The 52,946-nt window shown below is 44.4% G+C and overlaps 1 protein-coding gene across 1 annotated transcript; it reads left to right on the top strand.

Annotated features, from left to right (window-relative positions):
• The first annotated feature begins 20,107 nt into the window (after positions 1-20,107).
• Positions 20,108-46,763, top strand: LOC149360834 (uncharacterized). The gene is made up of 5 exons (XM_089567942.1): positions 20,108-20,224; positions 24,371-24,519; positions 33,467-33,534; positions 35,153-35,236; positions 46,576-46,763. Exons 1-5 carry the CDS (start codon positions 20,108-20,110, stop codon positions 46,761-46,763), a joined length of 606 nt encoding a protein of 201 aa, XP_089424068.1.
• The last annotated feature ends 6,183 nt before the right edge of the window (positions 46,764-52,946 follow it).

Genomic DNA, 52,946 nt, shown 5'->3' with positions numbered 1-52,946 from the left:
GCATGAAGAACGGAAAGTACAGTTTTCATTAGCGAAAGAAAGCGACACTAACATTTAAATTGTGTAGATAGAACTGTACTCTGTCCACAGATTGCATTCACTGTTACGAAAGAGTTGCCAACTCCTTTCCAATAAAGCCACGGTGCGCATCGACACGGCCTGAACCAATGTACGGGTGTGCGGTGTCAGAATGATAAGACTCCTGAGGACTAACACTGTTTCGCTGCGTCCGATATTTGTGCATATATGGCATCCGACTCCCGTAGGTCGATAGCAGCCTTGCGATCATCCAGAAAGGCCGTAAAGATTGTACACTAACGAGAATAGTTGGGCAAAACAGACACTGGACAGAAAACGAAGGTCATCGTCGGTATTGGCATGTTGTCGCGACTCACACACCACGCCTCCCTCCCTTTCGATCTGGGATCGAGACCGGAGTCCTAATCTTTCGGAAAGCATGTGGCTGCTCGCCCGCTTACGAATAACGGAGTGATCTGCGTCATTGTCGTCGAGCCCTGGCAAATTCTACGAGTAATCTCCATGCAATGTTTAGGTTCCTTGGTTGCAGAGATCGTAATTAGTAATGGGAGTACTAGGAAACAATAAGTAATTTTCTGAAAAAAAAACTTTTTTGACGTTTTCTTTTCGAAAGGCCCGTAACTGAGGCATTCAATATTTATTCCAGGGAACTTTCAAAAAATGATGTATGGTTCTGTAAACAAAAGCCTCAAAGGGCGCTTGATAACTATTTATATTTCAGTTGTAAAACACGTATTGGTCACGTAACTGTACCTTACTTTTCTTTCAGTTCAACCAGTGCTTGCTTGCCACTGCCTAGCTAGAATAAAAGTTTGCTTCCTCAAAAAAAAAAAAAAAATAAGCGTATAAGCCGTATGGTCTTGCAATATTGCAGAAGTTTTTATTTTTCATTTCTGAGACATAGTGATAGCGGAAAATTGTCAGGCGTGAAAATGATAGACAAACAAAGGTCAATTAGATCCAAATACTCCACTGCTCTGCAACACGTGCTGACGCTGATTAAGAGGTGTTTATATTCTTTTATCATTTTTTCCATTGCTTGGCTCTTCACCCAGTCACCCGTTCACTGCCGTGATCCGTTCACTTTGCGAGTGCCAATGACAGCAGCTTGAATACGAACCTTCGAAGCTAGAAAATGGAGCGCACATTGCAAGCGCGCACAACGACGCAGGCCGAAGAGAACAAAGCACAGGACAAGACGCGGAACTTCAACTAAAGTTTACCAAAGGAAAACCACATTTATACAGGAATCGTAATCACACCTGATAAACAGCCTACACCATCAAATAACACAGGCACGTGGGCGCGCGTGGCACAAGTTAGCATCTAGATTGTTAAATTCTTTCCTGGATAAAGATACCGAAGTGGAGCTGATGCAACGGTCATTTTCTTTTTTTATGCAGTAGGCTTCGAAAATTTCCCTGCTAAGCTGGGTCGTCATCTTTTTCAAGACAATTGTGTCGCGGAACCAGGGCGTGCAATTACTACAATGGCGACAATGTTTTGCCAGTTCCCCGCCCCCCGCCAATGATTCAACAGCGGCGCGATGCTCCTGCAGTCTGACATTCAGGCAACGTCCAGTTTGCCCTACGTAGCAATTCCCATATGTGAGGGGTATTTTGTACACCACCCCAGTTTTGCAGGGAACGAACCTGTCTACGTGCTTAGTGCGGCACTCGTTCTTTTTGCCACTTCCCTGCACCATATTGCACATGCCCGAAAGCTTTTTGGGCGTCGTGAAGACCACCGGGACATAACATGTAATGGCTACTTTTTTGAGGCGATGGGAGATCTGGTGGAAGTATGGCATTGCCACGGGTCTCCGGCGTTCCGGTTCTTCACTTGTGCTGTGCTCCGGTGCTCCGGTGCTGTGCTCCGAGCTCCCATGGCAAAGGCTTCTATCACCGAGGTGACCATCTCTCGAGGAAAACCAGCACTACTCAGACGATGTAACTGAAATCGCACGCTATCCTGCATTTCATGTGGGCAAGACTTGTCAAGAGCAGCGCGCAGGCAGTTTTCTGCTATTCCCCTTTTAATAAGCTTTGAATGAGCTCACTGGTGGTTTAAAATGCCTTTTTTTGAGCGAGGCTGGTATCTCCAACACACCTTTGTTCCACTAGTACTCGTGACAATAGAGATGTCCAAAAACTGCAAGCATCCCAGCGATGGCAACTCATAGGTGAAGTAAACCCAAAGGCACACTCACTGAAGATTTTAAGGAATCCGTTCACTGCTGTAATGACCCCTTCTGGATACCCCTTTTCAGAAAATGACATAATCTTCAACATATCTAAAATTCTTAGCCGAGTGGCCTGTGTCGAGGCTAGCAGCAATTCGCTTATCACAGTATGATAAAAAGATGTCACTTAACAATGGGGCAATACATGAACCGATCCATACACCATGCTTCTGAATGAAATTCTTCCCCTCAAAATTAACTATAGTCGCACAAAGATAAAAATGGAGAATTTCTACAAAGTCATCCACACTCATGCCACATGCGTTCTGAAAGGCCACTGAGCCGTAGTCATCTATGGTATCCTTCAGAGCACAAAGCAGTTTGTCTTGTGGGATGGAATAAAAAAGGTCAACAACGTCAATTGAAAAAGGAAACAACGATTCACCTGTGTTTACATGGTCACTAAGAAATAGGATAAGATCTTCAGAATTCTTAATCAAGAACGGGTCCTCAACGCTGAGCATGCGTAGGTGTTTCTGAAGAAACTACAAGATTGTGTCCTGCCTCGTATCACGTTCGGATACAATGGCTCGAAAAGGAACATCTTGCTTGTGGGTCTTTGCGGAAAAGAACAGAGCCTCTCGAGATTACATCTTTCACAGAAACCAATCGCTAGTTTCTTCAGCTTAGAGGCGCTAAGATTCGAGAGGGAGAAGTTTTTGCAACAGCTTCTCTCGCTTTTTGATGATATACTGAATTAGGCAGAACAGCAAAACTACCCTCTTTATCAGAGATCATTAAGGCAAGATCGTTCTGCTAAGGTACTCAAGAGTCTTTTTTACATTAAGTTTTTGTTTCTGTTGCGAGTGCTTCGTAACAAGGGAACTTACACCTTCCGAAATACACCAGCCTTTTTCCTCCTCTGGGGAACGTTTAGCGGTATTTTTGACAAGCGACAAAAGCTCTACCGGAGAATCTTCAGGTTCTGTGCAGAACTTGGGACCTTTGGACAACACCGAATCAACATATGTAGGTACACCACAGTCACCAATCTATGAAACTTTACCTGGCTGCGGATTAATCTTTTTATGGCTTTTTACCCCAATTGTGGAGCCCGGGAAGACATACGGACCACAGAAATTCAGTAATAAAGCTACACTCACGAGAGTGCTGTCGACACACTGCATCACAGTTCTCCGCTCCGCCGACTTGGGATGCTGCGAGGACCCGTAGGCAACCTTGAAGATGTCGGACTTGCCTCCATAGTTCGGACCGTAGTATCATCATCCGTCTGGGTGAATGCCTTTGCGATGGGATCCACGGGGAGAAGGGGAGAATGACCTCTGGAAGGACAGCAAGATCTTCCTTTTCGAGCCATTCTATCCGAACGTGATACGTGGCAGGGCGCAATCTCGAAGTTTCTTCAGAAACACCTACGCATGCTCAGCTTTGAGGACCCGTTCTTGATTAAGAATTCTGAAGATCGTATCCTATTTATTAGTGACCATGTAAACACAGGTGAATCATTGTTTCTTTTTCAATTGACGTTGTTGACCTTTTTTATTCCATCCCACAAGACAAACTGCTTTCTGCTCTTAAGGATACCATAGATGACTACGGCTCAGTGGCCTTTCAGAACGCATGTGGCATGAGTGCGGATGACTTTGTAGAAATGCTCCGTTTTTATCTTTCTGCGACTGTAGTTAATTTTGAGGGAAAAAATTTCATTCAGAAGCATTGTGTGTGCATCGGTTCATGTATTGCCCCATTGTTAAGTGACATCTTGTTATCATATTGTCACAACCGAATCGCTGCAAGCCTCAACACAGCCCACTCGGCTAAGATTTTTAGATATGTTGATGATTATGCCATTTTCTTAAAAGGGGTATCTCCAGAAGGGGCCATTACAGTAGTGAACAGAATCCTTAAAATCTTCAGTGAGTGTGCCTTTGGGTTGAAGTTCACCTATGAGTTGCCATCGCAGGGATGCTTGCAGTTTTTGGACATCTGTATTGTCACGAATGATAGTGGAGCCCAGGTGTGTTCGAGGTTCCAGCCTCGCTCAAAATAGGTATTTTAACCACCAATCAGGAGGAGGAGGAGAGAGACTTTAATGGATAATGACCACCAGTCAGCTCATTCAAAGCTTATTGAAAGGGGAATAGCAAAAAACGGCCTGCGCGCTGCTCTTGACAAGTCTTGCCCACATGAAATGCAGGATAGCGTGCAATTTCAGTTACATCGTCTGAGTAGTGCTGGTTTTCCTCGAGAGATGGTCACCTCGGTGATAGAAGCCCTTGCCAAGGGAGCTCGGAGCACAGCACCGGAGCACAGCACAAGTGAAGAACCGGAACGCCGGAGACCCGTGGCAATGCCATACTTCCACCAGATCTCCCATCGCCTCAAAAAAGTAGCCATTAAATGTTATGTCCCGGTGGTCTTCACGACGCCCAAAAAGCTTTCGGACATGTGCAATATGGTGCAGGGAAGTGGCAAAAAGAACGAGTGCCGCACTAAGCACGTAGACAGGCTCGTTCCCTGCAAAACTGGGGTGGTGTACAAAATACCGATCGCATGTGGGAATTGCTACATAGGGCAAACTGGACGTTGCCTGAATGTCAGACTTCAGGAGCATCGCGCCGCTGTTGAATCATTGGCGGGGGGCGGGAAACTGGAAAAACATTGTCGCCATTGTAGTAATTGCACGCCCAGGTTCCGCGACACAATTGTCTAGAAAAAGTTGACGACCAAGCTTAGCAGGCAAATTTTCGAAGCAAAAAGAAAATGACCGTTGGATCAGCTCCACTTCGGTATATTTATCCAGGAAAGAATTTAACTATCTAGATGCTAACTTGTGCCACGCGCGCCCACGTGCCTTTGTTTTTTGATGGTGTCGGCTGTTTATCAGGTGTGATTATGATTCCTCTATAAATGTGGTTTTCCTGTAGTAAACTTTAGATTAAGTTCCGCGTCTCGTCCTGTGCTTTCCTCTCTTCGTCTTGCGTCGTTTTGCGCGGTTGCAATATGCACTCCATGTCAACCACCAACTAGCCCGCCTCCACTTGTTACAGAAGCTAGAAAGCCTTAAGTCAGTGCTGGCTCTTCGCTGCTGAATTGCGCCACAGGGGTATGTTTTTTGTCTCATCAGCTTATGAAGCGTCTTCTGGCACTCTGGTGAAGTTTTCTCAAAGAGGTTTTTGAAAGGTATACTGATCTCCTTGTAGCTAACTTTTTTCTTTTCCTTGGTGCAGTGAAATTTTAAGAGCTCAGTTCCTGGGTCTCACAAGTTCACTAATTGCAGTCTTGAGCAAGTTTAACCAAACGGGATTCTTGAAAAAACTGCCGTGTAGCTCAGCATGGTAGTCAACGCAGACAAAAGTACCCACTAACGATGAAACGCACAAGGGCAAGTGGTAGCCCTTGGGAAGCCAAAGCACCATCCAATAAAGCATAATCTGAACTAGAACCCACGAAAATGTATTCGCGATGTCAAATGGCAAGAGTTACTGTATACTAATACCTACGATTTCTTGTTCTAAGTATCTGTGATATTATTATGATATTTCTGAAAAAAAATCTTGTTTTCTTCAGGGCTAGAAATTTGAGGAAATTTGACATATCTTATTCCAATAAGCACGGGAACGGTGCAGATATACCGGGCTAAATAAGTTATAATACAACAACACGAGATCGTTCGTCATGCTGGAGGCAGCGATAATTAGAGGAAAACCACTGCCATCCAATAGTAAAGGGGAGGACTGTTGTCAGGGGAGTCAGGCACGTTCGACGTGGAAGCTCTGGTGGCAATTTATTAAACACGTAAAAAGTGTCTTAGCTGCGCTGAGGGTAGACTCCGAAGTACAAAAATTGGTGTGGCTTTGGTAGCAGAACCTGAGAAGCATAGGGGCCGACTGCGGGGACGCTGGATGTACGTAGAAGGTGTGGGGGTAAAAAATAGGGGGAGATAAATACGTTACCCCCGTTTAACCGCGGCTGACACAGTTCAAAACCGCCCGGACCCCACCCCGTGGTCGCGAGAGCTACCGAGCGCTCGCCGACCACTGCGGGCCTTGCTCTGCGGGAACAAAGGAACGACACACTGGCTGACACAAACAAAGCATTTATTGCTATAACAACAATAACGCCAGCTAGCAACAAAATACATTGAGGAATCGAGGATGACCGACTCACCAGTACGGCTACGAGCGAACGTTCGCCCACGGTAAGGCAAGAGGGAAGCTCCGAGGCCAGACGGGATGAGCTGAGGGGAACATGTTTCCACACGAGGTCTCCCGCGGCGAAGAGCGGAGCATTGCGCGTGAACGTCCACACGCTTCGCCGGTCCCGAGGAGAAGAGAGGACGTCGCTCCCCGCGAGCGCGCAGCAAAACTAGCAAAACACCATCCTTGGCGCTGGAGTAGCTGCGACGCGAGCGCCCTCTTCTGTTAGCTAAAGTAACCAAACAGAGAAGAGTGCGTTGCAGGGGAGCTAACTACAGTAGGGGGTGCAATGCGAGAAAGCGAACCACGGGGTGGCGAGTGCATCCCAACATCCCCCCAACCTTAAATAGACCTACGCGCCTGCAAGTTACATGCTATGGAGGAATCTCCTGGTCTTCATGCACTTGAGGCAGGTCTTGCAGCGGAGGTCACGCCGAAAGCATGCACGCAGTCTTCCGCGGTATTCAGGAGGCAGCGTGAAGGTCTCCGCTGGGACGACTCGCATGACCCGCGGACTACGTGTCCGCAGGCCCGCGAAGAGGAGGGCTGGCTGACCACTGCAGGCCAGGATTCTGCAGTAGTCGCCGGGGTAACAGCTGCCGGAGGTGGCTGCTGTCTGGTCTCGCCACGACTGCCCCGGATGGGTTCGGCGAACAGGATACAGGCCGCTCCGTCGCAGCAGGTGGCAGCGAGACGATGCGCACAGGACAGCAAGCCGGAGTGGCTCCACTGGATCTGCAAAATTTCCGAAACACACTCCGCATGCCTTTAACGTAGGTCACGGGAGGGGAAACGGCGTACACAAGGCCCTCGTGGCTCAATGTTCAACTCGCTAGCAAAACGTGTCGGGCGGCTGTGCAACGCAAAGTTCGAGTGAACAAAGCCCTTCTTGAGTTGAACGAGACTGCTCGGTTCATGCGAGGTTAAAAAAAAAACGGGTTGGCAGCAAAGTGAGCCCCCTCTAAACACCAGGGTCCGGTGGTCGTGTAACTTTTGACATGGCGCAGGCAGCTCTGAAAAGCATTAGGCCTCGCTACCATAGTGATGGTCGACGGCCCCCAACAAAAGAAAGACCCGAAATGGGTTTCGTGCGCGCAGCCGCGAGGAGACATCGGCTTTGTGGGGTGGTCCTCCCCGCTCACTGCACAAAGCAGCTTCTGAGCGGCCGGCGCCCACCGTATCGGACGGTGTCGGAGCGCCCGGTGCCGAGCTGCAATACCAGCGAGCTCGTAGCGGCACCCGTGGCCTCAGGCCACCCGGCTCCCGGAGCCGCGACTCCCAGAGTCGAAAAAGAGACAGCGAGAAAATATGTACAGAAAACTCGGACCACCCACGCGGCTTCCGTACTCACACGCTTGGGACTCGGCAACTCCGCGGGCGCTAGGCCTCGCGCTCCCTCGATGCGGACCAAGCGGTTCTCGGGCTGAAGGTACTCCAGGAAAAGAAAGACTTGACAAAAAACATGCTGAGCATGTCGAAAAGGTCAAACATGCTGCAGCGCATTACACCTCCCACTCAAGAAAGCATGCCGCAGGTCCTAGCGATCAAAACTCACACTAGGCCTAGCACTTGTCATGTCCGGACAAAGAGCGTTCCTCGAACCGAACCGACCGACGTCCCATGTTCCAAGAGCAGGCCCCACGTTGGGCTGCCAGATGTGGGGGTTAAAAAATGGGGGAGATAAATACGTTCTCCCCGTTTAACCGCGGCTGACACAGTTCAAAACAGCCCGGACCCCACCCCGTGGTCGCGAGCGCTACCGAGCGCTCGCTGACCACGGCGGGCCTTGCTCTGCGGGAACAAAGGAACGACACACTGGCTGACACAAACAAGGCCTTTATTGCTATAACAACAATAACGCCAGCTAGCAACAAAATACACTGAGGAATCGAGGATGTCCGACTCACCAGCACGGCTACGAGCGAACGTTCACCCACGGTATGGCAAGAGCGAAGCTCCGAGGCCAGACGGGACGAGCTGAGGGCGACATGTTTCCACACGAGGTCGCCCGCGGCGAAGAGCGGAGCTTTGCGCGTGAACGTCCACACGCTTCCCCGGTCCCGAGGAGAAGAGAGGCCGTCGCTCCCCGCGAGCGCGCAGCAAAACTAGCAAAACGCCATCCGTGGCGCTGGTGTCGCTGCGACGCGAGCGCCCTCTCCTGTTAGCTAAAGTAACCAAACTGAGAAGAGTGCGTTGCGGGGCAGCTAACTACAGTATGGGGTGCAATGCGGAAAAGCGAACTACGGGGAGGCGAGTGCATCCCCGCAAAGGTTATGAGCTAACGACTAATTTATAGCTCCTACGAAAAAATGTTATGGCCCATACATCGTGATTTTGTGTGTATATTAAAGGCTGGCGTAATTCTAAGGAACCAAAAGTTGATAAATAATTTTTGACATAGGCAGGGGAAAAATACATTAGTTGCAGAAGTCGAAACTGATATAGGTTATCTACGTAGATGATGAAATTTGCTTGAAATTTGCTTTCTATTGGACTCCATTTTTCGAGATTTACAAGAGGATTTTTTTGTATTATGAACAATGTATTCATGTTAATATCTGTAGTTGCAATCCATACTTAACTGCAATAATTTAAAAGTGATTAGAACTATGCATAATAAACTGAGATTTTATATTTTAGAAGCAAAGCGTCACGGGATTGTGACAACGCCCCTGTAACTGACGACAGTTTTTTGCTAAGGTTTTCAATATGGTCATCCCAAGTCATGTTAGGCAGAAAATACACTCCTAATGTTTTATGTTCCCTGGCAGGATGAATAGGCTCTCCTTCAAATTTTAACATGCCACTGTGGTGTAGAACTTTATTCTTAGCGCGAATGATTGCTTTTGCTTTTGCTCTGTTTAATTCAAGTCGGTTGAAGCGACACTGTGCTGGTAATTCTGCTAGAACAACAGTACACTTTGTTCTGAGACACTCGACCTAAGAGTCAGGGACAAGCAGAGTAGTGTCATCGGCATATATACAAAACTGAGTCATGTTGTCTATGTTAACAATGTGATTAATGAATAAATTATACTGTAGGAGCCCAGGTACACTCTCCTATGGTACGCCAAGGTGGATTGGTAGAAAGTCAGTTTCATTATGGAAACATACAGAGTAAAACTACTCCCACTGCAGGGCAGTGGGAGTAGTCAGGCTGATGATGATGAGGGATAATGACTTACTACGGATTCCATATGAATACACATTTTTTATTAGAACATTATGATCTAAGTAACCAAATGCTTTGCTCAAATCAAGAAACACGGGAAGCCTGAAGACATTTTGCTATATATTCTGCAAAATGTTTTCTTTCAGTGCTAACAATGTACTCTAATTTGACCAGCTGGTTTCGAAGACAAATTTTGATTCTGGAAGAACTCTGTTTTTCTCAAAAACTTTATTATTCTCGATAAATTAGCATCTTGTAATCCTTTTGAAAAAACCGGAAGTACAGAAATGGGCCTGCAGTATGAAGCGACGTTCCGGTTACCTTCTTGTGAATGAGTGGTAACCTGGCTGTTTTCATGGTGAGGAGAAAAGTTCCTGACTTGATTACCAAATTAAACCTGTGTGCAAGCAGAGGGAACAGTAAGCCTACAACGTGCTTTATTGGTTTTATTTGTAGATTTTCGATACCCAAAGCCTTATTGTTCCTTAAGCTCATGAATATATTGCAAAATTCTATTTCATCAGTCGGTTGTAGAAATGCACTATTCCCAACTTTTTCAGACTGCTCTCATTATCGTATGTGCTGGCTCCAATAAACAAGAAGCGATGTTGTTCACAAAGTGGGTATTAAAGTAACAAGCAAGAGGTTTGCCTGTTATTTCATGATCATTTATGTTTGTGGGGTCAGGCACGGTGTTGCTCTTATGATGGCCCAAGACCTCATTTATCACTCTGCAGACAATCGTGGCGGCGCTCGTGGGCAACATTGTCGAACTGCAATTCATAGTACACACTCTTAGCCGTACGGAGCTCAGAGTTTAGTTTACTCCTCAGGTGTCTGAAGCATTTATTCCCTCTTCTGAAGCTGCGCAAAACAAAGTGGTAATGTCGATTTTTACTTTTATCATGATTATGTGTCTATGCAGAATCCACGGCTTCCCTTATATTTCAAGAGAGCTTTCGTGTTTCAGAAAGGAAATGCTGCATGTAGATGTGCAAAAACAGCTTAATAAAAGCATCATATGCATCGTCTGCAGATTTTAGGTTGATATAAGATGACCAATCGTGTTTAAAAATGTCGCATTTAAATGCTTCCAAAGCGCTATGTGAAATACGCTGCACTAAGAAACGCTCTCTTCTATTACTCGCTTAAATACCTCTCCTTGGCAGGTAACAAAAAAAGGACAGTCGTCGCTCACAACGGACGCTAACATGCCCACACTGTGAACATCGGCTTCAATATAACTAATGAAAAAGTCTAATGCAGTAGAGGTGGTACATGTTGCTCTAGTTGCCGTGTTGATTAAATTGAAGTACCCAGAAGAGAGTAGCAGCTTATTAAAATCTCTTACAAGAGTGCTTCGATTCATACAAGAGTGCGGGTTCGATTCCGACCGCTGCGGTCGAATTTTAATCGACGCGAAATTCTAGAGGCTCGTCTGCTGTGTGGTGTCTGTGTACGTTAAAGAACCCTGGGTGGTCGAAATTTCCAGCGCCCTTCACTACGGCGCCTGTCATAGCGTGAGTCGCTTTGGGAGGTTAAACCCTTAATAACCCCAATAAACGAATAAACCAAAACCATCACTTCTCCGTCGCGTTTCATGCCCTACCCATTCCCATTTCTTTATCTTGATTGAGACTAGGATTCCATTAACTCGGATTTGTTCACTGGCCAATTCTGCCCTCTTCCTGTACGTTAAAATCACACCTATAATTTCACTTTACATAGCTCGCTGCACAGCGCTCAATTTAAGTTGAACCCGTTTTGTTAGCCTCCACGTTTCTGCTTCATACCTGAGTACCTGTGAGATACTGCTGTCCTTTAACAATTCCTCTTGGGATATAATGAAAAATCGTCATTCATGACCTCAGCATATGTGCCAAATGCGTTCGACGCGTGTCTTACTTTTCTATATACTTCACTCTCGTGATCCAAATCTGCGGCCGCCGGCTGCCTTGTGCAAATATGTTGCTTTCCCATTTCGAGCTCATCGCTACCAATGTTATGCTGCTGCTCTCTTCTGAATTTGCTGTACATCGATTTGTTCAGCATATTAATTTAAAACCCACCATTTTTCATTGCTTGTTCAAATAATTGATATGATTTGCTCTATATCCCCTGAGTGGCTAGCAAAGAAACGTAATCATGGAATCGCAGAACTGAGGTTTTCTCCCCTAACGCTCATTAACAACTGTTCCCTATTGAGGTACTTGGATACCTCCTTCAAATAAGCAGGTAATGGTACTGGAGAGACCGTGCCTCCTATCTAACAGCCTTCTCTATTGAGGATTTGTGGGTGGCAGCTTCTTCAAGCCGATTTCCCGGCCTTTTCTCCCTATCTCCCCTATCAGTATGATGGAAAATGAAGGTATTATTATTTTCATTATTATTATTACTCCTTTCCTACTGGAGGAATATGACAGCGGTGCCGCCGCTTACAGGTGTCTTGCTGTTTTTTTTTCGGCTGTACGGTTTATTACAGTGCACTTCCGTACAATACCGTAAAATAGATGTACATCATGCAACTTACCATATAATTATAGACGAAGGTCGCGGATCACAGGCTGAAACGACACATGAATCCCAGTACTGTGTGTCCCGTGTTGCAGAGCAAAAAATGAAAGTGGTCGAGTGACCTTCATTATAATGAACGCAATAAACTCGAAAAAAAAACGAAGCTAATTGAGGCAAAGTGCCATCTCCAAACCTGCGCAGGAGGCGCCACTCTGCTATTGCGTGTTTTAGAGAACAGTTTCACCACAGTGCAGCGTCTTAATGTCGTGCATTGTGACGCGGCATCCACCAGCCGAGAGCCGAGCAAACGAGCGTTTGACATGTATCCAAAGGCCGTACTCCATCGTATACTTTTCTACAAGCTCCTCTGGTCGGTTAATATGACTGAAACAAAGATCTTGCTCAATTTTTTTTTCCATTTACATCCGCTGTGTATTATGCATGTGGCGACATGCGTCATTCCAGCCTGAACACTGATTCCTGAGGAATGACATTTCGCCGGAGCACCAGTTAATCTCTTACGTTCCTTGATTTTTAGCTTTGTACAAATGGCTCAATTTTAGGCTTTTTCAAAAGCTTCAAGACATTATTCTTCAGCTTCTGAAGCCGAAACTCATCCGATTCAACAGTGATCCACTGGGGTGTAGCAGGATCCTTGTATTTCTACCTGTCCACTTGGGTACATCGAGAGCAACAAAACGGATTTTCTTAACGTTTCCATTCTATCGGTGTGCCTCAGTTGTCCGTTTTAGTGCTGTTGCTATTGATCTGCACTAAAAACTTACCTACTCGTGTTTCTAAGCACATGTTTCTGGACGTTTAAAGCTATGCAGTCTAGCGTTAAAATATCTTATGTTTGTCATATTACATTTGTATCTGTGGCCTCCAAAATAACGGTACTTTGGGCTATCATTCGGATATACAGATAAATGAACCTGAATGCAAGCCATAAAAATTTTCCACAGCCAATCGCTCTTTTCAAATCATTTCAATAAAATCTGTCCACTTCACTCCACCGAATTTAGAAATACCTTGGTCTGCTTTCTAAAAGTAATCCGTGCTGAGAACTGAGAAACGGTCAAAACTATTGCGAGCTTGATGTTAGAACATATTCGCGGCAAGTCCGCATCACCCAATACTGGCAAGTTGCTGTTCCCTTCTTGCAGCAGTTCTGCTTTGGCACAAACCACGCCGAAAAAAACAAGCGCTTCAGATGTTCGTGTGTTTTGTACGCGCTTTGATAAAGACATGGTTTACCAACTAGCTCAGACCCACACCTCACAGTTCTTCATCATGTGCCTTTCAAGTCGTTTTTTGTACGCGCTTTGATAAAGACATGTTTTACCAACTAGCTTACACCCACACCTCACAGTTCTTCCTCATGTGCCTTTCAAGTACAATTTCTCTAGCGCTCATGACAGTATCTCTCAAATCTCTCACAAGTCCAACACAAGCAGCAGGCTGGTACTGAGTGTTGATACGCGGTGGTAACATATGTTGTCCATAGCCGGGACCTACAACGCGATTCCAACCACACCGACTCAGTCAGCTCCAGTGTTTTCTGGTTGTGAGGGGACTAACCATAAACATTCAGTAAATGCTACGACGCGGCGAGGGCCTCAATTCTCAATCTGATGTCACATTGCCCAATGCGGAACAAGAGAATCGTTTTCGATAACTCGCCGGCCCTGAGCTCAATGACACGCTGGAAAAAGTAAAGCGTTATTGCTACAAGTAATGAAACGAAATCAAAGGTATTCGGTGAGTCACGTGACAGATTACATGACATGACTTCAGTCTCTGTACGTACATCAACAAAGTCGTCAAAACGATATGAACACGGCGTTTCACAGAACGGGAAGCCCGACCTGTTGAGACGCGTTTGCCCAGTCGCCTTGCTCAGGAAGATCAGCCTGTGTGAAAGCTATCCAGGCTTGCCCTTGTGAAACTTGATTCGAGGTGCGGGCCATGGCGAAGGATATGAACGAAGTTCAAGTGGGCAATGCATGACACCAATGAGCTCATCACGGAACACATCTTGACTTACTTCAATACTCTCTCAAACGTTGCTGGAGTAACGGCCATTGCAGGACTTTAACCGAATACCGAGAGCTATAAGGACAGCCTCTATTGGCCCTAGAAACGATTCGGAGATGCAAAGACATTTGGAGGCCGGAGGACAACTTTGCATTATACGCAAAGCGGTGGCTTAACAGCTTTACCGTGATCGCAAAATTTTCGGTAAGGTTGGATTAACGGTACAAAACAGTGCAAAAAATTATAGCTGCAAGTTAGAGTTAGCAAATAGAAAATGAAAAACTTCGCTTTACAGCAAAACGAGCAGGTAGGATGGCCGTCAAAATTAAGGACACAAAGTCGGGAACAAAAACCCTAGCTTGATGGCAGCCGTCGACATTTCCACCACGCCCATTTCTGCGAAGCAAATGTTTCACTCCAGAATAGTGCCTGAGGGGCGAGTTGGTGCATTGTGAAATGAACGGCGGCACAACAAGGGCACTAAGAACAAAGGGACACCACATGCGCACAATACCAACAGTTTATTACACGGAAGATGGGATATTTAAACATTCCGCTCAAGCATGACACTCATCGCGTTATCGCTCCGAACCCAACACATCGAAAAAGAGCTTCACTCCTTAGACAATCTGCGCAACGTGAGTGCGTGTGCCGGAGATGGCGAAAATTTTCCGAAAAGTTCGAAATGGATTCTAACGTGTCTTGTGCCAGTGAAGCACAACATTCATTCTAGCATTCATTGGATTAGTGACCGTTCCTAAATACTTTTTTGCACCGCTTCTGTATGTCCGACGCAATTATGTCAGCGTGCGGAACGTCACAGCGGCATCCGTTTGCACGCCAACCATACCCCGACTTTTTTCCGCGGCACGGACTGGAGTGCGAGTATTAGTATCATTTGCAGCCCTTGGTGTCATTTTCAGGCTAAAACAATGTTAATTAATGTCTCTAAGCAGAAATAAGAGCTTTGCGCAGGAACACCGTTTCAGAGAAAGCAGGCAAGATCTGGAAGCCCAATTGTGCCTTTTCTTACAGTTTCCAGAGGTGCAAAAAGCAAATTGTCAGAGCCATTGTGAGGGCTATCCCTTAAGTTCGCAATCAAGGAGTGACCACCCTATTGGCAGTATCATCGCGTGATGTTCATTAACAGCGCTCCATGCATGGCAATTCAAGGTTCATAAGCGTATACTATTAAAGCTCGAGTTCATCAGTATTAGGTACTGTCCTATGTTATGATCTACCGCTCAGAGCTCTTCCATCAGAAACGAGCTTTCGCTTTTACGAACTCTATAAGCCATCTTGCGCTGGAAACTTATCGCAGAGGCACAAAAGTTATGCCCGCGGCACGACACACTGTGGGCCAGACCTTGATGGCCATTTGGACTTCTTCGGACGTCATTGGAAATGCATGGATCTGAACATACAGCGCCGAGTCACAAAAACGCAGTTGTACTACTTCCAGACGGCCATAGCCATTTATTCAAGCGACTGTGCGACAGACAAAAGCGTTTTTTTTTTGTAAAACTATGACAGGCATTTCTCGCACAACTGTGACACAAGATGAGAGTAGCGCAGACAAAAAAAAAACTACTGAAGGTTAATGGCACATGTTACATGCGTCTAAATCAAGGTCTCCAGTTCCAGGAATACACAGGCCGTTTTTATTGCCTCACATGTAGCCTTTTTCCGAAAAGTAACCGGACAACGGCGGTTTATTTCTTAGCCGCAGAGCGCAGCACTTATGGCACCCCTTGAGCTCTGAATTTGTGTAAAGTAGAGTGAACATTGGTCCACATTTTACGGTACCCTTAAACACCGAAAAGGCTCCGTTATATCGTTGAGAAGCAAAAACGCGTTGCTCGGTTACTTTTGGCGAAGAGGGTACATAAAGGTACGCAGCGGTTATAGCGTCACTTAGAACTCACAGGGCGACTGTTACGTCGTAGACACACGTCAAGCGGGTGCCCCGATCGAAGAACCACATGAGTCGGGTGCTAGCATCAGAATAGCGTTTATTGCTATCTAATGGTGTCTTCGACTGGTCGTTTCAGATCCCTCTGGGGCGCTCTGAGATGCAGCCGCACGTTCGGCTGGTCGAAACCAAGCGCTCTGACTACATTCGGATGGTTCTTTCAGAGCGCCCGCCTCCAGCTCAGAGCGCTCTGAGGTGCTCCGAGAAAAACGTCGGAGCGGCCCCGAGGTGTGTTCACGTGACAGAGCCACTTCCGCCGTTCGCAGAGCCGGATGCGAAGCCAGGGTAGCCAGGGCACACCACGACCGGTCTGGCGAGGCCTAGCGCCCGTAAAAGCAAGTTTAGGCGCTTTAGGTATTAGACGCAGTTAAAACGTCCCTTGCTGTGTGTCGTTGACACCAGCGGCAGCGGCGGCGCCACTGTGGTATGGCGGTTCCGGAAGTTACGCCCTTTTTCTGCTTCCTGCGCTTTCGCTCTGAAAACTTGCTGACCATTCGGCTTGACCGGTCTCGCTATGCGCTCGGAGCTAGAGCGGCTCTCACTTTGCCAAATCCGAACCGGTTCGTGGGAGCGACCAGTCGAAGACACCATAAGCGTATCTTTTATAGCAGCGAAAAGAAAGGGACCGCAGGGGAAGGGAAGGAGAGAGGAGAGATATGGAAAAACGCGCACTCATGCTGCGTGGTGCCGACGCGCGACTAGGTGCGGCCAGCTCGGTCGCGAAATGATCAGCACATAATACCGGTTGCAACAGCGACAATCCGCATGAGACCGCCTCCCTGGTCAACCTCTATTGCAAGAAACCTGACCTGAAGTTGTATGCAGACGCTAGCAGCTTGAACATCAAGCAATATTTCGTCCGGTCGCTACTTAATTCGTTTCTGCGCCGGGTGAACAAGGATTTTCATAACTCCCTACATATCACTGAAGCTCGTACATCAACTCTTAGAATAGTAGTCACATAAAATAGGAATATTCGGAGGGACAGGGAGTTTGTGCTCTCCTCTGTATGAACGTAACCACAGAGCATTCCTACCGGCCGTGATGGCTCAGTGGTTATGGCACTCGGCTGCTGACACGAAAGAAGTGGGTTCGATCCAGGCCGCGCCGGGCAAATTTCGATGGAGGTGATGTTCTGGAGGCCCGTGTACTGTACGATGTCAGTGCACGTTAACAAACCCCAGGTGGTCGAAATTTACGGAACACTTCACTACGGTGTCTCTCACAGCCTGAGTCAGTTTGGCACTTTAAATCCTGATAAACTAATAAACCAACCAGACAGACCATTCCTGTAGTACCGCAGGAAGTTAACAGGATATGCAGCTAGCCCATTCCTTCCCAAAAGAGCGAAGTCATCTACGTGAAAGGTCAATTTTTCAACATTTCCACAACGGATCTTTGTCTTGCACGTTGCTATTATAGCTACAATGTGGAAGGATGAATTAAAGCTTTGTTCGTGAGTTGAAAACGAAACAAAAACGCGATTGGGATGGACCCTGCAAGGCCTGGTGCCCTCTTCTGATAACGTCACTCTTTTCGGGAGCTTTATTTCTCGCAGATCTTCCACCGAACTGATCCAGAGCTATTATGTATTGAGTCATTGAGGGCATCAGGGAAGTGTTTATTTACCCTGAAAGTTTTTTGTTATCTGTCCTTTTCTTATATTCTGTGATGATAACATCAAGCTCAAATCATTCTCTTTGAGTTTGCCACTTATAATTTTACACGCTAAAATCTTGTTCGCTTAGAAGGTGTACGTACAGTTCAACGCTATTTGCAAGTGACCACTAAAATGAAGGTTATCACTAAAAGGACTTAAATTCTATAACGCGATGAAGTTTGCAAGGGGGTTGCAATGAGCAAATGGGTAGGTAGCCGAAGAAATCCTCTAGCCTGCACCATCTTGATTGCTGGGGACAGATTGGCTGTCAAGACAGAAAAAACTTCTTGACCTGTTTAGGCCAGAACAAAGCTGAGTACTCTCAAATCACGCAAGGCTTCACCCGCCGCATCACGACCACATATACATATTTGTTCTTAGCAAATTATTCTGTGAGCTGAATAACTTTCTATCCAGGCAATTCGATTTCATCAATTGTCATTGGTTTCTCAAGGCACCTTAAACCTCCTTCAAAAGTTTAGGCCAAATAACACATGCTGTGTCGCACCTGTTTTTTTTTAGATTTTTGTTCCTGGCCAGTTGCAGCCGGATGTATTGTTTTTCTCATCTTGCACTTGTCACATCGTGTATTGTATTTGATGCTTTTTGTTCCTATTGCGCCTCTGGGAGGTAACTTGCGTATATGCAGATAATGTACTGCGTGCTATATGCTAAATTATCTTCACCGCGCAGCGCGTTTTAGGTATCTGCTTCAGATATCTGAAGAAGAAACCGAGAAGAAACAGAGGAAACGAACGGAAGCGCCGTTCCTTTTGGGCAGCAGTGCATTCCTCAGATGCAATTTTGCTTCATGAAAGTCCATAGCGTCTTCGATGCTCAGCAGTGCACTCTGCTCTTTCCCTCCGCTTCCCTTCACTCGCCAACGCGGCCTGTGATCCTCTTTCAAGAAATGACCCCACCAATCGCCGCCTGTCGACAATAACGATTAACCTCACATTAGGTGCAGGGCACGCCCCTCTGAAGCGCCACAAAAATCACCATGAGGCGGAGGACAACTGCCGCGTATGCATGCCGCATGTGTGCGCTTGAAGATTAAAGACCAGAAAACAACCGGCAGCACGGACCCCTGAGCCGCCGGAGCAGCGGCGAGGCCATTTTACAAGCGATAGAACCAAATAATAGCGCCACATCGGAACTGGCCCACTAAAATTAATCTGATTTAAGAAAATCACCCGCTCTTCTCTACGGACTAGGCGGTCCTGTCTATCTTATTTCATGCCCTTAAAACATTGTACATATATCTTTTTCTTCGTATTTTTTAGAACTTCTGCTCATCCTGTGTAAAATGCTTGTTGCCTGGAGATTGAAATAATTAAATAAAACATTTCTTACGACGAAAAACAGTGCAGAAAAACATTAAAACTTGAGGCATTGCATTTGTTACGCGACCCCGGTGACCGCGGCTAGCACGTGGAGAAGTAGAGGATGTGGGGCCGGCACAGTTTTTACAGCACTACAATGCACTACGCCTGTTCGCAATGTATTTTACAGCTGCATCTGTACTCGACCCCGAGAGAGAGTCATATATTTTTTCTGCAGCCTAATAGGACGAATGCAACCCAGGAGAAAGATACGTAATTGCGAGATTTTTTTTTCTCGTGGTTAAGAAATTTGAAAAGCTTGTCTAGCTTTCCTTGTAGTGACGTTTCAGACACAACATCTGCTCGTTATATAAATGTCGTACTTTCTGGTGCAAAGTCCTGTTGATCTCATGGTATAAATGAGCCTAGGCAAACTTTTCCTGGTTTGCATATGTAAAAGAAACGGTAGAGGGTGCACTCTTTTGGCGCTATGCATATGATAGAAGCTATGCTGCACATTCTTCTGGCAGCTGCACAAATAAAGACAGGGCACCGAGGCTGCGGCGTGAAATAGCTGATATAGCAAAGTTGCGCTAGTGATGCTGCCTCGTATTTCGCAAGTTAAATTAAGTATTGGAAAACAACCTTTATATCCAACGCGCGGTGCCCTTGCTGCATTGTCATTAGCTGTTCCATCTTCTGTCCCGGTTTAAATAGGCTATCTCTGGTTTTTGAACAATGCAACACGAATGAAACTAATAAAGGCATGCCAGTTACAGGCGCATTCTTTCTTTTCTCGTGGCCATGAAATTCTCAGGGTTCTTTCTGGCATTTAATCTCCACTACTCAAGTTAAAACCCAACGACCGCGCGTGGCAGAAATGTCAGTCCATCCTTCAAATCACGCCTCTTTCTACGTGGCAGGTTTGCGGGTTTAAATAGACCTGTGAAAGGTGGACCCTTGCAGTCTGCTGCGAAAAATAATACAGTATGCAGACCTTGCAAGCTTTACCTGTGGCTGTAGCCATATTGTGCGTGACTCTTGTAGCTGCAGAAACGAGAAGAGGGCCACGGAAGATGGAGCGTGATGTTGCTGATATTGCAGAGGTGGGTCATTAATGCGCTATCGCATTTTGAAAGCTGAATTGAGCATGCGCAGGCAAACTGTTACCCCTAGTGCTACCACGAAACCAAACGGTCCTTTTAGTATCCTTACTACAGTGTTCGTTTATTGTTTTGGGCAATATCTCTGGAATAGATTTTTAGCATATTTCTTCTAGAATAAACGCAGTGAGCCCATTGTTAACCTAACCAATGAAACTATTCGCATTTCCACTTAACTCAGCTGTCTCATTATGACGTAATTACTTAAACCATTCGTATAGAACCACGTGTTAGATATTCCAGATGCAGGTGTTCTGAGGGCTCACGTAATATATTTGGCTAACCAAATTTTTTGCTTCCTGTGTAAGAAACCCGAACTGGAATGCACTGAAAGGCTACCTATATAAATCGAGAAACTTTGTGTCATAGTGGCGTCAATAGGGAGCGAAAAGTATTTTTACTAACAAAGAAAACGAAACGTGATTGCGGCGATAACAACAAGCGGCCACAGAGGTCCTGAGGTCAAAACTGCCAACACTTGTCGACGCCGCCTGTTTAAAGATCAGTGCAGATTCACCTGGAGGCGCTGCGTTAATACCGCGGTAAGTCTTCAACATGATTGCAGCTATGGCATGCGATCACAACCACAGCGGTCCGATTTTGTACAGTTAGGGCGAAAATGAGAGCACGGATATCCCTGTAAGTATAAAAGTGTAAACGCGCATCTCGGCAGTACGCTCAAGAAAAATATTAAGAGTGCTTCGTGGAAATATGATACGCTTATCTTACTTTGGCAACTACTGACTGAGGTGCACCTTTGGTTCGCTGTTCTCTGCACCACACCAGCGCAGCCTATACTGTTTATGCAAATCTTTCGGTTACACTGTTCGCATATAGAAGACTTGTTAGTGACCCATCTACATATAACTGTCCTTCACCATGCCCCGTGAGTGGGCATTAGTGACTGCTCTGTAAAAGATGCCATGCACAAAAAGTTCGGGAGTTCCAACACGTGATCGGCAACTAAATTAAAATAAAACGAGAGAGCGTTCTTTTTTTTAATCATGGTAGCCGTCATCCAAACTGGTGACAATTCTTTGTTAGGAGTTCTTGTTGCCAAGTCTTTAAACGGGCGATTGGCCAAAACATGTAAATCTACCATTCGAGGCTCCAGAGAAAGGCGAAGATCGTGGCGTATGAGAGTATTCATTCTCCTCCCAAGTAAAGAAAGCCACTCTAGTCTTACGGCATGGTTCTGCATTTTAATCACCTAAAACCAAACAACAATAAAGAATGCTTAATATCACAGGTGACCCTTTGGCTGAATGAAGCGGGAAGACATAAATGGCGAAAGAAACTGAGGACAACGGTTCACTGCCTTTTGAAAATAAACGAGGCCAAAAGATTAACCTAACTCTCATGGTAGCGTGGCATGGTAAATTTTATGTCGGCTAATACTAAGCCCGTTCTTCGAAGGTGGCCCTCCGTCACTTCTCTCTATGGTGGTAACTTCTGTAAGGAAATTTCAATTTCAGTGGTTACAAGTTCGCTGACTAACTTAAACGAGTTCGAGGGGGTCTGTTTTTAATTGATAGAAACACTAGCTTTCTTTCAGGAACAACAGAAATTAGTAATTACGGATTGAGTGGAGTGACAATCAGGCCAGCGTGCATAAAAAATTTTTCATTCTTGAACCTAGATTCCTGTGATCTTTGTAAGGCTCATCGTTTAGTCAACTCCGCCACATTGAAAAGAATTTTAGAGATCCTGATAGGGCAAGTGAGTTTGTAGATATTTGGTTCTTCTTTGTTTGCTCCGATGCTCCCTAAAGTGGTGTTTTAACCCTGTGCACAATCAGTACATGCAAAAATTTGGTGCTGATGTCAAGTGCAATTTTTTGTCGTCAATAAACAGTTGCGCAGAACTGGCAATTCAACAAAATGCGGCCCGATGTTGGACCGAGCCCGAGACTCAGTGTCTCGCCTGGCCAAGGCCCTCAGCTTCATGCCCGGAACCCGGCCGGGCCCACAAAATTATCAGATTGCTGAGCCCGGGCCCGAACCCGGTCCGTAAAGTTTTAAGTCAGGCCGGACCGGCCCTAGCTCGGCCCTGTTTCCGCAGCTGCTCAAGAGGTAAATTCAAAAGTAAAGGAAAAAGTAAAGTCGGCAGCAAAGCCGCCGAAATCACAATAACTGTAGAAAACAATCGTTTGGTAAATACAATCAGAAAAGAATATGCGGCAGGTTGGCCCGCTTGGCTTTGAACTGTGATCTCTGTAAATAACCCCGAACTTCTGACAGCCATACGAAAAGGGTTGCATAAACGCGCAATAAACTTTGTGTTATGTCTAGATTTTTAATCAAGCCTTTTTCCACAGCCACAGATGTCTATTTATTAAAACGTCCTCGAAGTCGCAGCAGCAGCTGCTTTTTTTTGAATGAGCACAATTTACCGGCTTGAACCATGGCCGCACTGACCGCTTTTCTGTGCATACAAAAAATGATAAGTGCGCCTGTTTATAACGTAGTCAGTGTAAGAGTACACGAAGTGCCCAAAACCAATATGGACTTCCCGAATAACGCTTCACGAAACGTAGACATGCGTTTTATGGCGGTGACTGCATATTCAAAGCTTGTTTTCAATTGACGGCTGCCCATCGAGAGATCTAAAAAATGCCTTTCTCCAGCGGTTCTTGTGAAAATGCAAATTTCGAGTTGTCAGCGCTACCACAAAACCGAGCAGATGAGTAGCACCTTCTGGCAGATCTGACGGCATATGTTGATTATAGGTGAAACAGCCGAGTCAGCGGTGATGTGTGTTTTAGTAGGCAAACGCACTCCTCCAAATGAGCCACCAGTCATGTGTTGCAAAATTCCCTTAATAACGCCGCTGTATTGCCGCCGGTTGTGTGTTTTGCGCATTTTTTTACAGCTTCTCTTGTGTCGTTCAACGCCACGAGGCGTGCGCGTCGGAAATTACATGGACATAGGACAATGATTGACGCTGATTAAATTCAATCTACAAATGAGATTTCTCTCTTATTACGCGCCAAAAAAAAATGTTATAGCAGCGGTTTATTATTAGGAAATATTTTAGGTCCGGAGCATTTTCATTTCCGAAAAGTTTCACTGAACAGTCTAAAAAAAGAATTACTTTTAATTATTTCCATCTGAGGAGCATGCAGCCGCAGCGGATGCCAAAAAAAATAAGTAATTAAGTGCGGTGCAGCTAGGAAAAAATATTTCACAAAATTTCAATATTTGCAGAGAAGAGATTGGGGTAGGGTCTTATTGGCCCCTTCCCCTCACATGCGCGGAGAAATCATTTTACTGCGCAAAAAGAAATCGAAAATGCAAATTGGTTTTGAGGTTAGGGAATGGCGCAGTAACTGCCTCACATATCTCGGTGGACACCCAAACCACGCCGTAAGGGAAAGGATAAAGAATAGAGTGAAAGAAAAGGGGAAGAAAGAGGAGCCGCAGTGGAGAGCTCCGGAAAAATTTCGACAACCCGAGTATCTTTAACCATCACTGACATTGCAGAGTTCACGGGTGCCTTTGCGTTTCGCGTTCATGGAAATGCGGCCGCCGCGTTAGGGTTGGACCCCGGGTACTCCAGCTCAGTAGCCGAGTGCACTAACCACTGAGCCACCACACCGAGCCTCAACAAACACCACGGCCCCATTTTATCCGCATAGCTCCTAGAACCCCCGAAGTATACTTCACCCTGCAAGAATGAACGAAAAGCCGTACGGAGCTTCGTACAGGTCTGAACCTGGCTTTGGCCCACGACTTCAAGACCTGGCCGGCCCAGGGCCGTCCAAACGGCAACTTCTCTATACCAGCCCGTACCCGTGCAGGGCTCTATTGAGAAGTTTCGTCAAATAAAATTCGCACTGCATAAGCACTCTTAATTTTACACTGTTCTACAATGTTCAGATGAAAATAATTACAGGGTGTTCTTTGATACATTTCTCCAATCTCCCAAACAAAACCAGAAAAGGCATGTGGTGAAATCAAGAGAACTACACAGATTACATAATGGAGCTCTTTCTTGATATGAAGATATAGCTAATTAATTTATCCAAATTACATCTCCACTGAAAAGCAGGCTGAGCGGTCACATATTAATGATACTCTCGATGCGCAGATTGTAGCCTTGTTCGGAGACTCCGTTGCCGTAATGGACATTGACAATGATGATGTACTCGACTGCTTGACAGCAAGGAAGACACAGTACGACCCTAAAGGTTGGAGTGCCACGTACCTCTGGTCTGCTAAGGGTTCCACAGGAGAAAGGTCAGGTTTTACCGACATCGCCTATGCTTCTGAAATAGGAAAAATCGCCGCTTGGGGTGTACATTGGGTGTAGATGATGTACATCTTAGAAGCGCGACCACCTAAGCAGAGGAGGCTTGTTTTCAGTGCCCACTCTTCACATGAATGACTTCTACCTGTGGTATTCACTTTACGGTGCAAAGATAGTAGCAGCCAGTGTGTTTTTGTCTTGTCTGTGTGTTGTTTGTTGTTGACTGTCACTATATTTACACTCCTGTGCTTATGCCACATCGCCATCAGCATCAGCTCGACTACGTCCACTGCAGGAAAAAGGTGTCTTTCGTAACTCTCCAATTAACTGTGTCCTGCACCATCTGCCACCCTCTTAATCCCGCAAACTTCTTTATCCCAATCACCAGCCTAATTTTCCACCGCCCCGTGCTACGCTTGCCTTATCTTCGTATCCAGTTCGTTTCCATCAACGACCATCCGTTATCTTGCCTTCGCTTTACAAACCTGCCGAAGCCGACTTCTGGATTTCGGCTAGGATGTCATTAACCCGCGTTTTTCAATGACTCAAACTGCCGAATTTCCGTTTATTTAATTTTCCACTTCTCTTTCTGCTTAGCATAGCGCGCTGCGTTACCCCAAGGTTAAGTAGAACCATGCCTTCCCTTGCAATGTTGTAAGTAAAACTACAATACTTTCTCCATTATGATTACTTCCAATGGCACTTTTAACAAAAAAAAGCATGCTTTATTCTTACCTTAGAATATGTCGGACTACCTGACGGGCATGCACGATAATTTCAATGACCTAAAATTTATTTCAGTCTATTCTGGTGGAATATAAGAAGACATGAGTCTATTAAATAAAGAGATAAGGCCCTCAAAAGGTGCGGAATGTGATTGTCACTGCTTTTGAGGGACGTCCAGTCGCCTTTGGTTCTATTTTTCGTTATTTAGAATATTGCAGATCTAATGACAGGAACAAGGCCTCCAGTATGGTTGATGGTTTTTGAAAAACCTAGTAGTACGAAATAACTACTCCGACGGGCAAACACTGACGTAGATATTGCGATTTTATGGGTTTCTCATGTTCGTGGGCTTATTCCAGTGAAATGAATAGGGGATTGTGATATTTGTGGATTACTGCCGAGTCAATGAAACAAAAAGGAGATCGAATATATATCCGCCACTAGATTCGAACCCGCGGCGGCGCTTACGAATCAGCTTCGCTGGCCACTGCGCGAGAACACTACACTACGGTATTTATTTACATGGTTTTGTATAGAAAGCGTATACTATATGTATATGTGTGCGTGTGTATACACACACAAAAAACAACTATTTACAGAGCACCTAGGTAGGCGCTACGTGGCAGAAACATAATAGTAACATATTATAACTAAGAGGTCGCTAAGGATATACAACGCATCAGGAGAGGAAACCAATGAGGTACAAAGTACAAGTGCTCGTCCCTGTCTACTTCTCTATCCGTGTCTTTTATTGCGCCCCTGTGTCCTCCTGAAAAGTCCAATATTTTGTTAAATGTCCCTTACGTGCAGCAACTTTCGGCTAAAGTGAATTCTGGGTGAAACAACAGGTTCAATGTTGCGGTCTTGCATGCGCGTTTTCCAAGGACTATGAAGTCCAATCAGAAGAATCATATTATAGGAGTTTGAGTCAGGTTGGGAAACAACAAGGTAGCGCACACTGTAAGAATTTCGGAGAAAATCTTTCTGTAGCGTCCGCTGCAACACATCCCAAAACAAAATTGCGTCGTTGCAGTCTATAAAACAATTTTAAATTGTTTCAGGCACATTGCACAAGCGACAGTTTACAGAAGACACAAAAATGTTTTTCCTATCGAGCCGCATCTTGACAGGTAGAGTTTCAGTGTGTAGTTTATAGAAAAAAGTTTTGGTGCAAGAGAAAGTGGCATTTTACGCACTCGCTTTGCAACATCATGACCCATGAGCCCAAAGTAGACGGAACGATACAATGAGGGCGGGAAGAGCGTCGATATCAAATCCCTGTACAGATTTTTGCGCGAAACAGACCGCACCTGATCACCCTTCGTGTTAAACTACAGCACATCATCTTCATCTAATAATACTATAAGAAACTAATGCACGCGCCTTCAACTTTAGGGCGGTAGTGACAGAGAGATGTGCGCTGATATGCGTTGGCGTCGACAACGTTGTGGCAGAAGCACACCACTAGAGCAGTACGCGTCCACGCTGACAACATTGCTGCAGAAAGGCGGCGCTGGAGCATGTGCTGCCGGCGTAAATTTCGTATATTGGCATAGACGATGAAAAGGTTGAATACGCGCATAACTGGCTCTCAGGGTGAGTGGCCACCTCACTCGCGCTTCCAGGTACGTGGCAGTGGTGTCCACCTGGAAAAAACTGTGCTTTCGCAGAAGATTTTGTGCTCCGCCATGCTGTACCAGCAGCCGTTATTTTTAAACTTCCCGAGTGCAGAAAGCAGTGACATGAAAAAAGCGGCAAGAAAAACTGGATTATGCGGCGAAAGAATGTATTTGAAATGGAATTAAGCATGATGTAAGGTTGTGGCAGGCCATTACTGCAAGTGGTAGAAATGCAATATATTTTTAGACCCCAGAACACTAGAAATAAAGTATACAGAAATTTTCACAACGGTTTAAACAAACACGCATACTTGGCACCATCTCCAAAAGTAAGAAGTGGTGATGGTTTAAAATCTATTTGTGCGTGTCGTTCTTGTATCTTTTGCGCCATATTTCTTCCTATAAATTTTAAAGCTTTTCAAATAAAGTGATCAGTTGTGCGGGGTTGTCGGTGCTTTTTTCCTCCCGTCATATTTCCTTGCTCTGTTTTCCACCTTTTAAAAGGCCGTAGTTCGATAAATGTGACAGTAGCGCCGGCATTGGAACATTGCGATATGGAAATCTTTTTCTGGCGATAGAGTTGTTGACGCCTTAGAATGAGGAGAATTGAAATTCCTCAACTTTTTTCGCATTAATTCAAAGAACGACATGTTCCGAAGGAGTAAAAGTTTTAAGGGTGTCTTAGACGTCGCCATTTGTTTCTGACGAGCTTTGTTACCATTCTTTGAAAGGCAAGTATAGCTATATACACATGCCCAGTGAGCATTCTCCTAAGCACACATGCAATACCCTCGAATTTAACCTGTTCTCGCGTAACAGTGTCACCGCACTACGACTAATGCAAATTGTTACGCCCCTATATTCAGCCGTATTGATAGAAGAGCTGGGGCACTGCATTCAACACCGACCTCTGCTCTTTCTAAATATACAAAACGTGTTGCAAATAGTAATAGGGGCAAAGCTTCAGCGACGACGCACCCACTTGTGACGCCAAGACGGATCCAGGTCGTGCACAGTTCAGGGTGTTTCCGTATTCTAAGAGACAAGAACTTTCAAGTTAACACTAACGCTTTCGCGAAAAATTCAGTGGACAGATGTTACCGCTTCTTCCTACGAATGCAAAGCGCTGCTTAACCATTTATGGCGAAAAGCAAATAGCATATAACAAGAGACTCAAATGGAGGGTTGCTTTTCATTGAACTCAGCACTACAGAGAGTGAAAACTCTATTCCCTACATTTCTGAATAAAATTAGTACCAGCAGTCTTAAGGATTTGGAATCATTTCTCTTTTGAGATGATGAAAAACTCACATTCATGAGCTGAGACTGCTTGCAATGTTTTCTGTACATCATTTTTTCCTTGTCGATAACTGGTTTCAAAGCACCAGGATCGCTTCTCTGAAAATATCTTAGTCACAAGAAGCCCATGAATATGTTAATTATCTCCTGCGACAGCGATATTACCGCAGTCTGAGAATAACCCTCACATAATTTAATTCATAAGAAAGGAGACATCAGCTATCGGTAAAATTAAACCGATACTAAAGTATAAAATTTCTAAAAGAAAGCGCGTCATGCTGGCAGTCACCATTTTTTCCGGTAATTGTTAAGCGCTGTTTTACAGGAGATATTCCGCGAGGCAAAGATGACAACTTGCCTGTTTCACTCACAGAGATCTCGAACCAAAAATTTTAATTTTAAAACACAACATTTCAGAACCGCCTCGGCTCCTTTCTGTGTTAAAACATTAAGTTGGGCTAGTTGGTAACGGCTTGAAGGAATCATGTTCTTGGCGGTAAGAAACACACACCACACCAAGAGACACACACACACAGGACACCCCCTAGACTTCAACTAACTTTACTGGACACTTGTACGGCATAAATATGTATCACTGAGCACACGCAGGTGCCTCGTCATCCGCATGAGGTCTAACTACGCCCCCCCCCCCCCCTCTCCTGCAAGGCATACGGTTGCGCAGATAAACAATCTCTTTCTCTGCCAACGCCAGGGAGGGAGTGCTTACACACATGTCGCCCGCCTCTTGAATACGAAAGGCTTCGATAATTTCCCTTTCTTTTTTCTCGGAAATTATCGAAGCCTTTCGTATTCAAGAGGCGGGCGACATGTGTGTAAGCACTCCCTCCCTGATGTCGACAGAAAAAGAGATTGTTTATCGGCGCAACCGTATGCCTTGCAGGAGAGGGGAGAGCGTAGTTAGATCTGATGCGGATGACGAGGCACCTGCGTGTGCTCAGTGATACATATTTATGTCGTACAAGTGTCCAGTAAAGACAGTTGAAGTCTAGTGGGTGTCCCGCGTGTGTGTGTCTCTTGGTGTTGTGTCTGTTTCTTACCGCTAAGAATATGATTCCTTCAAGTCCTTTCTCTGGTGTGACTGGGGGCAATTGCTCGCGTCTCTAGGTATGCATGGAGGGGCGCTGAAGGTGGAACGAAGGGAAGCGGTAATATCAAAGGCATGTGGGTAGGTGGGTGAGGGGTAGGTGATGGCGGGTTAAAGCTGTGAGTCACGTTGTCGGACTTTGCGCCGGTAGTCAACGGCGACTTGTCTTAGCGCTGCAGAGCAAAGTCCCTGTGAATATAGTTTGGGGCTGATTACTTTTGTCGGGTTCATATTTTTCGTGGTAATTTGAATGTGGTAGTATTTGGGTAAGAGTCTTTTTGGTAAATTTGTTTCGATGCTGAGGATGCTGCTTTCATCGAAGGCGATTGTGTGGTCTAAGTCTTCGACAGGTTCGGCGACAGGATCCCGCTCTTTTGCAAAGTCGCGAAGGTCGTTTTCAATGTTGCGAACTCTTTCCCTTAGTTTTTTTATTACGCCGATGTAGCTCGCGCCGCAGTCAGCACAGGGAATTTTGCAGATAATGCTTCAGGATCATTCTCTTCGTGGCCGGTCGTTAAGAACAGATAGGCAAAGTGCATAAGTGTTCATAGCTTGGGCGCAACCTGGAGACCCTCTTTCTCAGGATTCGGCGATACGTTTATTGGCACCTCGGACATAAGGCAGAGTTACGTATTTTGGTGGTGGCGTTGGTGTTTCCGCGTTGATTTCTCGGCTCATGTTGTGTTTTTGGAGGCGAATGGTTTTCTAACTAGGTTTTTTGGGTAGCCCTTCATGGCGAGTTCTTTGAATATCATGCGTTGTTCTTTTCTTCTATCAAGTTCTGCGCTGCAGTGTGTCTCAACTCTTCTGAAGAATTCTTCTGAAGAATGTCTTCATGACTGGTACTTTGTCGACTGAGGTTGATTTGAAACAAAGAGGAGGTATTGGTCTGGGTGGGTTGGTTTGCGGTATACAGAGAGTTGAAGAGCGCCGTGTTCCCGGTATACGAGATGGCCAAAACCAGGAGGAAGTTTGCTTTCTGTCTTAAGTGTGAATTAAATATCTGGTTCTACGGCGCTTAAATGAGGTCAGAAATTTTGGATTTTAGAGGTCTTGATGACTGCACAGCAGTCGTCCACATACCGTAGAAAAATCTTTGGTCATGGCTGGAATAAGTTAGGGCCTTGTTCTTCGATGTGCTCCATTGTTAGATTGGCGATGGCAACAGAGATGTAGGCTCCTTTTGTGTTCCGTTCACTTGTCTAAAAAATTCGCCTTTTGCTTAGGAACATTCGTTTGATAGGCACAACTCCTCCTGAAACCGCGCCTAAGAAGCGCATATTGTGCACGCACGACACACTTAGCTCACGAAGCCCGCTCTGAGAACATGATCTGTGCCGCCTCCTTGAACTGTGCCGCTCAAACACGCGGTCCACGCAAAAAGGACAATTTTACATACAAGTGAAAGGAAGGTCAATGGGAGCCTTCATCTCTGTCGTTATGGTGCCCTTAACACTGGTACATATCGAACAATGAGTCCTCACATGTAGAGTCCTCACGTATGTCGAGGACTGCATAATAATCATCAAGGCATCTTAAGTCCAAAACTTCCTGCCGCGTGTCAACTCCGAAGAACCAGTTATCCAATTCAAGCTGGGTTGGAGAAAAAATTTCCTTCCCGTTTTAGGACGCAATCGTATGCCGAAAACACAGCGCCCTTCAATTCTCCATGTACCCCAAACGAATTCAGTCAGGCCAATATTTCACGGCGCTTCAAACTACCCGACAGTCCGCAAAGCATCAGTGGTGAAGGCATTGCTCAAAAGAATTTAGACGGACTGCTGCACAGAGCTCAGCCAAAGAAAATAACAACGCACGATATTCAGAGAATACACCATAAATGGCCACTCGAAAAACATTATACGAAAAACCATTCGCCTCCTAAAACACAACATGAGCTGAGAAATGAATGCACAACAACCAACGCCACAACCCAAATACGTCACTCTGCCACTCTGTCTGCCACTCTGTACGTCACTCTGTCCGAGGTGCCAGTGAAGCTATCGCCCGAATACTAAAAAAGAGGGCCCCCAGGGTGCGCACAATCTACAAACACTGTTACACCTTGCCTACCTGTTCTTAAAGACCGGCCACAAAGAGAAAGACCCCAGGCATCGTCCAAAAAATTCCCTGCACCGACCGCGGCGCAAGCTACAACGGCGAAACCAAAAATATAAGGGAAGAATTAGACAACATTAAAAACGACCTCCGCGACTTCGCAAGAGAGCGTAATACTCTAGCCGAACATTCCGAATACCCAGACCACATAATGAACTTCTATGAAAGCGGCATCCTCAGCCCCGAACCAAATTATCAAAAAAGTTGGCAGTGGTTTAGCTGTGGTTTATCCTAGAGGATTGCGAAAGCAACGAGGAGAGAGAGAGCCGATGAAGAGTGCACGGCAGCGGCAGCGGCCCAGGCACGCTAGCTATGCGCCGCTACTGCGCATGCGCAACTGGCTAGCACGCCGGCGGCACCTCTGAGTCACCCGCGCAGCCACGGCGGCGGCAGCGGCGCGCCGGCCACTGCTCCTTGCACATGCGCAGTATGGCCTTTCTTCGGCTCCGCGAAACGGCTCGGCGACTCGTGTAGTGTTGCTTTCGCAACAAAAAAGGCTCTTCCTCAATGCCTGGCGCATTCAAAATGCCCCGAACATCAACCGCACAAAGGGAAACCAGTCCACGGTATATGTAAGGGACATCCCCCTACAGCTCAAAGAGGGAAAGTCGCTATTTACCGCTTGCGCACAGTCCGACAGCGTGACTCGGGGCCTTAAACCCTACCCCGCGGTTTGCACATTATCGCTTTTCTTTTTGCGATCTCCTACTCCCTTCCACGCATACTAAGACGCTAGCTACGCTTCTGTCACCCCTGAAGCAGGAGCCAAGGCGGCTCCGAAACTTTGGGTTTTTAAAGCTAAAGTATTCTGTCATACACCATTTTAAAGAAGTGTTCATATAAATAGTTTTGGATGAGTTATGCGTTAAACTAATGAACAATAACTTACCAAAATCTGGTTTGCTGACATTTCCACCCATACTAATGGACGATGTTGCAAAGGGTGACCACGGACCTATCCAGGCAAAGGCGTGAGGTAGACATAAAACTTAATAATGAAGAAATCAAAAATAATGCTCAACAGCCGCTGAATGCCACAACAGCTTACCATAGTTACCGAAAAAGTATTAGCGACAATGCTGTATATGTACTTACGGCAGGCAGGGATAGAAGATCTGGACCAAGACAGTGCAATAACAGTGGAGTTTAGTGCATTTGGCAGGTGCTGTCAGGTAGTGAAGAGCTATTTGTCAAAATCTCCAAAGCGTAAATTATATCGGATGTATTCTAAACATATCCACCATGGGGCAGAAACGTTGAGGCAAACAACAATGGCTGCGACTAAATTCAACAGAGCGCAGAGAGCTCTCCCGAAGGAAAGCAATGGGTGCCACTTTGAGACGCAAGAAGAGAGTGGAGTGAGTCACAAAACAAGCGCATGTTAAAATGACCTATGAAAAATAACAGGAAGAATAGGGCATGGACAGGTCATGTAATGCGAAGGTGAGAAGCCGACACTCCCTTCACGGAAAACATATAGCTGCTCCGCGGACCAACGCCGGACACTCAGTGCAACCACCTTTGTTGGCAGGGTCCTGGTCTTACCAATTTGTAAAGGGTAGGTGCACCAATAATCATGAAACCAAGTTGGTTGAGTGTGCGGGATCTTCTGGGTATAGCACGCATTTGGCTTGCGGAAAATACCACATAGGTCAAAGTGCAAAGTGCCTGAATCACCGCCTTCGTAAACATCGTTACAAAGTCAAAGAAGAGGCATATAGGTTGATACAGGGCCGATTTCTGGACACATGTAGCTCATATGCTGCATATATGTGTTTATACGGGACACATTTGTGACCAATATGAGGTCGTATGAAGCATATATGAGTTCATACGGGGCACATAATTTGATATGTGCATATGTGCTGCATCGGAGTTCATACCAGACACAATTGTAACACATACAGCTCATGTGTAACACATGACTTCATGCGAGATGAATGAATTCCCATAAGGTTTTCCGTAGACGTGTAGCATCAGCATATTTAATACCATTAGCAAACTATCAGCCGTTCCCAATTCGGCTACTTAAAAGAATAAAAACGTTAATTTTTACATTTTCTTTTACAGATTTCATATTCCGCTTTACTGTTGGGCCACGGACAAGCCTGACATTTTTCTTTTCAATACTTCCACAAGTAAGGCAATCTTCCCTGACTTCGCAATGGAATTACTTTTGTGGTGCCAGTTTACTCATCCATTCCTCATCCGTCTACAAGTTCTTTGCGCATGGTGTAGCTTCTTCAGTTCAAATTCATTTCTCTTGATAAGATTTCCTCCGGGTAACCTGGCCTAAAATCGGTTACTCTATACGTTCTGAGGCCTTGGGCACAATACATTGTCAAGCAAAACATCCCATGCTATGTATTCAAAGCATAAATATAGATGTGTATGAAATTATGGCTGCTGGGCAAAAAAGTGTACGCGTTAAATTTGACTACAGCTAACCTATACACAGTACTGGATCCTAGATATGAAAGATAATCTAAGTAAATGCAAAATGAAATCTATAACGTGACCTCAATACGAAGTAAGGAAAAGGTTACATAAAAATATATATCTAAAGACCACAGATCATGATTGCAGTCATTTTAAAAAGTTGTGCATTTATAAAATTAACAGAAAAAGAGAGAAAAGAAGAAAGAATTTACAACCAGAAAAATTTGTAGGAACAAAATTAAACGCAATTAATTAAGGTTGGTGCTTTTATATTTCCGGTATTTCTAAGAAATATCTCCAGCTGGTGTATTAGGAACACGTTTTGCGTAACTTCGGAATAAGGGAATAGCCCTTAATTTACCGCTAAAAATGGCCGTCGTCATAACCTTACCTGCTCCAACGACTGCTTCAGCTGCTCGTACATCTCGTTCTGACGCTGTAAATGTAGCCTGTTATTCACATAGTCGTTTCATGACTATATCTTGCCAGCAGCGAGTGTATGCGTCTTGACTTAACCAAGAATCAGTAATTTTTTTTAATGCAGGAAACAGCGTTTTCTGGTCAGTCACTAAGAAAAAGAGACAGCACATATCTTTGCCGTCCGGACTTCTCTTAAATAGTGCAAACACACACGTGAAGTAAATACATTTCCCACTGTCTTGACATTATCGCTCGTCGTTTCATTTTTGTGAGCTCATTAGATGTACCATGTATATTCTCTCATTTTGGCCTCATTGTATGTTTTAGCTATTGTAGCATTCTTTTCTCTCTTTAGAGAATAAGTACAACGCGACTAAACGCAGTGTCAACTCATCTGCAGTCCCGTACTGAAGTGTGTCATAGAGCGTGCAGTGAATACCGCGCAAAGCATGTCTGCAGGACACTCGGCATTATTTAAGGACACCACTTTTTGTGATAGTAATAGGATGTGTGATTACTTTGTTTTCACTATCAACAAAGAAGAAATTGTGTAGCTAGTATAGACCTATATTAAGGGAGTGATTCCTCATTAGTATCTATCCAATTGGAGCAAGGTGGCTAAAAGGGAAAGTTGTGCACCTTTCAGAAGTGTTGATATTATACAGCTTTGTTGAAAGCTGCACAACTTCCTTTTGCATCCGCATGACTACGTTCGGGTGGAAGTTAATGAGAAATCACTTCCTTCTTGAAATCTACTCCATCGTGCCGAATTCCACTAAATAATGATCTGTCATGCAGATCTTCGGGACAAAAAACGAAACCCATGGGACCATGTTTTATGCTATCTCTATGCAAGCAATATTAACTCCTGGTGTATTCCACTTCTTTTTCTTCCAGGACCTGGTGAGGTTTTTGTTGGCCATTCCGACTACTTTGACCACGAGAGCTGCGTCGTATTAGAGATGCCTACCTTTGGAGATCGTAAGTGGAACAGTGAGGACACAACTCATTTAGTTTTACAGGCTGTGCAAAAAACACTTTAGAGCTCATTTTCAAAATCAGTAAGGGAAAAATAATTTAGGCATGCACGTGCAATTTCGGAAGCCTCTGTGCCCAGTGACAAACTTTGGAAACAAGACACAATGCCCAGATGATCAGCTGAGAACTAGTCAGCACTTGCAAGAGTCTACAAGGATCTTAGGCGGCAGATAAAAAAAAAAACTAGTACAGAGCTGCTACATTTTGAACGAAAACTATCTATAACATTGCAAGTATGCAGTGGTGAAATGAGGACTATGAAACTGTTCAGCAGTCAGAGCTACAATTGTGCAATAGTGGTTTAAAGGACGGTCGACAAGTCACATTTACTTGCATTTTTCAGCGCTTCTCTTATCTATGTTCCGCCATTGATTCGCTCTTCCCCTACAATGGCAGAGAAGCTGTGGGATTCCACATCAGTGCGGATTTTGGTGGCAACATAAAATATTTCTTTACCACTAACGAACCACTAAGGATGAGGCCACAGTTATCGTAATTATGTTTATTAGAGTAGAAATGAGAAATAGTTAGAGGCCTACGTGCCTGTATCCGCCGATATCGACCAGATAGTCCAAAGCTGCAATAATGATGTGCTATATCGAATGAGCACATAAAAGCACAGTGCAATATACTAACGGGCCAGTTCAATGCAAAGGTAAGCAAGATGCAGGCAAGAGGCGGGGCAGTGGTTGAATGCAACATACATGTATGTTTTAGGAATTGCAGAGGGGAAATGTTATAGAATTCGCAATGCGAAAAAATTAGGAAGGTTAAATGCCTTGTCTCTCAAACGGGGGAATAGCGACACCAGAAAAATTGAGCGCAATTTCTGTATCCCGCTAATTCTAGCACTAAGCATAATGAGAAAGAGCTCGTCCGGTAAGATTTGCTCACCTTTTTACTGCTCCTCTCAGAAAAAGTGAAAACAACTTAAAAGAAACAGAGCGGATCAGCGTTGCTTTGCAAGGCTTAACACCAATTCAAGATACATAAAGAGAGTAAATGCTCCAAAGAACAAAAAAAGCAATTTACAGGGAAATTTAGAGTCCTAAAACATAAAAAAAAACTCGACAAGAGGAAACAGAGGCAAATCCCAATCAAAGTAACAGTCATAGGCCGACAGACAAAATACAGCCTGCAGTGCACGATATAGAAATGAAAAAAATGAGAAAACCAAAGTCACAGTATAGTCATGGTCTCAGCAACAATAAAGACAAAGCACAGAGTGCCGGCCCCAACGAAAATCAGAGAAGTAAAAACATAATCAAAACAAAACAAGACAAAACCAAAGTCACAACACAGTCAACGTCACAGTAAAGGCCACACAGTCAAAGGACAGTAAGCAGGCCACGACTAAAGGGCCTATGCCCAACAAAAGAGCACAGAGCCCTCCACTGTGTAAAGCTTGGGGAAGAGAAAGGAGAGTAAAAAATACAAATCAGCGTGGATAATTAGGACTTGTGTTTCCTATGAGTTGGACCATTTGAAGGAGAAGAGCACAAGCAGCCGGTTCTTGTAGGAGGGAGGAGCAAATAGATGGTGTAACGTCTGATGAGCAAACAGATTTTAAACTAGAAACTATAGTAACCTAAACGAACAACCCCGGAAATAATGACGGAGGCCTTCACATAACATTCAACAGGAACAAGTTGAAGATGGAGAGAGGCCATATTTTTTAATTAAAAGTGAAATCTACCATGCCCAATATTTAATCTAATAAGAGGATTCTTGGGCAGAAACATGGTGGGCATATTAAGGGTATCAGGCATCCAATTTAATAATTTAGTGCCGCCAATGTTCTCGCGCCTAAAATTTCCCCAAAAAAGAAGTAAAGAACGATGCAAACGGGAAGGCACGCAACGACGCGAACCGGTAGAAGTGTGTAAACTACCATATTGCCCGCATTCCCAGCAGCTTGGTCGGCTAACTGGTTGCCAAAAATTCCGGAATGTCTACCGTTATGAAATAAAAGAAATTCGTCGAGAGGCGACGAATGATTGAGATCGTAATGGAAATAACTGTCTGGTTGTAAGAAACCGAAGACAGGGCAGAAAGCAGAGATATAGAATCAGTGTAAAAAAGAGCAGGCGTAGAGGGAAGGTTAAGATTACCATAAGCAATAGCATAATGAGTGGCTAAAGGCTCAGCGGCATAGGCACTAGAGGGTGGTTCTAAAGAGAGACGAGCAACGTGTACAATATTTTGTGTTCAGCTAAGAACACCAAAAGCAGCGCCAGCTGAGTGATGAGCGAAACACCCATCAGTGTAAATATGCAGTGCGCGTCGACAACCAAAGAATAGGGCTTTCTGAGAACTAAGTTCAACAAAAGAAAATTTGAAATTCAATCAGGGATGGTTAGTCCAGCGATTAAATATAGGTTGAACTTCAGATGGGTCATTAATTATATTACCATATACATCACATCACATCACATCACTTTATTTTCCTTAAAGACCCCTTGCGGGGTGTAACATAAGGGGTGGGTTTTTATAAAGTGCAGGCGTCCACTGCAGTCATGAGTGTTCCAGAGCAGGTGATGACAGCGATATCGTGGGGAAGGCCGTTCCCGTCAGCTGCTACTCGGCAAAAAAATGAATTAGAGAAAACAGTAGTACGGGCACGTGGGCGCAAAACTTGAAGAGGGTGACTGATGCGATGCGATGGGTTTGGTTTCGTTTAATGGGTTTAACGTCCCGAAGCAACTCAGGCTATGACGGTCGCCGTAGTGAAGGGCTCCGGAAATTTCGATCCCCTGGGGTTCTTTAGCGTGCACGGACATCGCACAGCACACAGGCACCTAGAATTTCGCCTTCATCGAAATTCGGCCGCCACGGCCGGGATCGAACCCGCGTCTTCCGGGTCAGCAAGCGAGCGCCTTAACCACTGAGCCACCGCGGCGAGTCACCATATACTACGGATTATCGTAATACTTACCGTACGATGGTAAGGTCTCGGATTAGCCTGAAACCAAGTAGGACCGGTGAGCTATTACAGAAGATCATGAAATAGAGGTCAGGGGGAATGTCAAAGAATTCACAATCCCGCAGTAGGAAAGGTCTACCACTTTAGCAGAATGCGATGACCTTAGCGTACAAGCCCTAAAATATAATTTCCCACATATCATTAAGGAGAGCACACCAGAAGTAGGGCATAGGGTCACAAATCCGGATACTTGTCAGTTCCAAAGCCGGTGAGGCATTACCGTAAATGCGTTAAGCCTGTAGCCACATCGACAAAATGTATCTCGAACGGCTGTGAAAATAATCAATAATCATAAAGTAACTGACATAAGAAACCATTATATCCTGAAAGTCAAGCATGTCTTAATGTAAAGACGTAGTCTCAAAACAGTCAACAGCAAACTGGGCACCATAGAATTCAGTTATGCGTGCTAAGAACGAAGTAGGGCGCGTGATTACCAATATAGACAACATAGGTAGGTCAGCCCAGAAGTTCTACACAGATCTATATCCAGACGATAGTGATGGAGGCAGCGTTACAGAGGAGTTAAACATTGAGCCGGTAACGGAACAGACAAAAAATATTTACAAGCAATCCTCAGAAAAAAGGAACAGGAAAGCACGAGCTTACTACAGATCTGTTGAGGACGGTGGGGAGATTTCACTACTATACCCCGATTGTACTGGAATCTTGTAAGAACAAGAAGTAGAACATTTCGTTAATGCAAATTAAAGGGGACGCCAAAGTACTTGAAAAGCTGCAGACTAATCAGATGGCTGTCGGCTGCGCCGAAGATATTTACAAAGGTAATGGTTAATACAGTTATAAAAACCTTATTCTTGTGTCAGCCACACCTCTAGTGTCAGTTTTATAATCGTTATTTAGTTGTTGACATTATTCGGACCATTATTGAAGTAATAAATAAAGCGCACAATAAAACTGGCTCTTTAATACAGCCCCCACAGGCCGTGGTAAATAGTATCACTCATTTGCAACTTACGCTCTCATGAAGGCATTACGGAACCAGTTTGTAGCAAGAGGCATATATCGCATTACTCGAAATATGTCTGCGTGTTACTGCCACCATATTCCTTTATTGCGTAAGTAATAACATTCCAGTAAGTTCGGCTGGTATTCAGGGTGACATGACCTTTCAAACATAGTTAATTAAAAGACTAGCGCATAAAACTAGGACAAAGAGAGAGAAGGAGCCAGGATGAGTGGTAACATAATTTCGCTCGTATTTACAGGACTTATTCGAAACAAGGATACGACGAGTTGAGAATAACATTAATTATTGAGTACCTTAGTGATCTGTGATTAACTTATGCGATTTCCTTGCTCAGTAACTATGGCGACAAATTGCGAAGAACGATCAAAAGCTTGTGGTGTCAAAGCTGAAAGCCGAGTGCAATATTATATGTAGAACTCTGGTCGTTTTCGACTGCCATGGACGATAACAGTTGTTTAAGGCACACACCGACGCATTGAAAGGGGTAAGAGAATACATCTGAAACACAATGCGCGCAGATGCGGGAGACTAGAGGTCAATAACTAAGAGAATAAGAAAAGCGCCAACTGCCCTTGACAGCTGCTCTGATATTACGAATGTCTGGTTCTCAGCATCCTTGAAAAGAAAAACAAAACTGCTGCGCCGGTACTCCCCATAAGTGTAGAAACGTGGGGTCTAACAAAAAGAGTTCAACCCAATAGCTACCGAAAAAATTATAGCTCTACCATTAAAAGCCAGGAAGAGGTCAGAGTGCATAAAAAAAAAACAAGTGTGAGCTAGCAGCAACCTACTCAACATCAAAGAGAAGAAAGGGACAAGCGGCAGGGCAACGACAGTGCAGCCAAGATAACTGATGGCCGTTAAGCGAATGTACTAGATTCCAAAATAACTGAAATATGTAGGACAGGTCAGAGGATAAGGTACAGAAATAAGATTAGGAAATTTTCGGGTTAGGGTGGCCGTAGCAACTACCAAGCGTGTTTATTGGAGATACATATTATAGCCCTTTGGCCTGCAGTCCCCTTAGTACGGTGCTGCTAATGATGGTTGCTAGAAGATAGTCATTTTATCGTCAGCAAGAATTGTTTAACGGTAATCTAACAGACGTGGCCTATATCTTAAGCACAGATGCTTGCTGGTGCCTTCTTGTGCAAACCACCGCTGGAACAAGTGAAAATAAGTACCATGCTATGACTGCATTCACCAGTTTCTTCAATACTTTATTTCATATTTCACCCGGGCACTTCGCATTAAATCAGTGTTTTAATCACCATGGAGCAGAACATTTCTGTTGTGCACTGGACGCACAACGTGGCACCGTTTAACAATATAACCTTGTAAAGTGAAGCAAGCACCGCAGTGCTGTTCGAGGCGCTCTTTTATGGGGGCTTAACGTCCCGAAGCAACTCAGGCTATGAGGGACGCCGTAGTGAAGGGCTCCGGAAATTTCGACCACATGGGGTTCTTTAACGTGCACTGACATCGCACAGTACACAGGCCTCTAGAATTTCGCCTCCATCGAAAGTCGACCGCCGCAGCCGGGGTCAAACCCGCGTCTTTCGGGTCAGCAGCCGAGCGCCATGCCCACTCAGCCACCGCGGGGGCAAGGTCGAGGAACTGGCGTGTATTAAACTCGATGGTATAGGGCGTAGTTAGGCTAGGAGGGCAGGTGAGGAGTATAATGTGCTAAAGGGTGCACACTTACTATGGCTTATTGGATGAGCAGAACTGGGTGTTGGATTCCTCACCATGTAGGCTGGAAATATACAGGAATTTGGTAGAATTACGAAAAGTGTGGCAGTTATCGCAGTAAGGCTTATAAGAAGTAGAAACTAAAAGTAGTACAGGGTGACTCGCCTACATCTAGTCGCATTGACCATATCGTCCTAGGCTTCTGTGAAAACGTGCAATCGGCAAAGAGGAAAATAAAAACCCGGTACTCTCTAGTGTAGGTTGATTTTAACTCCAAAGTAGAAAATAAGCAGGCACTAGGCAAGGCAGTCTGCGTCTAAGGCATAGGTTCTAGGAATATCAGGGAGGAGTTATTAGCAGGGTTCGCAAACAAAAATGTTTCACGGTTCACGCATACTTTCTTCTTCGCAAACGGAAGAGAACGTGGACGGGTAAGAGTCGAAATTGTGAGAATAAATTTAAATATACTTCATACGGTAAGCTCACCCTGGCATCGTGCAGGATGTGGAATTCCTCGGAAGGCTGCGTTTTAGCGACCAAACGTTTGTAAGTTCTCAATGTAGCGTAATTTTCAAGAGTGAACATAAGATATTAGTCAGGCGGAAGCCCTTTAACGAGTTAGCGTTAAGAGTGAAAGTAGAATTCAAGATATTGCTTCAGAATAGGTATTTTTGGCTTTATTTCAAGACAACGCCTTGATGCTCTAGATATGGACAATAATCCCTCAGCAATCATTTCGGAGTCCGCAGAAGAGATAGGCAACAGGATAGTTTTACAGGGTACCGGCAACTTCTCTGAGGAAACGAAGGACCTGATTAAGAAACACCGAGGCATGAAAGCATCAAACTCCACCGAGAGAATAGATCTGGCCGAGTTATCAAAGCTAATCTGTAAGAGCAAGTTGACTTTGATTAAAATGTTCATTATGCATAGAATACAGTATGCAGTAAAGACTGGAGGTAGCCTCAAATTGGTGAATTGGAAATTAAATATGGGTAAAAATCAGCTGTATGAGGTAAGAGACAAAGATGGCAATGTCATGCTCAGTATCGATAAGTTATTTGAAGTAGCCGAAGATTTCTGCACAACCTACGCACTACGCACTAGATGCAGTCTACGCACTAGACAATTAATCAGGACTTTAATGAGGTTGGCAAGCTCACATACCAATGCAAATCGGGGAACAGCTGGTGAGGATCCAGTATCAGCGGATCTGTCGAAGGATTGAGGGGAAAGTGTGCTGCGAAACTGGCTGCCGTGTATATGCAGTGCCTCATGACCACAAGTGTTCCAGAAGCTTGGAAAAACGCTAATATAATCTTAATGGATAACAAAGGAAATACAAAGGACTTGAACAGCTGCAGACCAATAATTGTACTGTGCGTTTCGTATCAGGTGTTTACTACAGTAATCACTAATAGATACAGCACAACCGAAGACTTCAATCAACGAAATGATCAGGCTGGGCTTTCGTAAAAGATAGTCGACATTATACCGTGTTTGCACTATCAGTCAGATGATAAAAAAATGTGCAGAGTATATCCGACCCCTATATATAGCCTTCATAGGTTAGGAGAAAGCATTTGATTGAGTACAAACCTTAGCTCTCATCAAGAATAGCAGTTCGAGATGTAGAAGAGCCCAGTTTGAAAATAGTGAACGATATTTATAACTGCCGCACAGGTACCAAAATTCTCGCAAGCAAGAAATAAGTTTCTAGAAAGGAACGGTGTCAGCAGAGAGACACGATCTTGCCAAAGCTATTCACCGCCTTTCTACAGGAGGAGTTCATGAGTTGAACTTGGAACTCTTGGGAATAAGAATTTTTTTAACATCTTTATTTTTTTGCATAATGAATCTAAGGGAGAGCTGGCAAAAGGTATGTCAGCGCTTGACGAATGCCTACCGCCCTGTAAAGACACTTTACAAAATGAATGCAAAAAGCATCCATGATGATATACAATATACAATATGCAATACAATATACAAGATACACAGTATGAAATATACACTAAAGTATAAAATGCAAAACAGGCTATGTATAATAAATATGTCAGGAAATCAAATGTACAGGATATAACAACCTATTACTCTGAGAAAAATGAAATACACAGAAATGCACAACAATGAAATACACCAAAATGAAATGGAATAAAATTAAATACACTTATGTGACTATAAGGCATCAAAGGACCAAACGTATGGACAAAATAGTCTTCAGAAAGGAAATATGAAACTGAGAAAGTGCGGATGAAGAGTTCTGCTTAGGTTTCTAGAAATAATTTGACCATGCGCTCTTGAATTGCTGACTGCTGCAGATTTCGAGGGCGAAATCTATTATTAGTGGTTATGTAACAAGCTTCGTGTTAGGTGTGTCAGTCTCTCAAAGCTGTAGTTGGTTCGAACTTTCGGGACGTTGTATTTCATGTGACTTAAACTATAACTAGAGTGCGCTATAAAAGTGTCTTTAAAATTTTGTCTTTTGCTTTAATGAGCACGTCTGCATGAAATCCACTCTTTTTCTTTTAAGTCTGTTCAGCAGAAAGAAGGCTCATTTTTCCATTCCAGGAAATACTCTCTCGTGCTCTCATTATTGAGTATGTTTGCAATAACGAATGTAGGTGAATGTATTTCAGTAAATGTGTTTTGCTCTGCTTTTTTGTGCTGTGGTTCCCCATACCAGTAGTCAATAATGAACGTAGGAGCAAACAAGTGAACAGCAAAGCTGTATTTAGAATTTTTCTGGTAGCAGCGTCCTAAACTTATTTATAATTCTGAAAGAAAGATATCTTACTGCTTAAATATTCTGCATGATGTACAATAATAAGTGCTCCTCAAAAAACAACTAAAAATTTAATGTCTTTCACAATCAAGAACATTGTCCTAAAACCTGAGCCGGAAGCTGCCTGATATCGCACATATTTGGTTTTCTAGACATTTTGTTCAAGACTTTTCGACTTAAAGGTCGATAGAAACCTAATTTTATTGCCGTTTTCTTGTGTCAAACGATGTGCTAGACATTATAATACAAGGATTACCCGGTGGTATTTGCGTACGAGTGCCGAATAATTTCAAATTTAATTTCTTCTCTCATGCGGTTTCTGTCTCGGTTTGATCACGATGATGGCGACGTCGGGTTGATGTTTTCGTCGCGTGGTCCACTAGAAAAACTGTTTTATAATTGCTTAGGTGTAGTCTTAATTCACTACGACATTTAATCCCGCCTCTTCCAAGACCTGGAGTAACCAAAAAATGACTTGTCAGCAGTTATGTAGCCGATTTTTACGCCCCACGTGACCTAAACACGAAGTGCGCGGATCAGCCATCATCCGACTGATGAAACCGAAACCAAAACAGGTTCAAGAAGAAATTAATTATGAATTATTTAGTGGCCATAAACGAATACCACAGGCTGCTCCAGGTATGCAAATGTCAACGCATTGTTTGGAAGAAGAAAACACGGAAGCAAGTATTGGGTGTCTAATGTCGTTTAAGACATCCTAAGAGTTCTGCAAGCCAGACACTAGGTCTTAGTTACGCATTATGTAAGTTCTGTTCTGAAAAAAAAAATATTTTCGCCTTCAGCGTACATAATCATGGTGTTTGTGTAAGGAATGTTAGTTATGTCATTGATATATTATCAAGAATAAAACAGGACCTAGGGGTGAGGCTTGAGAAACTTCATTTAAAATTCTCCTCATGTTAGATTGTTAGTCATTTATCATTGTATGCTAAACGGTTATCATGGTAACTGCTTATCAAATTACGGTACAATTTTTTTCTCAATGTATCGTGTTTTATCGAATAAAATGCTTTAGGCATGTCTAAAAATACCATTATAATGACAGATTAATTTTTATGTCTTTTATTACATTCATTTATAATAAGTCAGACTCGCTAGATCTATTTTTTTGCAACCCAAACTGCTCTGGAGCGATAATTTAGTGTTCTAGCAGTGGTAGAGGTGATTGTTAATCGCATGTTCAGCTATCTTCGAGAACACTGAATGAATAGCTATTGGTCTGTAATTATTCAGCTCGTTTCGGTCCACTCCTTGGCGATTCACAATAACGCGGGCTGTTTTCATGCTGTCAAGGGAAGTACCTGTTGACAGGATTCTGTTATTGATGTGCGCAAGCGGATCAGCAATTATGTGTGCTGCTTTTTTGACCGCTGACGTCAGCGTGCCATCAGGACCTCGTGCGCTTTAGTTTTGGAGTGCGTTAACGGAGAGTACCTTAGTATTCTGCAACTCGCTGATGAAATTGGCGTGCTAAGTTACTCAGGAGACGAACTGCAGAGCATAATCTATTACAGAGGATGAGCAGAGCGGTTGGTCCGGTTAGTGTAAAATTATTATGCAGAAAACCAATGTAATGTTCAACAGTAATCTAGTGTTCAACAGTAATCTAGTGTTCAACAAAAAAGCAGTTTAAAAGGGATATTGAGGTGTAGGAAGTGCTAGAGGAATACATCTACTTACGATAAGTAGGGACCGCGGATTGCAATCGAAAGAGCGAAACAATTAGACCAATGAGAAAGAGGTGGAGAGAATTTGGCATGTTCTGTCGAATAATGAATTGCAGTGGCCAATATGAGTCGTGAGCAAGGTGTATGACAGCTGTATCTTGCCACTACTCACGTGCTGGGCAAAAGCGCAGACTGTAACGCAATGTGTGCAACTTAACGACAGCGCAGAGAGCTATGGAAAGAAAAATGACGGGTGCTTCGCTAAAAGACACGAAGAGGGCGGAGTGGGTGAGGGAACCAACGCGAGTTAATGATGTCCTAGTCGAAATGAAGAGAAAGAAATGAGCTTGGGCAGGGCTTGTAATGCGAAGGCAAGATAACCGATTGCCTTTAAGAGCAACGGACTGAAGCAACAAAATGGAAGCATAGCAGGGGTGGTAGAATGTTAGATGTTGGGATGAGATTAAGGTGTCTGGAGTTCCACATCTGGCAAATTCCACAGGGCAAATTGCAGAGACATGCCTTTGCCGTGCACTGGGTGTAGTCAGGCTGATTGAAGACGACCCAAGATAATTTATTTTTGCCATTCCTGGGTTACCGGCAAACGTTTTAAAACGGTTCATCATTGCAGAAATGCCGAGCTTCGCAAGAGGCGTCGTGCATGCATGTTTGTAATGCAGTATCAGTGTGGTTGTGTTGCCATATGTAATGCATTTGATGACTTCGGGGAAAAATAACATTTATTCGCCATTAATCTACTGACTCATCATTAGAGCACGAAGGGGTGTTTATGGTGCGTCTTTATGTTTTGCTCGTTTCACCTGGCATTGCCTCAAATTCAGGACACTTCCTTCGAACTTCGATCTTTCTGGAGTCATTTTGGCGAAAATGGTATCTGCAATGTGCGCAGTAAGAATTATCTGTAAAAAAAAACTCTTTCTGAACACGTGCACACGACTCAAAAACCATACCTCAGCAACCTACCTTCGCAACGTAGTTTTAAAGATAGTTACGCGCATACCTAGCTGTGACCTCATAATTGTACGGTTTGGAAGCATTTATTTAGTGTTCGCACATGTCATTTACCTTCAAAATACTTCTGAAGACCTGTTCGAATTATAACCTGCTGTGCACTTTATATTCCAGAATGCACATTATGGGTGACCAAAGAGCGCAAGAACTCAATACCAGATCATTGTCTCCAAAATTTCGAAGACATATGTGGTAGTGGTGTTGACCTTCACACTAAAACGATTTGTAAAGACGTAGACCAGTCGGCTTTTTCTGACACTCCGGAAACTTCAGCAAGAGACAACTTGATGACAGCGATATGATAGTGAGCCGCTGACAACTGCCGAAGCTCTCAGGGGTGAAACTTGGGATCGCTTCTCGACTCCTTGGACTATATCGGCTTTGCTGTTGCTGATCAGTTGTGCACCACAGCCTGTACAGCGCACGTAGCGCTCGTCAAATATATTGCATGCATCTAATAAATCTGGTCGACTCATTGTGAGCAATTTGCTCTGTTCTCCCTTCTTGTGCGTGACCGTCTTGTTGTGCCACAAGGGTAAGTATTCAACAGAATACAGTATTCCCGTTAGTGCTGCCAACGATATCAGCGAGGGCTTATAACTCTCTGAGACGACACAGAAATGAAGGACAAAGAAAAGACGTGCTACTCCCCGCAACGATCGACAAACTAGATCTCAGTAGTACAGCTACTTGCACCACAACATTAAAAGGAAAAAAAATTATATATCACCAATATGGTGCGCATCGTCTGATTTGCATGGTGCAGTAAACGATAGTTATAAGTTATGTGCTGAAAACATGGTGCCGATCACAAATCACCAGCTCTCTTGCTTGTGTATGATAAGCAAATGACCAAATAGGAGCTTAACATAAACACACTGACAGAAACTTCGTAAGCACCTATAGGACGAAAATTAGGCTCTCCTCACTTTTTTTTTCACACTATGGAGGCAACGAAATAGAAGCCAACTCAAAGGCGTCATGCATACTCCCACTCGTCAACAGTAAAAACCTCGTGCGCCGCACAAATGTCCAGAACACTGACAATAGACAAACGCCACACATCCTATTAAAACCAGTCAAAAGATTGAAAAAGGCGTTTTGCGAACGCCTATGAAAGCTTGAGCTCCACTGATGCTTCCTATTCTCTCTAAGTTGGAGAAACGCTGTTTCGATTTGACATGGGTTGGGAACTCCTCTGCTCGATGCTCACCTTCTAACACATATACTAAATTAATCAAGTCGGTGATCTGGTACAAGCTTTCATGCTCTAGGAACAGGTAGTGGTGTTTGACAGGCCTATTTTGCTTCAGCTCCTGACTTCTGATTGGCCACCCGACCGACAGACGGACGGATGGACAAACAATCAGGCGGGTGAACAAGCGGGCAGGCGGGCAGGCGTCCCATCTGCATTTAGGTGGCGACGTGTCAACAAACTATTAATTCCTAGTGTGCTTAATTCCAGATTAACTGCCAATTTTCTTTCAATTTCTAAACTGCTTTAATTACCTTCTCCACAAATCCTCTAGTCTACCTCAGCAAAAAGATAAAAATCCATTCAGCACTTATCATACTTTCATATTTTTTGTTTGACTCCCTATACATCAATACCAAAAGGAGTGCTTTTTAATTATGCTAGGAGCAAACTCTCTTTATTCTATGAAATATGACAACAAATCGGTTTTATCCCACGTGCTCTAATTCTGATATTTGAACTCTACTAAATTCAGCTTGGCTTAAAAATGGGCCGCAAGTTGCATGTACCGCAGGACACCAATTTAGGTTTTTGGGCGGCGGAATTAATCCCTCAACAGCCGAGGCGACGGCTTTTATGCGTATCATATTGCAATCACTCAGTTCAGCCCTTGGGCGCGGCCGGGCAGCCACCAAACCACGTGACGTGATGTCACGTGTTTTTGGTGACGTCACGTCACCACGTGAGGTGACGTCACCAAACCATGTAAAAAAAGAAAAAAAGAAAAAAAGAAAAAACAAAAAGAAAAAAGACGGCTGAGTATGGTGGCGGTTGCCACCGCCCCGTTTCAAAGGGGGCACTCCTATCCATCCATACGTCACGGAGGAAAAGCTGCTGAGAAAATCGAGTGCCGCCAAGCAATACCTCGCGCAAAAAGACCGCGCAATATGCAACGCATTCTTGGCTTAACCAAGATAAGCCTGGGCATTTTTTTTTGTTGACTCTTTAAAAGAGATAACAATTTGGAGTCTCATTCCTAAAAAAATACGCAGGTACGTGACGTCATAGTCACGGGGCGTCACTTGACCGAGGAAATATCACCGCAGCAGAAGTACTGAGTGAGTGTTACGTAGCACGATTGAAAGTATTCAGACGCGTGTAGAACCTGGCGTGCCTTATATATAGCCTCCAAGAAAAGATACATCGTAGCGCCTTGTGAGGCGCTTTTAGCACAAAGACAGTGGGCCCCTTAATTATTGAAAAAGTGCGGGTCTTCTCTTGTTCGAATCTGAGGGCGATCTAGAATCGAACTGCTCATCGCAACTTGCGTTAGGCATCGGTCATAAGTCAAAATGGCAACAACCTTAAAGGGTGTCTATGGGAGCCGGACGGCTCTGCAAGTAGGAGTCCCTTCGCTGGTATATTCGGGCTGGCATGTGCCGAAGACGCATTTGCCGGTGTTGTGGTATCGCGGTATTCATACTTAATGTAATTAGGGAGTGATTATCTCCCTGGTAGAATTTATGGTGGATGAAAGGATGACTGGAAAGGACTTGTTCTTACAGTTCCACGAAACGCAATTACGAGCGCCATATTGATCTGCTGCAGGCTGAAGTGTACTCCAAATGTGTTCATATGAAGTTCCCGTTTGTTAGGATTTAAGTACACTTGGGATGAGTCAATTTCATATTAATTAAAGAGCACTTTTTACCCACTGCCAACAGGCTAAACCTCCACATATATTTTGGCGTATTTGAAACGTGCTCGAAGCATGCGTTATGTGAGGTATTCTCGAGAAATATTGAAAATATATTTCCAATACCCAGCAAGAAATTTCAGCAACCTATTTCCTGCATATTCTTATGGCATTCATAAGTGGAACATATCTTTAGAATGCATCATAAATATCCTGCCTCTAATCAGAACCGTATCAATTTTTCCTTAGGGCGTCTTTTACTTGTTTCAACTAAACCATCTTTACTTGTTTCCAATAAAGCACGTGCTGACTATTCCCGAACCCTAATTCGTGGCGGTTTCTTGCGGCGGCATCATCCACTGGGGGCTGGAGGGTCTTTCACTGGAATAGAACATAATCTATCGTTTCCTTGCCTTGAACGCAGTTACAGCAAATGTCATCCATGGTGACCAAATCTTTTTCGGTAATAATTCGTCATCAAGCACCCAGCCCTGTCCTTGAAAGCAGGTCACTCCCTCTGGAATCGTCGAAAGACTTTTCTCTTGTAATCTTAGATTCAGCCATTGTATAGAACTCTAATGTCGGCTTATCCAGCATTGTCTTATCCTATTGAGTATTTTCTGAGCATCGTACTATCGGTTTCAAGGCTGTCTTACTATCCCTTTTTTCCTATTCACGTTTGCATTTATTAGCAAGCGATCTAGTTCTTCGTATATATTTACTACCAATGCTGCATAGTTATCAATACCTGGAAATTTTCGCCATCCATCGTTTCTCATTCATATACCTGATCCGTATTTCATACCGCACATTACTTCTTACCTCACGCGCTCCGAACTTTCACCATCTTACATCACTTTGAACTGAATTAATAGTAGTGTTTCCGTGGGCCCCCGAGGAAGCCTACCGACGGCCATCTGCTTTCTTTGAAGCGCTGAATTTGTGCCGGATACCAAACACACCACAGAGTTTTGATACTTCAAGCGCTTAGCATTGCGCCTTTCCAGATTCCCCGAATGCCTTTATATTTGTCATATCCATACGGCGCGCGATTCTTCATGACAGCTGTGTTTCTTTTTGCTTTCTTCATAATTTTTTTCTTTGGTCTCCTATGTTGCCTTTGCCGTCATTTATCCTCATACCAAGATGCTTGCACGCCTTAAGTATAAGTAAACCTACGGTTTATAGGGTGCGCATGCCGGGTCATGATTTTAAACCACAGCTAGTGTTTTTCACCGCTGAATAGTCTTTTCCATAGCCTCCACCTCTCTTACACAAATCGCTCCCAAATCACGAAAGCCAACCTCGCCCTCTGCTTGAAGAAAGATGTCATTGGCATGAATCAGTCCAACGATGCATCTTGTCACCAGTTGGCCCCTTCGTTGCTATGTATATTAAACACTGATCCTCTCGTTCATATCTTCCGTTTAGTCTCTCTGATGTAGAGGACGAATCATCATCATCATTATCAGCCTGACTACGTCCACAGCAGGGCAAAGGACTCTCCGATGTCTCTCTGATTAACTAGAACAGGAGAGGCGTTAAAGAACATGCTTGCCCACGTGACTTCTTAACCGAAAATTGTTCTGCACCTTCCATTTCCTGCCAATTACCAGATGAGTTGTCATTTGTGAGGATTGTGGGAGATTGCAGGTCTTATTTTACACAAACACAAAAGTACAAACAATAAACGAGGCGGCTTTTATAGGAAAGGAAACCAATTTCAGTATGAGGGTGAAAAAAGGAAAGGAACAAGAGAGCAAAGCAACAACACATGGGGAAAACACACGGGGGAACAGAACAAAGTCCTTACGAAAAATACAGGAAAAAGAAAGTCAAAAAGGGAAAGTCACACTACTTGTCTCTCATTCGAGCAACGAGCGGGGAGGACTGGCTGGGTGTCGGGCAGTCAGGGAGTCTCTGGGCGTTCCAATGTCGATGCAACGCTACCGCAGCGTCAGCGTCCGTGGGCTCCCGGCACGGTTCCCAGGTCTGGTATCCCGGAAGGGTCACGTAGGCACCAGAGGCGGCCTGTGTGGAGCAGCTGACGGATGGACGGAGAAGAGTGGCGCCTGGTGGTTGAGGCTCTCGACGATGGATGTCCAGGTCTGGTGGCCCGGACGTCTGCGGCTAAGGCCCAAGCCCGGAACTCGGGGAGCCAGCAGAACTCGTCCACGTCAGTCGCCCACCGCGCTCTTCTCTTCTCTGCCCCGTAATCCTCTTCTACCTGTCCCAGCGTTCCCCTCCGCACGCGCTCCTCGTGCTTTTTCTTCTTCTCCTCACAAACGACGCTGGGTGGCGCTATCTCCTTACATCATTATAGTATACATATTTGTTGACACCAAACACCATCCTTTTCCCAAAGTTTCTTGAACAGGGCCTGGTTTGTAATTTTATAATCACCTTTAAAGTCTAAAAACGACCTCTATAGAACTCGTTCTTCATTGCAGGAATTTAAATGCTTTGGGTGGGCGCGAACAAGTTATCTAGTTTATTTAGTTGTCTGAATCCATTCTTGAGTTCTCCCAAAACCTGCCTCTCCTCAGTCCAGCCTTTTAGTTGATCGCTGACGGCTTCCATTGCTATTCAATACAATAACGATGCCATCGTTTGAGTAATATATGAGTTAGTACTCTTTGCTTTTGTATATCAGTCTCATTCTAATCTCTCGCGAGCTTAATTGGATTTTCTTTTGTTTCTCATTTCTTCACGTAAAGCAGCATGCAATTTTTTGTTTCTTTGCCAAGGAATGGGGTTAGTCTCATTGGTATTTTGGCCAAACCAGGTGCTGTGAAACGGGACCCTTTTCTCTGCTTTTCCGCAGTCTACCTTGTATATGTCGACGTCAGAAACCTCCCTTGGTAGCAGCCTGCATCAAGCTGTGCACTGCAAGTGTCACGAAAGGCTTTTAAAGCCTATTTTCACTGTTCGTAAATAAACGGCACAGCCGCTTTATTTTCAATTAAGTTATTGTCGTCAGCTTGCATACGGCGACGCTTTTCGTTCGAATTAGAACCGATTGTCTGCAGTTGGTGTCAGAGGTTTTTAGGTGCCTGCTAAATTTTTCGTCTAATATCTGCCATCCACTCATCGGTTTCAGCCTTAATGTCTCCCTGGACCATGTTTTAAGCAAACGCCTTTTTTATTTTCACCCGAACCATTACTGGTAAATTTCTGGCATGGGCCTATTTTTTTTTTTTTTTGCTGTCCCGTGTGCCCTGGACGCTTCTTGGCGGCTTGACAACGTATCTTTAACATGATGCACTTCATAATACTATGCGTGCTTAATATTTTTACCCTCCACCGGTTTTTTTCTTAGAAACCAAATCTATCTCTCTTTGAATTACATTTCGGACTTCACCAGGCGCTCTTTACCTATTTCAGCCCTTTCGAATGCGCTTTTCTGCAGCTTTTGTGATGATAACCATTGCCTGTCATTGATATACAGAATTTCATGCTGCACGCTACGTTTGAGCGGACCAGCTTCATCCGTTCCTCTATAGCTAGTCATTACGATTTACATCATGTAGTAGCTACCAATACTGCTAATTCTGCCCTCGTCTATTTTCATGACATTCAGCCTTTCATATAAAT

This window comes from Amblyomma mixtum, chromosome 2 (genome assembly GCF_055824585.1).
Source record: "Amblyomma mixtum isolate Tamu chromosome 2, ASM5582458v1, whole genome shotgun sequence".
NCBI lineage: Eukaryota > Metazoa > Arthropoda > Arachnida > Ixodida > Ixodidae > Amblyomma > Amblyomma mixtum.
This window is presented reverse-complemented; position numbering and strand designations above follow the sequence as displayed.

What these genes read in the sequence shown, in the direction of transcription:
- LOC149360834 (XM_089567942.1), top strand. Translation starts at nt 20,108, where the DNA reads ATGCAGACCTTGCAAGCTTTACCTGTGGCTGTAGCCATATTGTGCGTG. An exon ending in AAGGGTTCCACAGGAGAAAG is followed by an intron (nt 24,520 to 33,466) that starts GTCAGGTTTTAC and finishes TTTCTTTTACAG; the next exon opens with ATTTCATATTCCGCTTTACT. An exon ending in GATGCCTACCTTTGGAGATC is followed by an intron (nt 35,237 to 46,575) that starts GTAAGTGGAACA and finishes TTTATATTCCAG; the next exon opens with AATGCACATTATGGGTGACC.